At 38.3% G+C, this 72,089-nt stretch overlaps 1 protein-coding gene across 1 annotated transcript; it reads right to left on the reverse strand.

Annotated features, from left to right (window-relative positions):
• Positions 1-12,614: 12,614 nt before the first annotated feature.
• On the reverse strand, positions 12,615-51,637 carry LOC113529513 (complexin-1). Its single transcript, XM_026918743.3, has 4 exons — positions 51,273-51,637; positions 50,266-50,380; positions 19,776-19,951; positions 12,615-16,122 (listed from the first exon to the last, which is right to left on the reverse strand). Exons 2-4 carry the CDS (start codon positions 50,294-50,296, stop codon positions 15,925-15,927), a joined length of 405 nt encoding a protein of 134 aa, XP_026774544.1. The 5' UTR covers positions 50,297-50,380; positions 51,273-51,637; the 3' UTR covers positions 12,615-15,924.
• Positions 51,638-72,089: the final 20,452 nt, after the last annotated feature.

Below are 72,089 nucleotides of genomic sequence, written 5' to 3' on the forward strand. Positions count from 1 at the left end.
CTTTCAGAAGTTTCAAAGCATCTTTCCCCCACACAGTTCACCTCAGTAGACATCTGTGTAGTTCTGCCAGAAAAATCCACAGTGGTAGACATTGCAGACTGAGTGTTTTGAGTGTGTGTGTGTGTGTGTGTGTGTGCATGTGTGTGTGCACGCACAGTGGGATAACTAAAAAGTGTGCTATTAGATCGAGGTCACAGTTCAAACTGACTGCTTTAGCTTCTGTAGTCCTGGATCAAGTGAGTTCTCTCTTGCCTTGGAGAATGGTATGTGGTGTATTAAAAGCTGATGCAGGTGGACGACTTTAATGTTCTGCCTGGCTTATGACTTCATTCTGAGGTCTATCAGAAAAGAATTGACAGTGCAGAACCTTTTAGTGTCATATTCCAGGGTTTGATATAAAACGTATATGTTTTAGGGATTTTTTTAGTGTGCATTTGTGAGGAGTTTAACACTGCAGGTGATAATATAACACCAGTGTCTGCACTTTGTTAGACTGTGAATATGCCAGATTGAGGAAAAGCAAACTGGATGTGTATAAAGGTGATATATCTGAATGGTTTCACGGGAATATTCACAGCTGATAATTAACACCATCTTTAAGAAGCATCCCAGAATAAAATCAGTGTGTAATGTTATTTGACATACTATGTAGTAGTCTGTAGCCCAGCATTGTATCTCTCGGTCTTAGCTTTCTGACAATTCATGATTTTATATTATTGTTTGCACTAGCATGCTTTACATGTACACGTACACTATGTCGTACAACCAGTGGGAATCATTAGCCCCTTTCACACGTGCACTTTTACATAGGAATGCAATTGCAGTTAATCTGGAAAGGGTTATATGTGAATGCAAGACAGCATTGAAATCCAGGTAAGATTGATGCACCAATCAAGTTCTAGACAAGAACTAATACAATCGAAGGGAAATTTCTGGACAGCAGGAAAGATGAAGTGACACCGTTTGAGGTGCTGATTAACAGATGAATGCGACAGCAGTAAGACAAGCCTTAAGTCAACAATGATAAATAGAAATGTCTGGAAATTGGAGTGACTCATAAATACTGAAGATAATATCCTTAATCAGACGAAATGCCATTTAATTTTGAATCACCAGCAAACTCTGAGAATGTGGCATTAAGACAAGAGAAGACACAGGTTATAAACAAGCTCTAAATTCACAGAGACTTACAGATATACAGAGTCTAAACGAACTAACATAACAAACCAACATAATCATAACTATTAGGATTATTTTTTATTACTTGGATACCAATCCTTTGCAATCAAAGACTGCCTAAATATTAATCCTAATAGTTATGATAATGTTAGTTTGTCCAATTACTTTTGAGCCTGTAATAAATGGCTGTAATTCCTAAACGATTAATGAACTATTTTTGTTAAACCCCTTGAATTAAAGCTGAAGGTCTACACTGCCATCACACGTTGATTGCATCATTTCAAATCCATTGTGGTGGTGTACACAGGCAAAATTATGAAAATTGTGTCACTGTCCAAACACTTATGGACCTGACTATATAAAAGTGCAGTAATGCAAATTATATGAGTTGAAGTTGATCAAGTTGAGGCTTACATTATTTCGTCTTCTTATGTGTAAATTTACACACTAGGAGCATGAGTAGGGTACAAATGTTTTTTTCTGAAATTACAGGATATTTATGATTACCAAATTTCTTGTGTAAATGCTTCTATGAAAGATTTCCAAATAAATCCGTTCATATCCAGTTTGTTAAATGAGGCCCATTGTTAGGGAGGGGATACTACAGAAAGAAAAACAGGCACCAAGCTTTTTTTTTTATACATCCATCATGTATAATAGGACCTTTATGGTGAATGTGAATGTAAAATACTGTTTAAAGGCTGTAAGTGTGAATGGCAAAAAGCCCTTCAGAAAATGAGAAAAGATGATAATATCCCCTGGTTTAAATGGCTGCAACTTTCAATCAATCAAGTCTAAGAGCTTACAGTGTATCAGCTAACAATGTTGCTAGCTAATAGTTGCTAGCTAATAACCTTAATAGTCCTGCACAAGTGACATTACAAAAATTACAATATCCTGCAATATCATATTTCTACCAGAGATGTCTATAAAAAGCTCTTACTTAATTAATTACTTTTAATTATATTCAGCATATCATCTCAACAGCTGTCAAACCCTAATTTTTTTTAGCTTTTCCAGCTTGTTGCAAGCCCTGTTTTCAAGAAAAAGAGTGTGCCATCAAAAAGCAGTGCATATGTTTTTCTTAATTTTTAAGATATCATTCCACAGTCTGGATGCAGTCCTCTTTCAGTTGTCTGTATTTCACTGGCAGACAGCATGTCACTTCCTCTCTCACTCTTCCTCTTATACATTCTCGGAGTGAGTGAGAGTGGTGTGGTAGCACCGGGATTTCCTCAGCGTGATGTAAGGCACTCTGGCAGCTGTCAGGCGCTCACACAGAGAACAAATGAAATGTGGGAGCTTGCTGCTCTAAAATTAATAACAGACAGGCACACATTAAAGGCTGAGTGGTGGGCTGTGTGGAGGTTGCACTTCTGGAGTCTTGCCATAAAATGTCAGTTTTAAATTTCAATTTACATCAAGAGGGAGAACATAATGAACTTAGAGTTCTGAGAAACTTAAAAATATTCATTCTTGCATGGCACATAATACATTCATCAGCATAGTTTACATAGCAGTAACCTTTAGGCCCGTCCATTTTCCTTAAAAAAAATCGCAAAGATTTGAAAAGACGTGGCATAATTAATATGATATCCTTCTCAGTCTTCAGGCAGGGTTTGAAATGATTCCTAGAGAGAGGGTTATTGTGGACTTACAGCATGGCTCCTCTCACATGAATGTTTAAACATGTCCTCTGTCTGTTTCTTTGCTCCACAGAGCCAGGTTTGTGCCTCTGGCTAATTTTCCAGCACTGGTGGGTATACGATAAACCTTTCTAAAGGCAGAGCAGCAAGAGAGCAATCGGAAAAGACGGATGAGCTCTGCGAACACAGTGTGGGTGAAAGCAGTGAACTGGACATTGTTATCTCAAACATCATTTGATGGAAATATATGCTTGACTTTTTTTTATCATCTGCTTCACTCAATTGTTCAAGACTATTAGTAGATGTGCCAAAATTATTTAACAAAGCATGATATACTGCAGCAACATGAAAGGAATTCCACACTAGAAACTCACAACTGACTCAAATGAAATAAAATCAAATAAAATATTGATCATTTTTAAGTTTGACAGCTGATGTTAACTCCATGTATGGCAATTCCACAAACAATTAATAAATCCTACTAATGAAAAAAATTGATAAACCCTACTAATGAACTCAAAACTTTCTGAAACTCTCTAGTTTATTTTCCAATTCATCTATTAAACAAAGAAACAAATAAGATGTGCAAGATGTAGTACATGGAAAAATGTAGCTGTGGAAGATAGCTAGCTAACTAATTGGCCTAAATACCTGTGACTCATACTCCATTTTCACAGCTGTAGCTTACTAACTCCCATACTAACCTTTTTCTAACAGGCTTTTAGCTTTTAGCTTTTAGCAGGCCACTTGTGCTAGGATAAGGATATGTTTTTCAATAATAAAGCACTTCTGTAAGTTGCTCTGGATAAGGACATCTGTATATGTAAATGTACATACTGTAAAAGTTCACAGTAGTACTACGCTTTTGTACTATGTATAGTTTTTCATAATATCAGTGATTACAATAGCCTTAACAAGAAAAGAATGTAAGACAGGAGAAAACATCTTTTGCTCAGAGTTTAACCAGCAGATATTCACTTCTAATCAACTGAAGATAATAGCTTTCAATCTGCAGTTGTGTACAAGTTATTATCTATGCACAAAAATGATTATAAATATAAAATTAGATACAAGTGTGATAATAATGATCAAGATAATTACAGATGTTTAATATTTATAAGTCATGATAACTTTATCTACAAATGCACTGAATCTTATAGAACCCTTAGACATACTGTATTTGGACTTATGAAGAGGGAAGAGATGCCTGTGGTTACATAATTCTCCAGGCTAAAAAAAAAATATTAAATTATACTTAATGATGATTTTCCACTGCTATTGTAGTCTAGAGCAGCAGTTTATATGTGAGTAGGAAATTTACAACAACATGTCAGGAAATGTTTTCCACTTATATGGTACCACAGCAATTTGCCAATAATTACAACTTTTAATTTATTAATGAGTGACATGTTATGCTTTTAACAGTTTAGAGTTAAATGTAATATTGTGTAATATAGTTCCTGTACCTATAGCAGCTATCATTCACTCACCAGCCTCTCATTTCAATTTCTTGAAGTGAATGAGACAAAAAACGCAGTATGTTACCAAGAAACCAGAAAATGCAAAAAGTCCTCAAGAGTTTCCTGTGGCAGAAAGCTTACTGTTGCAAAGCACTGACATTGGAGACTCCTTCCATAAATATTAAATAAACATTTCCTAACAGAAAGCTTCACCATATTAATGATTATACATTTTCTTTGTCAAATAACACATTTTTCACACTGTTGATTATTAGGTTTAGGTTATGGAACATTTTCCATACAAGTCCCTGTGTAGGTTGTTGCTATAGAAACAATAATGTATCAGAAGCATTAGGGAGCATTAATATATAAACCTATCATTTGACTTACAGCCAGACCTAATGTCAGAGCTGTGGTTGTAAACTATTAATCAACACCTTCTGACCAATCAGATATAGGAATTCAACAATGCTGTGGTGTAAAGAATGTAAAGATTCCATATAAAATGTAAGGCTTTGCAATAGGCTAAGTTTTAACTTAGCATTAGTGTATAGAAAAACACTTAACAGAAATCAAAGCATGCCCTGACATTATCGTTCAGTGCCCTAAAGCAAGGCTGCACAATTTAATCAGCTTTACAAAAGGAAGGTGGAAAACAAGTGTGAAGGTGCAACAAGACAAGAGCCCCCTGAGATTCATCTGAACTTTCTAAGAGATCCAATTAAATGAAAGCGATAAATAGACAAACACTAGCGGATGAGCCTTTGTCTTGTGTTCCGCCTGTACAAAACGCTATTTGCTCGCTGCAGTACCAAGAGAAATACACCTGGACCCTCCCTTAACTGTTATTGAGGTTTGATCTTGCTTTTTGTGCTCAGGCTCAAAGTAAACACAGACTGTAGTACTCACAAAAGTGGTGAATGCTGAAGTGCTTATCACATCATTCCATTTTCAAGGAGTTACAATGCACATTTTCTTTGCAGGTAACACTGTGGTGGGCAAATCCAAAAATAACACAGTGAGTGTAATTGATTCTCCGCAGGGTTCGCCACAGCATGCTTTCATGCATCCTGAAATACACAAGGATAGGCCAGAGTGAGCCCTAATCACGGATCCCAGCAGTTAGCATGCTAGCAACAACAGTGGCTTTCAAACAACAACAACAGCCTTACAAGACCTTAGAAAACCTTACAAGACCAGAAATGAATTGCGTAAACACCTCCAACAGCACTAAAGTTCTGAGAGGGTGAAGGTCAGTACTTGTAATTCAGCATGAGAAGAATGCTAAGCATTCAGATACCTAGCATACTGCATAGTGATTGGAAAGACTGGAGGCTGCTTTATTTTCCAAAGGAAAAAAAAAACATATATATATATATATATATATATATATATATATATATATATATATATATATATATATATATATTACTTTTTTCTCTTACCCTAGGCTAAGCTGATACTTGAAAAGCTGTATTGAAGCTAACTTGCATAGCCATAATCTGGCTAAGTGGTTCTCTACTTTCTTAAATTTCCATACAATCCATAGCAGTACCAAGAAATCCATTATTGTGAGTCCCTGTGACTTCATTTTTTTGAAAAACCACTTTGATTAGTTTAGCCGTTATATCTTCTGTGTCCGTTAGTAAGCATGCATCTATAGACACAACACAGATCTAGATGTGGTTCACATAACCTTTTGATTTGATGTGTAGATGTAATTAAAATGTGGTTATACTACCACCAGAAAAAATAGTCACCTGTCCAAGAAGTTAGCATGCTAGCAGCAACAGTGTCTTTCAAACCAGACAAGACTGCAACTAGAAATTAATGGCATGAACACAAAATAATACTAGAGTTCTGGGAGGGTAAGATCAACCCTTGGGATTGGTGTTTCAGAGATAAGCATAGTCTTAGACTAAATTATGCTAGCATTAATGTTGTTAGTGTAATAAGGAAATGAAGAAAACCTTCAACCAGATTTTTCCATAGCAGTGATGTATGGCTTCTTTTTATATTTATATTTGATTTGGTATCTCCCATGGCAGGTCTGCCTGTTAATGTCCTGTTTACCCTGGAAAGCTTAGCCAGTCCTGCATGCTTCCCGACTGTTTGCTTTTTACATATATACACCATTTTTTTCTGCAGTATCCACATGTGGTGATATTTTCTTATTAATTAAACCATTTCACAGCAATTATTTGAAAACGTTGACTGTCAAGTATGGACATGGATATTGGATGCAAGGACAGATTTGTTGATGCAAAAGGCAAAGCAGGCAAATCCCATGGGCAATTGCAGGCGATCAACAAACTGATTAGGACAGTAAACTCAATAAACTAAACAAACTGGGTCAAAAGCAGAATTCCCCTATTGGCAGGAGATTGCGAGTTCAAATTACAATGATGCCACAGCCATCCGTGGCTGGAAGTCGAGGGAGCAAAACTGGCCGTGCTGTCTGTCATACTCTCACTTCCCTGTCAATCACAGTGACACTATCCTACAGTAATCATCTGTGAACACGTATGCAGAACAGGGCAGATAGCATTTTCCTCAGAGTGTGTTATGCTGCTCTTTGGTGCAGCATGGGTAGCAGTTCGAAAAGATGCGGTTGGCTGGCTTCATGTGTCTTGGATGAAGCACGTGTTAGCCTTCGCCCTCCCCAGTTGGTACCTGTGGCTTGATGGAGGAGAGCTGGCTAGTGGGTGGATATTGGCAAAATGACCAAAATATTTTTTAAAATAGTTTGTCCTTTGTTTTTTCCCTGGTATTTGGTGTAGGACATTTATGTTTGGATGTGTCCGACTGCACATGAAATGTACAAATGTGCAAATTAGTATATCAGGGGAACATCTGCCACTTTGTTCTTGTTGTCACATCTGAGTTTAATTTTGCAGTTTTGTTACAACTGTTAATACAAAAAGAGCCAATTTATGACTTACAAAGGCATGAGATTATGGAGAACAGATCTGTTTTTGAATGTAGAAAGTAGAGAAGTCATTACCACTATGCTGAACTAATGTCATATGTTGTTATATTTACTTAGTGTAATTAAAGCATACCTCCACAATTATTTGAAAATATTATGGTATTTCATCATTTATGGTTTTTCCCAAAATTCTGTGGGCTGGTTTTCTACACACAGACAAAGTCTAGTCTGGAACTAAATTAACCCTCTGAGCAGTTTATAAGGTTAGAAAAACTTTAGTCTGTGTCTGGGAAACAAGCTTTAAGTGTATCACTCTGGGAAGTTTCTTATGATATTCAGTGAGGACTCTAAGTTCCTAATGAACCCACTTGAGGCATTGGCACTAAAGAAGATCTGCTAACTCAACACACTTTCAAAACAATTTATTTACCTTGAGTTTACTCTCTGTCTGTGCAGCTAAATCTTTCTGGATTGTAAGACAAATGAGCATCTTATATTCAGTCCAAAAAAATTAGGCAGTTCGTAATACGTAATTAGTATACTGATATGGCTGGGGACTGGACCAATAGTTTAGGCAGGTGTGGGTGGTTGAGTCGTCTGTTGAGTATCCAGATGTTTCATCAGCCAGTTGGATAATAATAAGATATCAAAGAGCTCCTGTGGGATAGCGGTGAAGCCCTCCAGCTCTGGCTAAGCTCTTCAGAGTCTTTTTTCCCCTTTGCCCGTCTTGCATGCACTAAGCTTAATAACCATGAAAGACTGAATTACTCAACACTGTGCCCCACAGTGAACTCTCAAGGAGTGAGACTTAGAAAGATAAAAAAGGAGAGAGGGAGAGAGAGAAAGAGAGAGAGTCACATGTCAGATTCACAGAGTTAACTTCAGTTATCACGTTTCTATACATGGTTGGCAGTTCAATTTTGCAGCTCAGAGCTTAATCCTAAGATGTACACAGTATGGAGGAGGAAGTGGGGGATTTACTCTGAGAAATTTGCTTATGGTAAATGGCTAGAGGGGTTATGTGGATGTGTGTTCAGCACAATTAGCTTAAGCTACAGGACTAATAATATGGGCTTATACAACCATTTACAGTACAGCCATGCTAGTCTGCTTACATTTTATCGTTATGGTGCAGCAATGGAAATGGGAAAAATATTTGCATCACTGGGAAATTCTATGCAGATGCAGTATTTTTGTAAATATCTAGATGTGGCAACTGGATGATGCCGTCTATATAGAACATATGCCAACCAAGAGCGTGAAATATTGTGCTCATTATTGCTCTAAACCAATTAGCAAAGTGCTGACAATGTGGAACGTGGAGACAATGTGAAACTTTGTGGAATGTAATTCATGTTATGTGTATGCTTATCTTTTTTTTTATATATATATCTTCCCAAAGCTCATAGCCCATAAGTCTCCTTAGTTATATCACATAGGCTCACTGAGGCTGAGATTTTATATGACCAGTCAGTACAGACGAAATCACTGAGATTTCAGATTGCTAATTGAGGATCTCTCAAATGGGACATTTTCAATCTTCCGAGACCTCAATCTCTTTCTCTCTTTAACGTGCTGAAATGGAAAAATAGTCCAGCACTGACCCCTGAAATTAAATGGCCCATAATTTCACTGATATGTGCCAGTGCACATCAGAAGGAAATGGTATTTTGTGAGAAAGTGGAACATACCATGCCCACACCTGCCCCTAATTTCAGTAGAGTGATCAGTTTCAATAATTACTTCCATTACTATTTCATATTTGCTGCTAATCTCTTTTCTACATGTGCCAATCATGATGTCAGTCATGGTGTCTCCAGTAGTGGTGTGACCTTCCTTACTTTGTGCTTTCTTCAATCATATTTTCACATCTACAATACCATGCCAAAGGCTTTCTGTCTCTCTTCAAAGCAGAGATCCCTCAAAAATAATGAAATGTTTCTAAATATCAAAATAACTACTATATTGAGTAAACAGTAAAACAACCAGTAAAACAATTAAATCAAATTATAATACCTCTTTATGTTTAAAACTGCTGTGTGAAGTCAAATTATGACTTGGAAGGAAATTAGCTGGTCATTTCTTTCAGGTTTCTTGGAGAAGTTGCTACAATTCGTCTAACTCTGCAGGTTAAATCTAAGATAGATAGATGTTTTATATCAGAAACACAATCTTTTACTTAATATGATTCATTACTTCTCAGACAGTTTAAAAAAAACATAGTGAACAAATCTATTGCTCCAACAGAAGAGTCACTATATAAATGTAAATGAATTGCTTGTTCTGTAGATAGCTAACTGTTTTACTTAACAGCTACAAAAGTCAGAGTTGTGTTTGTAGATTGTTAGCAGTCATATTGTGGTTAAAATAAACTTGCCAACATTAAGCAACCTCACAGTTCATGTAGATATGGTACTGTTTGCCCTTACAAAGACATCCATATATTCATATGATCTATAGTCTATGTCATTAAAGACACTATACTGGTCTCCCTAGGCATGGTTTGGGGTGCTATATTCTTTCTTGCCTGTTTAAGGAAAGAAAGGGCTGACAGGATTCATAATTTGGGAGGTAAATCTATGGCAAAACGATTAGCACTTGTATAGTATCTGTATCAAACTGCTCCCCGGGCGCTGCAGCAAAAAAAAAGGCTGCCCACTGCTCCGGGTGTGTGTTCACGGTGTGTGTGTGTGTGTGTGTGTGTTCACTACTGTGCGTGTGCACTTGGATGGGTTAAATGCAGAGCACAAATTCCGAGTATGGGTCACCATACTTGGCCACAAGTCACTTCACTTCACTTCACTTCAAGTCTAAATTCAATTATTAAAGAGGTTTATGGCACCTAAATATCCTGGCACAGGAGCTCTATGGAAAACACTTGCCGATATTGACTTTATAAGTCTGCAGGACACCAATAGAAAGCTCGCTCTCCTGCTGGCAGTTCATTGGAGAGTCAGAGGAAACTGTCAAGTTTGAAAAGGCCAGCCCTAAGTCCGAATGCTAATGAACCTAATATTTTGTCCCCCCTCTCTTTGTTCGCCTGCTGTGAGACAGCTATCTGAAGTTGCTGTGGAGAGGACTATCTAAGATCCACTTCAGGACTGAGATGTCACACATGGAAGATTTTTATGCAATGTGAATTGTGTTGTGGTGGAAACTGCTGCTTTGTGATCGCGGTGCTCATATGCGAGCTGTGCAGTTAGGAAAGATGTACCCCTGTGATTTCATCATAGCGGTGCTTTGTGTGCAGCCAAGCAGATAGCGGTTTTCCGCAGCTATTTACTTTCATTAGAGTTTTGAGACCATGGGTAGTTGCTTGCACCAGAGGCACCAGAGCAATGTTTTCCTTTATGTGTCCTTTCTGATGACACTATTTGTATTGTGCAGTACCTAATAATCTGCATTCATGGAATAATTAGTGTTTAGAAAAGGAAATATATGGATACAGTTTAGATGCAATATAAAAAGCACATTGCAGGATATGCAGCTGAAGCCAGTCAAAGTTTACTGATTCAAAGATCATTTTTTTATTTTGTCTGAAACTGATCTTTAAATCTTTTTTTTTTTAATTCCAGGACAATCAAAATTCCAGTGACATGCAGCCATAATGTAAATGTGCTTGCACATCTGAATCCACAATCCAGTCCATTCTGAACATTAGTTCACTCTCACAAAGCTGCCTGTCTAACTCACATGTCTCCTGTTAACCTTCATTTACTTCTGTGAATTTATACCAGTTCATTCATCACCTTTAACGCCAAGTCCACCATTTATACCAGTTCATTCATCACCTTTGCCAGTCCACTTTGCATTTATGAGCACTGTTTTCATGTTTGTTTTTCCTGGTGTTTGATTTTGATTGCCCTGCACTGCTCATTTTGCTTGATGTTCGAGCTCTGATTGGTTTTGACCATGAGTTTGTCTGTGATTTGGATGGTCTCTGCCTCATGACAGTGCTGCTAAAACTGCCCTTTTGATTGGGATGATGAGCCAAAATGACACTTATTAACAAATTTTTACATATCTGTCATCGCAATGAAATGATTAACATGATTTAGGATGAATATTTACTGAATAATCACTTTACTTCAATGCACAATATTACTTGAATGTCAAAGTCCTTTTCAGCAATCATACTATAATAATTCATAGCTCTGAGAAAACACTTTGTTTCATGAAACACGCTGTATACAAACACATGGTATATAAAAACATTGATTAATTTTTTTCCACCAACCTAAGTATATAAAGGAGTTTGAAGTTGTTCCTTCCTCAAAAAGTGTCTTCAACATTGTTAGATGTTACAAGATGATGCTCAGTAGTGTTATTCTGTAAATGTAAGCTTATAATAACTGTTTCATACATTTAGAGTCCCTTTAGAATTACTCCTTAAATATAATGACTTAGGTGTATGATGCAACATTTGTATTATTTAGTTTTTCTTTCTTATTTAATAGCCAATTAGTGGGTCGATGTAATTTAAAAAATGGCTATGTTATCTTTGGGCTCAAAACATCACTCATAAAATGTGTAATTAATTTTATATATTAACATTTGCTTATTTTATGAAGGATGCCAATAATTCAGTAGAGTCAGAAAAACAGTTTGTCATGCTATCTGGTGCATTGCTTTTTGGTGCTATCATTTTATATAGTTATGGGTCAGTTTCCATCCAGTATTTTCTGTTAGTGAAGTACAGAAATGGCTTAATGTAAGTTTGAAATGGTTAAACAGCTCTCAGTAGTACTTGGCAGGACAGGTATCTATAGATATTACTTTGCAGGCTTCACTACCATGTGATCTCTAATGCTTGAGCCACAGCACAGTATTAGATGCATTTAGATTAGATAACTTGTTAAAAAAGGAACCCTTGAATTTCAAGATGAGAGTCAATGCTGCATTGTGGCTATTATAGACTTTGTAAGTGGAGGCCCATGATTTACATTTCATTGAAGCTTGCGCTTGAGAATCTCTTTGAAGCATGATTACCAGTTTAATCTTTTAGACAACACAATCCTATCATCATTTGAATGACACAGTACATTCAGTTCACAGCCCTTTTCACGTTTATTGAACTGATGCCAACTTGGTCGCAAAAAATATAGAACAAAAAAAGACTGTACTCTATCTGACTTTTAGGAGAAAAAAGCGGCATATAAAACAAGCGGCATACTGCATTTCTAAATCACAATCTGTTTGTACATGCAGCAGTGTTTCTTGCTGAGATCCGGGAACACTGCGTCGCATCTGATTTCCATGCTGGTACAAAGCAGACTCGGTCTACAGAGCTTGTACCGCAGTGAGGCATGCTTCTCAGGGAATCCCACTTTCGAGAGCAACTTTATGAGCACGACACTCGGCCGCTCTGGCAGCAGAGCAGAAACACAGGACCATGAGCAATTCTATGAAATCACTTTATTCTCAGTGTGTGGTGATTCCATTTTAGGGGGAGTGGTACAGTGTTAAATCAGTCTAAAATGGGCATGCAGTGGGGGCTAACAGGTAGAGCGATTAGGAGCACAGGAGACACACAGAAGTATCTTTAACAACCTTGCCTACAGTGCACACCATATGCATGCATACAATTTGCCAACGCAGAGAAAAAGAAGAAAAGGAGAGAGGGAGAAGAGATGAGGAAGAGTTTTCTTTTCCACAGTTACAAAAGAATGCACAAAACAGGAAGAGATTATTCAAAAATACAACACCATAAAGACAAGAACAGGAAGAAGTTACAGACAAAACCACAACAAGAATTGTTCATCTTGTATCAGCACAGAGGACACGGATAAGGACAATGCAGAGAAACAACACACATTTACATTCAAGTCACAAGAACAGAACAGCTCATAGTTTTCTGTCAGGCAGTTTTTCAATGCTGTGAACATCAGAATGAAAAGGACAAGCTGAAAGGTGAGGGTTAACTCGTACTCTGTGTGTGTGAGTGTGTGTGTGTGTGCGTGTGTGTTTGTGGGTGCCTTGAGCTGCATTTTAACAAATATCTGTTGGTTTGGAAACTGTCACAACGCCATTTGGGTCACAGATTATTGGAAGGGGATCTGAGTGTTCAGCTCTTATGGTGTAATCAGAAACATACTGTTTGTTCTTGGATGTCAAAAAATAGAAGAATTTTAAAATGGGAATTTTGTTACATTCTGGACAGTAGCTTACCCTCATGGTTTGTATGGAGACAAACGTTAAGACATGAAATAACACAAGAACTCAAAGTAAAATGATAATGCATGATAATGTGGTGCGTTAAATAATGGGAAGAAAGACTAAAAAATAAAGAATTCCACATTAAAACATTCTGTCACAAACAGGCCCACTCTTTGGTTTAAGAAAACATAGTTGTGGAGGAGATGGGCAGTGTGAATGGGCGGTGCTGGATGGAGCTTTTCGGGCAGTGTTCCCACTTTATGTTAGTAATCATCTCACAGGACACAACATGTGATCAATTATAAGGACTGAAGCTGAAGGCAGTTTATACACACATCACAATAAAACACAATAAGTGTTGTGCTCTAGACCTCAGTCTATTAAGTTACACTAATTCCTTGTTAATGGGAGGATTTTCTATATTGCAATCATTTCAAACAATTAAGCAGCTTAACAGCTCACTAGTTGGGTTAAAATGGACTCTAAATGGTTAGCACAGTAAGATCCTATATATTTGTTGCTCTCAGTAGTACATGGCAGGACAGATAGCTAATATTGGAGCCACAGCACAGTATTAGATGCATTTAGATTAGATATAAATTGTCTAATCAAAATGCATCTGAATGCATCTATGCTTCAACAGCTGTATATAAATAAAAAAATCTGGGAAATCAACCAAGGCCAGATGGAATGTTTGGAATATTTGGAATGTTTTAAGCACTCCAGTGGCAGCTGATAGCTAACTACATTTCTCTGAGCCTCGAAATGTCACGCACTACACATTTTCATCCGACAAAATTTGAACCGTATGCGACTGATGATTTCACCTGAATATATAATAGTACATAGTTGTGATTTACTCTAATACGAACATCATCAGTATTATTTGAAACGTAAGCATGTTTCCATACAGTATACCTAGCCACCAACCTGGTTTTTTTTTTAATTAAAAGAAAGCATCACAATATTTCCACATCGGTCATCCCTGATATCTGATCTCTCATCATTGAAGAATGCAGACCCATTCTTTTCCTTATAATCAATTACTACAAATACATCAGCACAAGAACACTGACTGACAACAACTTAAATAAAGGCGCAAAGAACCTTAAAAACACAGGCTGAGGCAACAACGAAAGAGCACGGCTCAGAAAAACAAACCCAGCGTTAAGCCCACGCTGAAACTCACACTGACAAAAAAAATGAAATTCTCCACTCCCTACTTTCTTCTGCAAGATGCATTTTAGCTAGACGCATCTCAGGTCTTTAGTTTGACTGACACTAGTAAGACAACACAGCATCTGTACACTAACATTCTTGAATTAATTATTAAGCTTGAAATACACAATGATGAAGATTGTCTGTTATTGCTGATCTGGGACAAGATTCCCGTAATTAACCAACGGACACAGGACATCTTCATTCAAAAACAAATATTGCACTGTTGTCACTGTCTGCTCACTTAAAGTGTACGCACAACTGAGTTGTGAGTAGAAACAAATATGTAAACACTGAATTACTATATTCATTATTGTACAGAGATGACAATGAAGATTAAATATATGGATTTATAAGTTATATATATATATATATATATATATATATATATATATATATATATATATATATATTTAGAGCCCTATTGGTCCAATTGTAGTAGTATGCACTCAATGTTGCCCTTGCGTTTTACAGTAGGAGCTAAGCTAAGCTATTTTGATTCAATATAGCACCTAGCTCTATGCTTTCACTCATCGTGACTACATTAGTATGCCTGAATCCACATCAACACACTTAGAGAGTGGTACAATGAGTTTACACACAAGGGATGTACTGTACTTTACGTATATACGGTAGCATGTATGAGTCAACAAAATCAAAAAACCAGAGTTATTGCCTTAAATATCAATGTATTTCATCTAAAAAGTCAAATGAAATGGTATACAGTTCATTCACAAAATTTTCATGCTTAAAAAAAGATGAATTTTTTCCCCTTGCTTATTTCCATTTTCCAGGACTTCCAGTCATTTACAACAATTTAAAATAATTAAATGCTATGATAAATGGTATTATGGTGCTTTACATACAATTATACACTTCTACCACATGAATTTAACAATAATATCTTTAACAGAACAGCAAACTTTAATCAAAAATACGATATGGTTTGGAGGACTTTCTCCAAGTTAAAATTATGGCTTTTACTCTTAGTAATTGTGTATATATTGATATATTCTGGTATTCATATATAGTCTTTTATAAGCTATTTACAAACAAAATATGTGGTGCTTGGGTAATTAATGTTGTCGTTCCATCGCCTGGACTCTGCCATTAAATGTGACTTTAATTTGAAAAGCAACATATATTTGCAATTTTAGTGCACAATTTTAGGCATGATTTCTGGATCTAACACTCCAAATTAAAGACTACAGTCATGGCACGTTCACTGAGTCCAGTGAGTTTGGAACTAATGAGTGAAGAGTAGGGAGTAAGGGGCTGTAGGGGTGGATGTTATGACATTTATTACAGGTTTAATAACAACACATTCATTACTGTGTTACTTCTTATTGAACATGTCTACAAGAGGACCTGGGAGGAACTTCATGACCGTGTCCACAATACTTTCTTCTTCATCCTCGTCGTCACCGCAGCCGGTGGGCACAGCTTTCTTCGGGCGAGTGAGACTGCCTTCAGATGCCTGCTCCATGGCAGCCTGAGCCTCAGCCTCCTTCTCCTCCTTCTTCTTTATACCATACTAAACATACAACAGACAACAATTAGAACAAACTCCTTCATGCTGTTGAAATGTAATATGGCTTACACCAGTGGTTCTCAATTTTTTTTGCACTCAGGGATCCCTTTTATGCTGAAAAAAATTATTAAACAGATTTATTTTATAACATAATCCAACTATTCAAATATTAGGCTAATTATTTAAATGTATAAAGAGCCATACTGTTTTTTTATTCCTGAACTTTCCACCAACTGAACACATTAGATCCAAGTTGACATTATTTATAGGCTACTTGTTTTTAAGTTGTTGAGTTTTGGATTAAACCCATTTGTTTCGAGTTACCAGTCAAACAGGCTAATATCTATAGGAACTCAATATTACATTTAATAGCTTTGATGATGGTATGTTGTAATTTCTACGACTGTAAAAATCTCACAGACCCCCTGGCTTTGTTTCCCAGACCCCTGTTAGTCCCTGTACCTCCCTTTGAGAACCACTGGCTTAAACAACTGACAAATAACTTGGCAACTGCATATCCATAACTGTAAATGTATGACTTCATGCCTATAACTGTAAGCCCGTGACTCTAAGACTGTGACTCTAAGGCCATGACCGAATCCTGTGACTGTATGTCCATGACTGTAAGCTCATGATGTTGGCAGACTGCCACTTGGCAAAGTTGCCCCCCAATTCCTCCACTGTTCTGACAATTAGCTTAGTGGTTCACAGAAATTCATTTAGACTACATGCATTTGTTCATTTAAAATCAATGTTCTGATTAAAACACTGTGCCAAATACTGGCAGGGAAGGCCACTTCATTATACATGTGTTTTAGATGACAAATGGTCCACTTGGTCTACAAGAGTCAATGGCTCAAAATTAAACCTAATTTATTTTGGATTGCCTTATGTTTTAGTGTTGTTTCCTTTTTGGGATATTGTGGATATAGATTTTTCAAAAAGAATAATATGAAACATTTAGATAATTTATTTTCTTTGCTCGTTTTGAGACATTTTAATATATAGATATATTAGATTTTGCTTACAAATATAAAACTGGACTGTATGGAAGGATATGGGGATAAATGTGTTTTTTTATCTAGTATGTCTACAATGTGATGTTTTTAATGTTTTTTAAATTAAATTATACCTTCTGAAACTGTTGTATACCAGCAACTGATGTCTTTCCTTACTTCATTCCACCCAAGTGAAAAATAAATATTAATAAATATCTCCCTTGATGCATTTTCCTGTCAGTGACTCTTCTGCTAGGATTTAATAACATTTAGTCTGTTCAATGGTCTAATAATTGCTTTAGCATTAATATTGTAGGGAGATTGAGCCTTGGATTTTAAGCTCTCGAGGGTTACATTAAAGCAGATACCTGCCAAACCCTAAAGTTCAGCACACTTGGAGTTTCCTCGGTATTTCAGTCACATCTTCAGAAAATGTCGGGATGCAGTCAGAATTCTTGTGACAAATTAGACCCATGGGGTGAGCCAAAGAAATGCCTTCCTTTATCCTCTAGATGCACACTATGAGGCTTTGCATATAAATTTATCTGTTCTAATCAAACTCCATTAGCTCTCAGTAGGAAATGATTCACCATTTCACGCTTCCACGCACATAGTCCATTAGCTCCAAAAACCAACATAACCTAACAAAATCCTCACCACTTAACAACTGCTGCTAAGTTATTCTAACAGACGATACACACAGCAGTGGGCCAACAACCCAACAATAGCATTGGGCCAACAACCCAACAATAACAGCCTGTTATTGATTTTACACCTACACTACCTTCAACCTGCAATGAGACAGTCACCACATTGGAAAGTGTGTTAATGGGAAGTGAGAAGCCTTTTGTAAAGAGTGCACATCTATTCAAAGTAGGAAGTCTCACTGTTGGCACACAGTGGGAAGCCTATTTAGCATTGTAAAAATTCTTTTTTTATCTCTTAATGTTTTACTGTTCTTTTTTCTCTGTTATTTTATATCTCTTTAATTTTGCAATTGTTTTTGAGTGGCATAAAGAACTGTACTGCAGAGAACCCTGACCTCAACCCCACTGAACACCTTTGGGATAAACGGAAATGCTGACCGCGCACCAGGCCGCCTTGCACAACATCAGTGTCTGACTTCATTAATGCTCTTGTGGCTGAAGGAAAAAAATCCCCAAAGTGACACTCCAAAATATAGTGGAAAGCCTTCCCAGAATAGTACAGGTTATTATAACAGCAAAGGGAGAACTAAATCTGAAATGGGATATTAATAAAGCACATGTAAGTGTGATGGTTAGGAATCCACAAACTTTTGGCCATAATGGTCTATTTCATAGGAATATAACTAGTGATGAGAACATGACAGAAAACTGTCTTTAAGTCTTCCTCGTTTTATTTTATACTTGAATGAAATTTATAAAGGACATTTTTAAGCATTGTCTCACATTTGCAATTTGCACGTTTCTCACAACTCGATTTGTTTGACATTTATAAAGTTATGTTAAAGTATGAATAGATATAAAATCAAACTAATCACAAGTCTTTGTTTAAATTCATACTAATTTCTCACAAGATCCATTTTTAAATATTTTGTTTTAAAAGTAGGCAAAAAGTTATTCTAAAAGATGATCAGTTGTAGTATTTATACAAACTTGTATAGATTTGATTGGATGTTTAAAATCGAATTAATAAATAAAGTTAAAATGAATTGAATCTCAGTTTGGACACTGAACTACACATTGCACTTATATATGTGAATATGTTGGTTTATTGTGAATCTAGACCTATGAGGCCAACAAAAGACAATAATATTATTAATCTTATTTTGTTAATACTAAGATTTTCTTATTACAGCTACATTGCCACACACACTGAATGTGTCAGTCAATGTCGTGATGTGTTTCTATACTTCGCTTTGTTTGTGCATTGTGTATATGTGTAAATACATGTATGTGAAATTACAGTATGTGTATTTATTCTGTATATTTCATGTTTTGTGTCCTTTGTCTACGCTAGCACCCAGTTGTCCTTCTAGGGGATTAATAATGTATCTATAGAATATCTATATATCTATGTATTACAATATCACAAAGGATTTGATGATAATTGACACTCAAGTGCAAGAATTGCATTAAATGGACAAATATGTGTCAAACTGGTTTAACTAATTAATAGCATCTTTAATGGAAAGAGTGTATAGAGAGCCCTTTTCTGTTTCCATCTCTGAAGCCATACTGTGAAAAAGGCTGTGCGGCAGTTTTATAGGGGAAGTGAAGGACAGTCAGTCTCTTTGTCCACAGCAAAATGCTCAGCAAGGCTAAGCTGTCACTTTTCCCCTCTGGATCAACACAAGCATCCCCAGGTCCTTTCTAACTGATACACAGACTACCACTCAGCAAATATTTGTATGCTTACCTCAGCGCATGTCTCTCTTTAGCAGCACAAACATATCTATATGTATGAGTAACAATGTGCTGGTAACCTTGAGGCTATCATATACATATATAAATGCACTGTACTATATTATGTGACCCCAGAATAATTAAACTATCTCAGCTATGGCCTTAAATGATCCTCAAAGTATTGTATTATATTTAAAAAAATTAGATAATTATAATCAAATATTATCTGAGACAGACAATACACTTGTAATGAGTTCCTTTTGGCTCTTACTTTATCCCTGATGCCCTGTCGGATTGATTCCCTCTCTGCCTCCATTCTTGCATATTTAGCCTTCCTCTCTTCCTCTTGCTGTCGGAGAGCCTCTTGTCTTTCCTCTTCCTTCTTCTCAGCATCAGGGTCCTTCTCTTCCTTTTCTCCAAGCATTTTGCCCATGTCTTTGGTGGCCCCTAACAAAAGAGAAAAACCCAGATGAATCAAAGGACTTCAGATGACTAGATAGCACAATGCAATACATCACCCTGTGAATTCTCTTTAACACGATCGGGATGGGAAAAAAAGAAAATAAATGAGCTACTTCACTTATTCTGTGTCTTTTATATCCCCCCACTGTGGCTGCTGCTGTCTATTTCAATGCAGCGGTGGGACAGAAGGGACAATGGGTCAGAACAGTACAATGTTAACACAGTGTGAGAGATTGTAGGATGTGGACCATGCAGATAATAAGTTCTGATTATCTCAACCAACCATTCATCACAGACGCAGCCAGCGCTTGTTAATGTCCCTGAATGTGCACATTAGCAGCGGCTGTATGTGTTTCAGCGTAGTTCTCTACTGATGCTTCGACTGCATTAGTGGAATGTCCAGTCTTTATAGGCTGCTGACTGTCTGTACCAAATCGCCTGCCATATTCAGTTCTAAACTCAGAGCTGTATATTGTACATGACAGAACATTTCTGGATAAATGGAAGCTGTACTTTTCATCTATCACAGATCACAATCAATGTATTTGATGTTAATGCGTGTACTACAGCACACAGCATCAAACCTTTCGAATGTAATTTAATCAGCTGATACTAATGAGCAACTTATTCAAAACAAGGACATAATGACTTTCCACAATTTCACCCTTCTATACCTATAAACGATAATGGAAGCTGATCAGTGTGGCAAGAATGGACTATGAGGAACAACATGCCTTTCATATTAAAAAGCATCTTCATTTGCATCAGTATAGAGCGTTTCCTCTGAGATCGTCCTCAGGTAATTCACAGCGCTGTGTGGAAGTCTGCCAGATGTCTCTCAGAATAACAGAACAATTTTTTAAAATACTTTTTGGAGATTTTAGCCCATTTTCTTTCAATTTGGTCATTTGCTAATTCTCACACACTAGATAATGCTCTACAATGCAACAGCTACTAACCAGGGTTAAGGTTAGCACATACTTCCTCTGAGGCGCATCAAGCCAGCCACCATATCTTTTCAAACTGCTGCTCAATCTTCGCAACTGAACACACTTGGAAGAATGCGCTAACTGCCCTCTTCTACATCTCACTGATGCCCCTGATTATTAAGTGTCACGCTGATTAACAGGGGAGAGAGTAATGCCATCCCTCACGCACCAAGAGCACGGCCAATTTCTTGGACTCAGAGCCATGGATGGCTGTGATATCACTGAGATATAACTTCGCCGATAGAGTGAGTCCTTTTTTGTTGTGCCACCCGGCAGCCATTAGTGAAATACAAGTGTAATAGGATCAAAACATAAACAATGTCGCATTGTCACAAACTCTAAATCATTGTGTTTCGGGGCTGCTGTGGGTCAATGTGGTAATGCTGTAATAATTCAGAGACAGGGCTGTTGGTTTCAATTTTGTGGGAGTGTTAGGTTTCATTTGTCACACACTTGTCAGATTCATCATCATCTGCCAAATTTAGAAAAAAGCCAGCGTTAGCATGCTGAGAGATTTAAGTGGAGAAATCCTACAACAAGACAGTGTGTTTTAGCTGGCTAGCATTAGCCATATAGCTTGCTCTTTTGACTCAGCAGCACAATTACACTATGGAATCAGCGATCAGGTCATGATGGATGGACACACACATTGCAGATCAATAGCTTACAGAGTCCTCATAGCTCACAGAGCTTTCAGAGCCTTCAGTGTTATTATACTAGCTAAAAGGTAATCTCATGTTGAACTTTTTGCTCTGCCACATAGCTTTGCACAACAATAACACTTTTTACTCCTTATTAATGTTTTGTAATATTAAAGAGACAACAATAGCACCAGTAAATAAATAACTTCCTTGTGAGTCTCTTTTGAGTACTTGGGTCGTGTCTTACTGCATTTCACTGTAATGAATTGTGCGTTAGTAGTTAGACTTAACATTTAGTATGCCGTATGGGGTTTGGGACATTCCTATGTTCTGAAATGTTCTTCCGTGAGCAGCTTGCAATACAGTTTTTCCTCAGCTTGTGCAGGCAGCAACCTTAAATAGTACTTCACTTTACACCATAGGATAGTTTATAGATATCTTTGGATTTTCCTATTTCAGGTGTAAGCTGGAAAATATGCATTCAGAAAACTTCAAAGTTGTCCTTGAGGTTTTGCCTGTTGTGTGGCTACAGCTGGAAAACATCCTGTTACGCAGCATTTTAAGTCAGTTTGGCCTCCCTGACAGCACACACTACTTCACCATCCACTCCTCCACACCCCATCACTGAGAAAGTCAGACCAAGCAAAGTGCCCTTCTCCCTGAAGGGAGTGATGAAGACATGTCCATCTATACTTTATACTGAAACAGCAAATAGGAAATGTATAGCCCTTTTAACAATAGATATTGTCACAAAGCAGCAATTAGATCCCTTATGAGCAAGCCAGAGACAAAAGTGGCAAGGGAAAACCCCCTGAGACCACATGAGGGAAAAAAATTGAAACTCTAAAAATGGAACCCATCTTCTTCTGGGCGACGCCGGATACTGGGATTATAAATCATTACAGTATACAGTTGTAGCAAACATGTCAGAGCTGATCAATGTAGATGGATTCAGGCAACTCGTATCAAATTGCAAGTGCTTCAAGAATCAGGACATATAGCTGAACTTGGTAATATAACTGCATTTCAATGAGGTATGTGTTTATCATATCATTACCACTGCCGTTTTCTATCACTGTAATGAAAAACTGTGCATTTTATAGAATTAAAAGCTATTACTGTGTTTTATATAGCACAGTGTTGCCTGAATTAGTGTGATCAATAACTAGACAAGAGACACCACTACACTATTAGAAATGATTTTTTTTGTCTCGAGGGACAGTACAGTTACAAAGATGGATGCCTCTTTCACACTGAAATTCCTCAACATTGTTCCCTCAGTTTCAAATGGTTTCAAACTCTTTATATGATAGAGCTGTTGAATTCTCGAATCTGATTGGTCAGAATGTGTCGATTAATTTTCTATAACAGCACGGCTCTGACTGTAGCGCCCAGTAATGTGCTCATGCTACTTTATTGTTTCTATAGTAACAACATACGCAGTTGTTGTATGGTGGACACTCCACATAAACAGACCTGTAAAATGTGTGTAATTGTTGATATGGTGACGTTTTCTGTAAGGAGATGTTTATTTCGCATTTTTGGAAGGAGTCTCCAGTGTCAGCAGTTTATAACAGTCAGAGGTTGAGCTGTAACTTTACATTTTCAGACATGAGAAAGTCTTTAGGAAAGAGAACTTGGTGGTTTCTTGGTTGCATGACAAGCTGAGTTTTTGTTTCTTTTGTTTGTTTTATTTTGTCTTATTAACTTCAGGAGAGAAAAGAGAGAGGCTTATGAGAGAATGACTGTTTGTAACTGTTTTAAAAATTGATAATGGGAACTATCTTGTTTCATGGATGTTCCACAACATTAAACATAACTACAAATGGATCAAATGTATGACATGTCATTCTTTAATTAATAGGAAATTGATAGTGTTGGGAAATTGATGTGGTGTAAGTGGAATAAATCACTTTGAGACATGCTGTTATTAGAAAATACAGTTACAAGGACTGAAATATTGTCTTGTACAAGATAAAGACTGTATGTGCTGGATCAATGTTGAAAACCCATGGGTCATAGTGAATATGAGTACATTTATAAAAGAGAGTAATATATGTACATATTTAGTATTCAGTCAGCTTTTTGGAGCAGTTAGGCACAAACAGAAACATCCTCAAATCCTGAGTGACACCATATTGGGTTGTTTTCTTATGTTATTGAATTTTTGTCATGAGCAGCATCCTGAATGCCGTTAGCAACCTCTGGGTCTGAAATGCCGATATTCATTGGAGCGTATTCCCTGTGGTCCACCTTTTGCCTGAGGAGAGTCAACAAATGAAGTGTTCCTTGGGTAATCTTGCATCACAGAAATTTTGCTCCTGTATACAGTGAGCACAAAAATGTTTCATGAAGTCAAACCATTTGAGTGTCCAATAGTTGCAGTCATGAAGCTGGGGAAGCTTGGATGACTGCTCCTGGGAGTAAAGGGTCCAGGGTTTAAAAAAAAAAAGTAAAAGGTGTCTGTTTTGCTGCAAAGAATAACTTATAGCTTCATTTTTTGCTCTTGCCTAAGCTTTGTCAAACAACCAAACAAAATTGCCTTGGTTAATGAGAAAAAACCCTTCGCACACATAAACCAAGTGTATGTGTTCATACACCAATCTAATTTTGTGTGTGTGTGTGTGTGTGTGTGTTTGCAATACATCTCTACACTTACTTGCATTACTGATGATTACATTCGCACTGCAGTTTTCTCCTGTCTGAGCTCCTATGTGTTTCATTATCTGTTTTTAATTAAGGCTGTTTTCTCCTGCTTCGCTATCTCTCCTCCGTGCAGCGCTGCTAATCTGAGCTCTTAAGGCTAATTAGCTCAAGTGATCGTGACAGAGTTGCCATGCCGCCAAGTGAGACAGCTGTGTCCCAGAAGCCTTTGCGGCATTGCAATGGAGATCTGTGCTGCCAACTGTGCAGGAACTCAGCAAGTGGTTCAGCCAGGCACAGTAAGATCACCCTGTGATCTGTTTATAGCAAGCCGCTAGTTGGCTTAAACTAAAAAGCCTGGGACTTCGTTGCTAACTGTACTGCAGTTAACACAGATGGGAGAATGCTTTACTTTTTTAAATGCGTTTAGAGAAATTAATTTGTGTGCAGAGATTGGAAAGAGTTCTAACTGATATTAATGTTGATTTATTTTTTTTAAAAAATGGAGGTGCTGAAAATCTCTTGGAGAATTCCAAGGTATGCTGAACATATGACAGGCAAGAATTATTGCATCACAAAAACAATAAGAGCCAGATTTTAATATGTAAATGCAGGCTATGCAGCACAGATTTACCAATTTTGCATATTCATAGAATCGAGATTTCCTGATGAAACTCTAAAAACTGCAGATGCTGTACATATTATACTTCATCAGTGTCAGTGCATATAGCTGGACTTGGTAATATAGCTGCATTTTAATGCGATTAAAATGTGTTTATCATATCATAACTGCCACTAGCACTGTAATATAAAACTTGTGAAACTGTAAAAACTGCAGACGCTGTATATTTTAAAGATTTACAGAGCTATTACTGTGGCTTATGTTGCATGGTTGTGCCTGCGTTAGTGAGATCGATAGCTGGACAAGAGACACCACTGCACTACTATAGATGATTTGTTTGTCTAGAGAGACAGTACAATTACAAGGACTGAAATATTGTATTGTACTAGATAAAGGCTGGAGAACTTAACGCTGGATCAATATTCTAAACACCCAGGCCATATCTCATGCAAAAAGGTGCATCTTGGGTATGGTACTGTTGTATTTTTATGTTGAAACACCATGTTGAGCAATTTATTATTCATTGTTTCATTCATTCATCTTAAGTAACCACTTTATCCTGGTCAGGGTGGCAGTGGATCTCTGTATCACAGGAGCAGGAAAATTCACGCCAGTCCATCTCAGGGCACACAATTTATTATTCAATATTAAAAATGAATTTGTTTTTTAAACACCTAATGGATGGATGCCATGGAAGGATCCAGCTAAGCCTCTTTCACACTCAAATTCTACAACATTTTTCTTTATCAGTTGGTTCCAAATTCTTTATCCAAATTAATTCATGTTGAATTCTTGAATCTGATTGGTCAGAATGTGTCGATTAATTTTCTATAACAACACGGCTCTGTCAGTAGCGACCAGTAATGTGCTTGTGCTAATACATTATTGTTTCTATAGTAACAACATACACAGAAACTTGTATGGTGGACACTCCACATAAACAGACCTGTAAAATGTGTGTAATTGTTGATATGGTGACGTTTTCTGTAAGGAGATGTTTATTTCGCATTTTTGGAAGGAGTCTCCAGTGTCAGCAGTTTATAACAGTCAGAGGTAGAGCTGTAACTTTCCATTTTCAGACATGGGAAAATATTTGGGACAGAGGACTTGGTGGTTTCTTGGTTACATGACAAGCTGTGTTTTTTGTCTTATTAACTTGAGGAGAGAAAAGAGGTTTGTAAGAGAATGACAACATTAAACAACAATAAATGGATAAAATTAATAACATGTCGTTCTTTAATTAAAAGGAAGTTGATGGTGTTGGGAAATTGATAAGTGGCATAAGTGGAATAAAAGACTTTGGGACATGCTGGTATTAGAAAATAATCAACTTTGGGGTAGTAACAGTAACTCTGCTTCATGTCTGGCTGCATCACACCACCCAATCATTAATTATTTTTCTATAACAGTGTGCTCCATTTTGTTTAATTCTGTACATAACAGTCTTCTATAGCAACTGAGTTGGTGATTCAGTCATTGGAAGGCTTTCTCTGTGCTCACTTGAAGTAACAACTATGGAGAGGTGTGTATATTGTCAAACTTCAAGGGTGTTCTCTACAAGCTGACACAGGTCCTTCTGTCAAGACTCTAAAACAGCTAGATGAGAGGGAGAGATGCTCCATTTTGAAAGAGCTCTGACCGTGACTTAAAATGGCCTGCATTATGTAAAAAGCAGCAGTGTATGTTTGACAGTGTCAGAGAGGATGTAAATGAGAAAGTGATGGAACTGGTATGCTCAATGGCTCGCATGTCCTTGAGCCTGTGTGTGTTGAGTGTGTGTGTGTGTTTGCGTGTGTGTGTGTGCGCGTGTGCGCGTGTGCCCTCCCAGTGCGAGAGTGTGGGTGGAGGAGAACAAACTGTGCCACTCTGTGTGAGCATGTGTGAGAGAGCAAGAAAAAAAAAGTGAGTGAGAAATGTATGCATTAGTGAACACTTCTTTGCTTGCAAATGTATCCATGCATTCCAAGAGTGTGTGTGTCTGCAGGGCTGTCTGCAGGGCTATGTATGTGTGTGCGTGTGTGTGTGTGCGTGTGTGTGAGTGAAGGTCATGGCTATGCACTGAAGGACACTAAAAGGTGCAGTGGAATCCCTGTGGAGCTGAGACATGCATTTGGAGCTGCGGGAGAAGCTCGAGGACACTGTGTTCTGTCTCCTCCATCTGTCATTTAGTGACACCTGCTCTAGGAGCAGAGCCCAGCGCCCCACCTTGCCCTCCCACAGATACATCAACTTCCCTCTCTGTAGAAAATAAACCACACTGAAACCTACAGCGTGCAGCCCGCCCATGTTTTAGACACCACACAAGTACATGTGAGTTGGGCTTTCTGCCCTCGATATAACATCATGCGTATAAATCTGTTGGAAGCTGGATGCATTATGAAAGGTCAAACAGGTCACAACTTTTTTATGACCTAATTTGTAGGAAATTACTTATAATAATGTCTATCTGTCATCTTTCCACTTGTGGCCCTAAAACCATCTTTTTGGCTTTTTGCCACATTTACACCTTGCTAATTCCTTTCCAGGTTTTCCTTTGGAGTGTGAGTGTGAGCACTCTATACTGACCCATATGAAGCTAGCAAACACATCATAGATGACCGTGTATGACCATGCTTGGAGGAGAGCCATATCCATCGTATTTAAGCATAAATGAGATAACATACTGTACACTTAACATTGCCTAGTGTTGATCAACAGTTGATAGCCTTAGCAAATCTGACCATGTAGCAGATGCTTATAGTGTCTTAAAAATGACACATGCATATTTACAGACTGTGACTATTGAATAGTCTGCTTCATTCAGGTTCCAGGATGTCCTCAAGATGTTATTTCGTTGAGTTCCAGTAAACGGTACAAAGGATGTCCTTTCCAATACCCACATAACTTTCCTAGAATGTCTTCTTGATACTCCAGAAATGTGACCAATATGTTCATTGCTGAATGTCCTTTCATTGCCATAATTGTAGTCAATTCATATATAGAACCTGTTACAATAGCACCTTTCTAGGACTTTTAGCATAACATGCTATATTAGCATTAATGGGATGCCTCTTCTTAGCTAGGTTTGCTTTATGTGCTTGATTCTTGTTGAGGCAGGAGAAACTTTGGTACTATGGGGACTAGAACTCCTGTTGGCTGTGGTGTATTTCAGGACAGGTGATTAAGTGTTAAAAGACACCCTTACCCTGTTAGGGATCTGTCCAGTGAGGCACAGTGAGAGAGCTAACCAGCAGAAAGTGCCTTAATGAGTGTTTTATGAGAACACAGAGACTGGAATACATAGACACTGTAGCTTGTCTTACTAAATCTCTCTAGGGGAAATGGAATGAAATGGCAAGAACTACGTCATGGAAGATTTCTTTGCTATTATCATCCACAGCCAGAACACAAAGTGCAGGTAATATGGAAGTGATGGCAGGGCCTGGAATTATTACATCTCTGATAGTGTACATCATTTTACAGCTCTAACTCCCCAGTATCTACTAGACAGAGATGAAGGGTGGCCATTGTAGCCACTACAGGATTTCCTAGAAGTAATAAAGCACATAGTATTATTTACTAGTTATTAATATTAATTTGAATATTAAAGTATTTGTTTGATTATACAAAAGGCATTGACAAACTTAATAAAAACTTGACTTAAGTAAAAGAATGGAGTTAATCTTGTGCAACTAAAGATAGAAATAGTGAGTCTAAACTGTACTAGGTGAATGCAAATATACTCAAAATTAATTTAATTAACATAGAAGTTCCAGTTACTAAGGTATAAACTGGAATGTGAAAGTTTACTAAGGTCAAGATGAGGATCGAGGCAAGGATAGAACTTGTACCTTTTTTAACAACTTCACTTAACAAAATCCAGCCACGCTGCCACATATGAATTTTTCATGAGATCAAATTCTTTCCAGTTCATTAAAGTAACACTAATGCATGAAGAGCATTGACCTCTACTCTAAACTAAAGCAATGTACAATTACTAAATACTTTCTGCCTCTGTTTATTAATTTCATGGTTTTATGACTTAAAATATTGGTAAAAAGTGCAATGGAAAACTGCAGTTACCAGTGTAACCCAAACAAACGATAAGTCTTTATAGTGAAAACACTATCATTTTCGAAGAAAAAGAGTCTGTGTTTTGTTTTAAGTCTAAATATTATGCTTTGTACATAGATCATTTTTTCTGCTTTTGAAACACTCTGAATATTGAATATTGAAGAGTGCTGTTTTTCTTTCTCTTGAATTTGCAAGCACTAAAGCTCTGGAGCCAGTAGACATTATAGTAAGTAATCAGTCACACCACACTAGGCAAGTCAATTTCATTACTTGTACCCATTGCATGATCCTTTTTTTAAGCCATGTTTTATGCCTGCTGTTGGTTCCTGGCTCTAGAGATAAGGATGCTCGAAAGCCATGTGTGCAGAAAGTGCTACACTCATGCCTAGGACAGGATGGTACACTTGGTTGGGTACCAAAGATCGTGCAGGGCCTCGGTCGACACTTACAGCCCATTTCCAGCTCACATGTCACTGGCTGTGTGGGAAGATGACAAGAAGGTAGAACTACCTGTGGTTAAGAAATATTTCAAGTAAATACAGAATTAAAGCAAATTCAGAATGCTGTCATTCATGCCCCTGATTGCCCTTCACTTCACTGGTGGTATAGTGAAATATTTTGAGCAACTGATGGAGATGAAAGAGAATGAGAGAAGAGTTATTGATGGGCCTGGCAGGTGAAACCCATTTTAGATTCAGCTGAAATATCCACATATGCTGTGTCTGTCTATGTGAGGACACACTGATCATTAGCGCTCGGTACAAATTCACATTTTCTGCATAAAAGAGTTCAGCTTGCTGAGTAAAACCTTTATAACCATGTACATCATTTATCTAGAGAGACCTAAAGTGTCTTATTCTCTCTTTCAAAGGATCTCAGTGTATCATTTGGACCTACTGTAGCTTATTTCAGAGCTTAAGCACAAAAACTGTATTGTGGTCAACTAAAGCTAATGATGATAGGTGTAAGAAGCATCTTTAAAAGGAAAGAAACCAGACTGATTAATGTAAAATAGAGTACACAGGGCTTAGACAGCTATATTAAAGAAAAATGTAATACAAGAGAGTGTATACAATGATGTGGATGGATAGAGGAAAAATTTCACCGCAGGCTTGCAATCTTTTACACCATAGCTTGTCAACCAGTGGGCCATGGTCTGGTGGGCTCTGCAAAGTATTTCAGCAAATTGAAACAAAAAAAAAAAAAAAATGACCGTAGTTCAGCAACTCTAGTTTTTTTTTTTAAACACAGCGGCTTATCCAATCTCATGCGTTTGTGTAAATGATTTACCTGTGGGCTGCTCATCCTTAAAGGAAGGCGTGTTTACAAACTTTTCATAGATTTTCATATTTTTAAATTAGTGACGTGACAATATGACTTGTTAAAAAATGTTAATATAAACAAATAAACTAAACCTAGTACCATTCATAATAGTGTGTTTGGAGCACGATCAGGGTTCCTCTGCTTTGAACAGCATTGACAAATAAAATAACAGCAGCATTTCCAAGGACCAAATTTCATCATAGACTTCAGTCCTTTCAGAAAACTGTCGAATACTGTACATGTAATACTCCAGACGATATATTTTACTAAAAACTTGGACTCTATATTGTCCTGTCAGTTTGAGTAATAAAATCTCAATCATTTGATAATTTCTAATTATAATAAACCTCATAGAGGGAATGTAATGAGATAAACCTTTTCATTTGCATACTGTGCACATGCTCCCATGCCCTCTATTATGTATTCACCTGTCACATGGCAAGCTTATTTTTCAGGGGTCATCCTGATGGAACCGGTCTTTAATGGCTGTCTTAAATGGCTGCCTGCAAAGTTGATGCTTAAAAATGCTGATTAGCCATTAGGCTCAATTACAAATTACATAGTGCATGTTTGGATTGTCTGGTGCTGTAATTGTCTTTCTCTCTCACAATTAAACCACAAAATTGTCTACTATGTTATTTGCGTTCCACCGAATTGCCTGGATTATTTAGTTCCATTTATCCTCATTTTCAATCAATTTTTCACATATCAGGTATTTACTTAACCCTTTAACCTTTCATCTTTTAATTTAGTTATTCATTTCAAAGCACATTGTTCAATAACTACAGTGAGATTATCAGGAATGTAAGGTTTACATGTAATGGGTTAAAAATCTCCCCACTACAGAGTGGTGCAACAGAAAAAATGTTTGCCCTATCATCCAGAGATCTGGAGAGTTTGAATCTCAATGATGCCATCCGTGGCCAGAAGCCCAAGAGAGCAAAATTGGCCGTGTTCTCAGCGAGGGGGGGTGACATACCCCTATCACTCACAGCGACACTAGCCAAATTATGGCCATCTGTGAGCTCATGCATGCAGAAGAGGGCGGATAGCACTTTCCTCCGAGTGTTTATTGTCATATGCCCAGTAAAACAGGCAGTTACACTATACAATGAAATAAGGTTCCACAGCTGCAACTACCATGCTAATACCTCAGTCATTACCATCACACTTGTCATCTCGTAGATCACTAACCAGCCAAGCTGAGTTTATGAATTAATTCAGTACAACTGCGCTTGTAGCTGTATTGCATTCTGGCACTTTGAGTCTGATGTTTGCTGTCTCCACTACTTCAATGCTGAATTTCTCATTAATATGAAATTGAACATCACTGGAAAATGGTTAGTGAAAGAATAAGCTCTTACTCCTTTGTTTTTAGAAGCTTGCAGAAAGATCTCACTCATGCTGAGATCAGTGAATTTTTTTTTTTTTTTCACTTGTATCCATGCTAGCAATGACATCAGAGCGGAACACAAGCGCTAACTTCTCACGGGAATAATAAAAATACAGCACCAACCAACAAATTAGCACCAGAATCACTAAGCACATAAGAAATATTCCAGTATAAACATATTTAATGTGTTGAAGGGTGAATCTCACCAAGACAGATTCACTTTTGCCTACCTTGCTTAAACTGTTCAGATGTAAATACAGGTCACCTTATGAAATGTCAAATGCACATCAGTTTATACTGCTGATGCCTCTGATAGTTCTGAAACATGGTTATAGTGCAGTCCACACTTTTTTATGCTGAAATGCTACATATGCTGAAGGCGGTACAGCTGTATAGTTTTGATTGGCATTTGATAAAACGTTTTCTTTGCTTGATGCAATGCTTGTTTTTTTACCCCTCTTGTAACCTGAGACATTGCTCAGACTCAGTCCTACAATATCTGTGGCAACAGTGGCTCACCGCAGCTCTGTCTGTCTTCTCTTGCAAAATCACTCCCGTCATCCTCTGTGTGACGCCCAGGAGTTGGCCATCAATCACACAGTCAATCTGATTCCACAGATAACTAACATCATTATTCAAATGGGGCTCACCCACATTCTCCTCATCTTCTACTCCAGTTTGGAGAAATCTGTTTGGCTTCACTTAATCACACAATCTGTGAAAACCCATTTCAGGGCAATCCCATTCCCAGCATGAGGCTCCTGAGGGGTCAGAGCTGCACTGCTGGGGATTTCCCGCATATCTTATTGGAATGCTATATTTAAATTCCTTCTCTCTAGTGGTTAAAATCCTGGATATTGTTTTCTTAACCCATCCTTTTAAATGCATCTGTCACAGCCAGGCAGAGCCATCGCTGTTGGTGAGTGAAAAATAACCCAGGGCTTCAGAGAGTTTTCTTCAGGCCAAGGACAGCATGATGCTCTTCAAGGTTTATCAGTTCCCACATGCGGCTTAGGAGTCTTTTTTCCTCAAATGCATGACCACTTTGATCTAATTTAGTAATGAAGTGGAAAATCGATGCAATAAGGAACGTTATAAATTCTAAAGAGTCTGCTGATAGTGTGTCTTGGGTTTAAGACCACAGGTTTATTCCAACTCAGATTACTGTTCTTCTTGCATCTCTTACATATTTCATTTAAAGAAACTTTCATCTAGCCATGTGGCAATGAGGAATGATCACACACATTTCAGTATTGGCTCAGTTTCATTTTAGGTGAGGCACCCAGCCTGACATTCAGGGGCATTTTCCTTGCTGGATCCCTTATTGCACAAGTGACAGCAACTTCATAATCGTTTTATTTGTAAAAGACTCATTTTTCAAACCTCACAGCTCCACTGCTGATTCTGCCTGTTGGTCCAGTAACAATATAGCCTCTATTTAGGCTCCAAGTAGCCTACATCTGCAGCGCAATAATACTCCCAACCCTTCCTTTTTAGTTAGAGTGTTCACTCACTCACTGAGGTGACCGAATGCAAATAACACACTTCAAAACTGACAGACTGAGCCACTTCACAAAGGACAGACAGGAACACTTCAGAAATAATAGACTGGGACTTTTCAAGACTTACAGACTGGAACACATTTTCCCCAGCCATATGAAAGGAGAAATTACTACACTGAAACAAATAAATTTACAAACAGCTGTACTGAGGAATTTCTCAGAAGCAAATACAGCGTATACTGTACTAAATATAATGTATAATATCCGAATTCTGGTGCATGAATTTAGCCCTTCAGCCTCTCAACTCTGCAGTGAAATTAGTGCCAGACCTCATGGTGGAAATTAAAACAGCTGGAACTGAGCCTAATTTGGCGGTCATGGTGAGTGGAGGCTTACACGCATCTATGACTTACAATTATGACACCAGTAAAGGGACGCCATGTAGAAAGTGTTGATCCAAAATACGAAACACAGAAGGATTTCAACTTTCACTCAAATTGCCGAGAATAATAAATAATAAAAATAATAAAATATACCATTTAAACCTGTGTGAATATGTTTGTTACAGAGCAGTTAGAGGCTTATCAAATTCCAGAGTGACTCCAAAATTGGAGGGCCAGAGTTCAACACAGTTTAGTGTTTTATTTACTCAGACACTGCTCTTTCAACAAAGTCAATGAAGGTCTGAAGGTCTGAACATGGTCTGAAGGTTGCTTCCCAATACACTTTGCTTTCTAGATGCTACGTCCTTAAACCCATGACCTGGAAATTGACCAAAGTCTGCCATCTATAAGAATATATAAATTCTCAGAATGTGCATAAAGGAATCAAAGAGTAAACAGAGAGAAGCGCCGACTGACCCAGAATTAACTGAGGCTTTCTATGCTGAAATCTTTTTATTATTATTATTATTATTATTATTACTAGAATGCATGACATGCGGCTACCTAAAAAAGTTGAACAATGAGAAAGATTTTAAAAATTTAAAAAAGAAATATCTTGTGTATATGTAGAGTTTATGCCCAGTGACAGGCAATTCTGCTGTGCAACAAGTCATCACTAATTTATGTAACTTCAATAGCTTTGAATCATCCATAGGGGAAGGTGGGCAAAGCCCCACCATATACATATATCAGTCATATTACAAATCAATTTCAACAACTAATTTTCATTAAGTCCTCATTCACAACTCTCTATAGTTTAAAATTCTGTTGAAATAATCATTACCTCTTTCAAATGATGAACCATTAAATAAATTGATTTGACAGAGATAAGCTGATGTTCCACTGATTTGATTGCATTTCCAGATGTTGTGCATGCCCATTTAGCTTCCATAGAGTTATCATTGCACCTAGTGGTCAAAAATGGGAACTACAACAAGCACTAGTAGGGGCCCATTGGGGCAGGAGTCATGCTGCCCCATGCTGGGGAAGGAGCAGCAGACAGCACAGTTCATATCAGGGTTGCCAGATCTAAAAAATACTCTGCAGCTGCAAAGATCTCATTTTATAGCAAATAATCTGAATTATATCTAATAAATTTCTGCAAAATGGCAAAGTGCATATCTTGCAAAGATTGGGAGAGGGAACGGAGGATTATGGAGTGGATAATGTCCGTATGTTAGAAATGTGTGTGCATCACGGTGACCTTGTTTCCCACACAAAGGCTAAGAAAAGTCTCTTTTCCAATGACCAATTTGTTTGGACTAGTTTCAGGTCTTTTATGTGCTTTTGAGATACAGTTGGGCTGGAAATTTTGGTGAAATCTGGCAACCCTGGGTAATGATATTTATGAGAGTAAACATGAAGTTATGAAAATGAAAAGCAACCATTGATCCAACCATTTGCATGTGCATCAGTCAGCCGTGCTGTATTAATATCAAACACAGCACACCCTGTAGCCTGGGTTTCTCTGCTACACTGCTCACTGAACCGTACACTCAGCCATACTGCAGTTGTTGTTCGTGATATCTGTAGCTGCACCACTCATAACATGTGAGATGCGGTGTGTATACATACTGTCTTTGCCCCATTCCATTACGTGAGTCATTACTAAAACACATCTGACAGGAGCTACTCACTCGGAAAATTAACCTTCTATAGCTGAGAGGAGGGTGACGACTCAGGCTCAGGCCCTCCAGGGCTTTCTAAGCTTTGTTTAAAAAGGTTCAGTGTGATTGCCAGATGTTGATTTATCATACTGTCAGCCAGTGAATGTACATTATAAATACAGCAATAACTGGCACATCGGGATATGTAACAAGTACTTTTTAGAGAAATGCTGTCAAAAGAACAACAATGAAATGAGACATTTTGAAATCACAATTTAGATAAGAGAAGTTGAAGTCACACTTGAATCAAACACCTCAGCCTTATCATGAAGTGCTCAGTTACAGAAAACGTACAGCTTTGATTTCGATATGAACTTTTTAACTCGTGACAAGACACGCTATCTCCTTTAAGATCCTGCCCTGAAAGAGCAGGCGCTAATTAATCAGCCTGATTGCATCCTCCCGGCATTTCTCCTCAATCGCAGTCATTAGTCATCAACGGTTCTAAGCACATACCATCCCAAATGAGTTCCTTCATGCCCCCTTCAAAACCCGGTGTTTCTCTTGTACTCTCATTAGCACAGCCCAGCATGACACCAATATGACTTGGAACAGGACCCCAGAATGACATAAGCATGTTATGTTCCTTGGTCACATGATCATGATTTTGTTATTTATTTATTTATTTAAATAGCTTTTCCTAGGCTTTGCTTATTCTGACATGTTGACATGGTGATTCTTTTTTTATGCTGCAGTGAAGTGAAGCATCCTTTGAATAATTAATCATGTTGTAGGGATTTATTAGTAACATAAATCACTATGAGTGCTCAACAAATATGTTCAGAATTCATGCGTGTGTAACAAAAGTAATTACCTCCAAAAATTTGATATACTATGTGGAAAGCAGGCAACAAATGTCACAACCTCTAATGAATGCTAAATTTGGCACCCTACACTGACTCCTGCCATGCTAGACCGAGTGTCTTAACCTTTGTTATTTTGCATCTGTCCTTTCTCAGATAACAGCTGATTTGCATAAAACTTATCAGATTGTTTAGTCTTCCGTTTATGAAAGGATAAAGCCTCTGACCTGTGGTGTCAGTGCAATGAAGGGAAAAAATTTCTAACCTTTCCTTTCAACCATCCGTCGTTAGAGAGACAATGGTTTCTATGTCAGCCCTCATTTAGAGCCATTACAGTGCTCTCGCCGTGCATTAGCCTCAAATGGGGCGCTAATTACATGCTGAGAGTCTTGCTGGTCTTGTTTCCTCTCCCACTGTCTGCCGTGACTTAAATAACAGCGTCTGACATTAATGTTGGCCCTTCTTGCTTTCCTATAAGAAGCCCCCAGTTTAATGGTTTCTGTTCTTCTGCCTCAATGTTCTCTAAGTGATGCATTTGTGAATGAAATGCTGAATATTGGTGCGCAAACTTTCCTTACGTGCCCTTTTTCTGTGCCGCCATGCATGACGTTCAAATTATCCACCTGCAGTAAAGGTTGATTACAATTGATTTTGCTCTCGCTGTTAATCTCCTCACACCTGTCTTTCTTTCTCTCCCTCTCTCTGATTGCTCATTTATCATACCGGACAATATTATCAAGTAGAGAAGAAACCGTAACTGAAGCAAGGGCCTATCTCCCAAATCCAGGAGAGAGGTTTTGGTCCAGTGCCTCTTTGCATGAGCTCTTCTAAGAGAGAAAGAGGGTATGGATGAGTCAGATATGCAGGCCTGCTGCTTTCAGGACAAAGGCAACCTATTGATTTCTGACCTTTGCCATGTGCATCTATTAGCTGGCCAAGCAGATAATCGTTGCTTCTATCACAAAAAGGGGGTGCTGTAATTTCTTGTTGGCATCTATTGCTTTGGTCACTTTCAACTAAGGGCCCTGGTGAAAAAAATCTATTATAATGCAAAATTCTCTAAGATTCCTACTGTACCAATGTATATTTGGAAAGAAGCAAATTAAATGCCAAGTTTACCTTTGATATACTAACATATTAAAGGGGGGAAGTACAGTAAATATAAACTATATGTTTACTTTCAAATGTACTAATGACAATGTAACTGGTAATTTAATTTAATAAGCTAAAAAGTGGTATGGCTGTAAAGAGTTTAGCCTTAGGCTGGGAGATCATATGAGCACATGTTTGAATCCTAGCAATCACTGTGTTTTATTGTCAGCTAAGGTTAAAAAAAAAAACTCAAAAATGTTGTTTTTGGCCCAATTTAATTTGAAGAAAATGTAGAACTTGAACATGTACAGTATATAAAGTAGTGAAAATATATGCATACTTTCATATACTAATCATTTACACCCACTAGCCACCTGTACGCCTGCTCATTCACACACTTTGACTGCGGCATTGTTGATGGGGTCAGATGGGCTGGTCTGAGTCTTTCAGAACCTGCAGATCTTCTGGGATTTTTATGCACAACAGGCTCATGGTGTAAAAAAATAAAATTAAATTAAAAAATCCGGTGAGCACCAGTTCTGTTGGTGGAAATGCCTTAGGGTTGAGAAGAGTCAGAGGAGAATGACCTGACTGGTTCTAAGTGACAGAAGTCTATTTTAACTCATATAACCTTTCTTTTCAGTCGTGGTGAGCAGAAAAGCATCTCAGAACACACAACATTTGAGGTGAATGGGCTATAACTGCAGGAGATCAGAAGAGGACTCTGAGGCTACAGTGGGTATAACGGACACTAGGCAGTTGAAGATTGGAAAAAGACTAGGAAATGTCTTAATAAATGATCTGCAATGTGTACTGTAGGGTGCCTGTGCTAGCAAGAGTTGAGTACTATGAGTTTCATCAAACTGATAACTGATTCCATGCCTGTAAATATTGGAACATTTTTACTTAGATCTAATCTATAGGATAGTATGCTGTCATTGATTTGGCTTAGCACTAAAGAGTAATTTACACTTTGTGTTGGTTAGTTCATTTCTTCTTAATATTGTCTCTTCAATTACAAGAATGTTGTTTACGACTTCTGCTAATGAATGAAACCAAGAATATTTATTTGAGCAAACACTTACTGTATTTGTAATCATGCCAAGGGACCAGCTGGAGCTACGATTGACTATTTTGGTTTAGCAATTTTGTCCTCAAATAGCACAGAAACCTCAATTATAAAATGGTCATCATGGTTGTATCAGGTCAATGACTCAGAGAGGAGTATTTTTATTTTTTACTTTATGGTTTAGCCATTTATTTCAAGGGCACTTGATGTCTAATGTTCAGTTTCTACTGATATGAAAATATAACCACAATAATGTTGCATAAATATTTGCAGACATAGAGAGGAAAAGAGACTTATTCCTACATCAAACTGACAGATAAACCCCTGTCAATGATAACTGTTTACATTATGCTATAACTCATATACAAAAAGCCTGGCATCTTCATATGAGGAAAAAGAGCTCTCTATAACCGCTTTTCATTCCACTATGTTCAAAAGAAGCATTTTATTCAGCAGTGAAAATCTAAATATGCAAAGACAGAGTTTAAAAGGCTAGTTATTTAACTAAAAGTCAAAATCGTGAGAAAGGAAAGAAAGACTTTGATGTCCTTAGCCTACAGTAATGGGTTGACCTATTTGTTTAGAAGGAGGTTCCACTTTTAGGCCCTCTTTAGGGACTGCCGTAAAGTGATGGTAGATCAACAGAGGGCTTTCTGATCGCCCACATCCTTTGCGTAGGTACTGCCACTGAAAGCATACAGCACCACAAAGACATTCACCTCACAAAAACCCCTCTATTATAGCAGCCAGGAGGAGGTGGAGGTTTACTTTTCCTCATCAAAGTAAGTTCCAAAGGTCATGCAAGTGGAGGGATGTAGGAGTGAAACTTGATTTTTTTTTTCTACCTCTAAAGAACATGTTGTTAGTCATATATAATACTAATAAATCCAATGCTAGGGCAATGAATAGCCTCTTGTAGTTATACTGTTTATATATACAGTATATATATACAGTCCTGTAGTTTTTATATCCATTTATTTATATATACAGACACCTAGAACTACAAGAGAATGCACTGCCCTAGCAAGGTTTTGCCAATTTCATCTGCCATTAAACATGTGGCTAAAAACACTCTGTTCTGATTAGCCAGTGATCAAAATCAGATGCTCCTTTGTCCCATTAATGCATTTTCCTTCTTCAGGATATTACCATTTTCACAAGGAGGAAAAGGAATCTCCCCTCAACAGATGGCAAGTGACGCAGCCTTCTGACAATCATGGTGGAGGCCAGAGGCCAGAGGCAATGCTGAGAGCCAATACTCCCCTTACTGCACCAAGCTGCGTACACATGGACATGCCACCATACCCTGGGAATGGAGGTGCTGGAGGCAACATATAACCACTACAACACACTCAGCTCCAGCCAGTTGTCTTTCATTCGCTTGAGTTGAGCTGAGATAGAATCCCACGGTGCACCATATGGAGAACATGTATTATGTTGTGAAAGTCTGAGCTAGAGAAAAAGAAAAAAAAATGCACACTGGTTTAAATGCTCCCAAAAAGTTTGCTCGAGCTGAACATTAAAAAAAAAAAAAAAACTTTCAAAATTCCTTTTAAATCATTTTTTGCCTGTTATGAGCAGTTGGATTTTTTCTGGTACAGCTACAGTGACAAGGTACTCAAGTAGTAGGGCTTGTGAAGATTCACCTATTTAAATCAGTGCACAATTGAAGCATAGCTGCACTGCTGGAAGGTAACTACAACTGAATATGGGCCTATACAATATGGCCAAAAGTATGTGGGCACCTGAACATCACACCCATAAGTGTGCCTTCCCAAAACTGTTGCCACAAAGTTTGAAGCACACAATAGCCTTAAGATTTTCCTTCACTGGAACTAAGGGGCCCAGACCTATTCCGGCAAGACAATGCCCCTGTGCATAAAACAAGTTTAATCAAGACATGGTTTGCCAAGGTTGAAGTGGAAGAACTTGAGTGGTCTGCACAGAGCCCTGACCTCAACCCCACTGATCACTTTTGGGATGAATTGGAAACCTGACTGTTCACCAGGCCTCCTATTCAGTGCCTGACCTCACTAATACTCTTGTGGCTGAATGAACACAAATCCCCACAACCACACTCCAAAATCTAGTAGAAAGCCTTCCCAGAAGAGTGGAGGTTATTATAACGGCAAAGGGGGACTAAATCTGGAATTGGATGTTCAAAATGCACATATACTGTGCCATTGGTCAGGTGTCCACATACAGTACATCTGTGTCAGTAAAGCCCAATACCACTTGAGTAAATCTTTGTTATTACTACTATGCTATTCACAGTGTGCAGTGGGTAGCATTGGCACCTCACTGTTACTGTCTGTGTGTCCGTGTTTTGTATGTTCTCCTCAGTTCAGTGTTGCCCTATGATGGACCAGCATCCCATTCATGGAGTATTCCCACTTCATTCCTTGGATGGGCTTCAAATCCACTGTGACCCGCACCAGGGTAAAGAGGTTACTGAAGATGAATGAATAAACAAGTAAACTCTCACTATCTTTCTCTTCCCCCTCTATGTTTTGTTGTGCGAAGAGGATGGAGCGGAAATTGAATCACAATACTGAATCATATTGAATTGAATCACCATTGAATCACAATACTGAATCATATTGAACTGATTAATGATACTGCATCACACTGAATTGAATCACAAGATTGAATAGAGTTTGTAACACCTGCTATTGCCCTGCATTGTATCACATCTGCACAGCTGTACATTGTATCATATTAAATCACCGGATGCTTTTATTATTTTTACTTCGGATCACTGGCTACGTATTGAAATGTGTATTGTATAGTCTCGAAAGGAGAGATACCTATCCCTATTAGAAAGCTAAAACTAATTAGCAGACTGACTACTTACAATGTTCATTAATGCTAGATTCAACCTTAAAGGCAGGAAGAGAGCAATATCTGTGGAATGCAATTACTGGTCAGGTGCAAGAGTACAAATACTGGAAAGTTATTGATAGCTACTAAAAAGCTAATTCAAATTAACAAATGGCCACTTTCATTTGGGAAGGTGCCTCCATTACTTGTAAGAAGGCTGTAAACCCATCTGTATGGAAATAAGAGAATGGAAATAGGTGCAATAAACTGCATAATAAACTGCATGACCTTGAGCTGCAGACAGTGCAGGCCTGCCACGATGCACACACACATGCACCACCCCATTACTTACACATAATCAACCCATCCTTCACATCCAAGGCATTCATCAAGTCATTCATGACTACTTCACTAGAAAGGTACCAAATAGCCAGGCTTTTTGAGAGACGTCCTCTGATCTGAAAAACAAGGCAGTACCTGGAGCCATACTAACCTAAAGAGAGCAGCTCTCACCTTCCCTGGCCTGCAGGAGGCTGTGCCCTGCCAGAGAGAAACTGATAGGGAGAGAGGGAAAAGTGCCCAGACCTGCCAGATCTGCATGCTGCCTAAGCAGCCATTTTGGACACAAGTCAAGGGCATGTGATAGAACAGCCAAAAGAGCTCATTTCCGACACCAGTTAGTGAAGCAGTTATCTCTGAAGGACACAGGGCCCCAAACTGAGGACCCAAATGCTGAAAGGGGCACATTGCGGTTACCTAACTGCTGATGTCATCAACCTATTTTTGCACTTTGAGATTCCTTTATGTAATTGGTACTTCAAAATGCTTCTTTAATTTGGTGAGCTTTCATTTACTGTTATATATTTTGATATATAATATAATATAATCTCTCTGCCATTTTGGTCTAACCAGTGGAATATACTTTATTTTCATTTGGTTAAGCCAGTCATCCCAGATAGGACACATATCTAGACAATGATGGCACAAATAAGATCTCCACAATGTCGCATACAGCTCATTTGCTAACTGGGAAAATGTCAGCGCAATAATGTTTTTTAAAAGATGTTCTCATATTCTACTTTTTCCAGCCATGGATAAGTTGGAATATTTGTTCAGTTGCACAGTGTAGCCAGTGGTGAGTTACCTACATAAATGATGACCCCAGAAAGTAGGTTATCTTTAGATTAATCATGTGAGTAAATTTGTGTGAAAGGAATTTGAGTTGAATCTGCTTATCACATGGTGAGAGTGAAGATTAAATACATAATGTGCCAGAGGGCATACTTTCATACAACAGTGATGGGATTAAAACACTAGTTATGCTCAAGGATGGCTGAAAAAAAATCACAAATATGCCAATGTCCTCCCAATTAGCAAACAGGTCATTGCTGAGATGGAAACTGTGCATGTCATATGCTAATATGAGTGCTAGGCAAGGGTGGTGGCACATTATAAAATGAAGTTAGCTAATTTTTAGTATATTTTAGTAATAATTTTAGCAATACCAGCAGTTAAATATTAGCTAAAAGCTCCAAAGAATTTTTTTTCTAGATCTGATGCAAGCGTACTTACTAAATAATGGCTAGCACAATACCGTATATAATATTTTGGCTAATGTTTATCTAGCTGCACCCACTGCGCTAGTACTGCTTTAGTTACCTAGCTAGCTAAAAATTACAAGTTAGCATGTAGTGTTAGCAGCTAGGAAATTTTACTTTAGCTGACTAATGTTATTATAGTAGAGATTAGCATCAAAAATGAACTAACACTATAACTAAAAAAAAAAACAAATACAAAAAAAAAACCTAAAAAAAACAAATATGAAAGATACGGTGATCTGCTACTTATTAGGTTACACTAGTTACTACTACTAGTTACTACTTATTAGGTCTTCACTTAGATGCATCCTATAATACTAAAATTATGAAATAATGTTTTCTGTCTGCATCTATTTTACTATTTTTATAAAAGAATTTCCCTAAATTAGGTCACACTTGCAGAAGTGTGACTGTGCAGCTGAAGCTGTTATGCAAAAACTGAGTTCATTGCACAGCAACTCCATCACTGTATGCTTGTGTTTGTGTGTGTGTGTGTGTGTGTGTGTGTGTGCAAGTCCTATTCTTAGGCAAGGTGAACAGCACCCTCATCTCACTAACCACTGCGTGAGCTAATCATTACCCAAGCCGAGTGTGTTACTGTATTGATTGTCCTCTTAAAGGTTTTTGTTGGAAGGACAATGAATTCAAGCTTTACCCTTAACTACAGAAAGGTCAAGCAGATCTAAATGGGATTGCTGAGATGACTATGGGGAAGCAGTATAGACTCATTAGACATAAATACACAAAAATGACTTACAAATAAACAAATGGGTTAACTAGCTAGCATACATTAGCTACCTTTTTATTTTGAAAAAAAAAATGCCTCTCTTAAATTGTATGCAAATACAATTGTATGCAAATGCAAATACAATAAATTCTTATCATCTTATGCACTGAGATCTTACTATCTGTAGTTTACTATGTCAAGCCCATAAATATACGTTGATCAAAGGGCAGGCTCTGCAGATATGATGCTCTATGACAACCTTTATTCAGTGGCGTGTATGTGGATGTAACATGAATCAAGTGGGAAACCACACCTAAGAAGATTGAGTCAAAACATTGTGAAGACAGCAAGTATACAAGCTGTATCTAAAAAGCTAGTACATTAGATGCTGCCTTTGTTTACTTTAAGAAGTACAGTTCTAGCTTATTTTTGTCATGCTATTTTCAAACTGATGATTTTTTATGCTTTTGATAACTCTTTGCCATCACTTGAGTTTAAAAAAAACCCACTTATGCAGTGTTTAATAACAACCTACACACTGGGAATTCTACATCAACGAGCTGTGTCATGTTAAATTGCCAGTAGAGAGGAGACAGAGTAGGGGTGAGGAAGTTCACTGGTGTCAAGGACAAATTCAACACTCAATAGTGCACATTAATGGCTACAGTATGATGAGTTATCTAACCTTGCAGTCACATGGGTGACTGACTGTGTGTGTGAGTGTGTGTATGTGTGTGTGCCAGTTGCTTGTGTCAGTGTCTCAAGAGGATTAAAGGATGTATTAATCTCTGACTGAATGTATGTAAATACCTGGTGAAATAGGTGTTGTGTTTACACGTAGAGTATTATTTTAGAGCAATTTATTCATTGATTTATCTTAGTGAGCACATTATCCTGGTCAGACTCATGGTGGACACACACTTCACACACTTATTCACACTTGGGGGTAATTTAGAGTAGCCAGTCCACAAACTGAAATGTTTTTGGCACAAGGGAGGAAACTGGAAAACCCAGAGAAAATCCACAAGTTCATGAGTAGAACATGTGAAACTCTACACAGTCAGAAAGGCAGCAATGCTACCTGCACTGGTCTGATGAGTGCTATTTTCTTTTATATCACATGGCTGGCCAGGTACATGTGTAGCATTTACCTGGGGAAGTGATGGCACCAGAATGCACTGTTGGAAGAAGACAACCCGGTGGACAGTGTGCGATGATCTTGGCAGTGTTCTTCTGGGAAACCCTGGGTTCAGGCATTCATGTGGACATCAATTTGACATGTGCCACCTACCCAAACATCATTGCAGATCAGGTTCACCTTATCATGGCAGTGGTATTCCTGGTGGCAGTGGCCTTCTTGAGCAGGATATTGCACCCTCTACACTGTGCACATTGTTTGGGAATGGTTTGAGGAACATAATGAATAGTTGAAGGTGTTTCCCTGGCCTCCAAATTCTCCAGATCTCAATCCAATCAAGCATCTTTTGGATGTTCTGGAACAAGAAGTCTGTCCTGCAGCAGCTCCACCTCGCAAGGTACAGAATGTAAAGGATCTGCTGCTAATGTCTTGGTACCAGATACCTCAGAACACCTTCAGAGGTCTTGTAGAGTCTATGCCTCATTGGGTCAAAGCTGTTTTAACGGCACATGGAGGACCAACAGCATGTTAGGCAGGTGGTCATAATGTTTTTTTTAAATATATCTCAGAGTTTACGCTAGGAATTTTTGGTGCTGGTCATGGTCTCCAGGAACAATGCAGTTTAGTGGACAAATGAGTATAATTCCGGTCGTACTGTATTACTACCGCTGCAAGGACAACAAATTTTGGGCTATACAAGAATGACACCAAATAAAATTAATGTTTAATTAACATTTTTTGCATACAGTCAACATTTAAATAAACATAAACAGTCAACAGGCCTATGAATGCAACAAACAGCCAAGAAGACGAAAACTTTCAACTAATGAAAAATATTACTTTATGACATGGCTGCTAATAACATTTAATTTATCTTTGTTTTAAGAACATAGAAATGGATTTAAAGAACCATCCAAGCATTAGCTTCCTATGCATATTCTCGAATGTATAATATGTCTGCTTCTTTGCAGCTGGACCAGGATCATATGACTCCATGTCCTGAACATGTTCCTCACTGTCTCGATTAGGCTTAGGATCACCTGATTTTACGAAGAAACTTTTAAGGGTCGACTGTTTCACCGTTGTCTGTTCAACCACGTGATTGTAAATAGAACATTTGCCGCTAAGTCTCGGTATCAGCCTCCTTGAGTTCCACAAGGAAGAGAAAATTTGAACTTAGGAATTGCGTAAAGTAGTATCTGACTGAGTGAATAGAGTGTATATGACTGGATGACATGAATTTAATTTAATTCTGTATTTGAATAACATATCTGGATTTTCTGTGCATGTCAGCAGAATGTTCTGCCTATATGATCACCAAGAAAGACCGTCCCTTAAACAAACTCCAGTGACCAGCAGCATTAGCATTGTTTAGCTAAGATGTGTACTTTGCTAGCTGTCTAATTCTCAGATAAAAATGGATATTAAAGAGAATTGAAAACCTGTTGCAGCCTGGCCAGTGTCCATCCACATGTGGGATATACAGCTGCCAACCCTGCTAATGGATATTTGTGTGTGCATGTGTAAATGTATGAGAAACAGAGTGCAAAACCACGTTTTAGACTGCTTTTAGCAAATCCTGTCGACAGGAGGAGATAGTGAGTACATCATATCCTGTCCTGGCACACATTCCCAAGGAAGTGTAATTCTTGGTGTGCGTGTGTGTGTATGGGTCGGGATGTATGTGTGCGTGTAGCATATTTGCACATTTTTAATTTCACCACTCATTGACTTCCACAGTCATTTTTATGCTCATTTTCACTCTCTCTTTCTTGATCACCCTCTCTCTCTCTCTCTCTCTCTCACTCTCTCTCTCTTTCTTTTCATCCCTGTCTCCCTCTCTCTTTCTATCCTTTCCTTTATGTCATCAGGATGTACAATCCTCCCTTTCTTTTTCCATTACTGTCCATATTTCACTCTCTGTATAAGTGTCTTTCTCCTTGTCTGACTTACTGTCCATTATGCTGCGTCATTCTCCTACAAAAAACAAAGCACTCGAGCTGCGCAGACTCACGTTTCAACTAAGAGCAGGACTGTTATAGGATTTGCTGCTCTAATTCCTCATAATGGTGCTGTGATCGATTTTTATTGCTTCACTGGTCATAGTCATAACTTAATATCCACTACCAAGCCCCTCCCTTAGTGAAGAGATCGCCACCTGGTATCACCATATCCGCACATTGATTTCTGTCCCCTAGGGCGCACGCTGCAGGCACAAGCTTGCTTATGGATCGTCTCAGTGAACAGTTAAAAATCCTGCCTGCTCAGCATCAGTGATCAGTCCTTTTGATCAATAACGTATCAGCTTTCATATGGCCCAGCAGTGTGATTTCCGATCCACAGGCTTTTCTGGCAGAATTACATGCACCCTGTTGCTGTGGCTCTGCTAGACAACATGAATAGCATGAATACTTGGTTTAGCTGGAATGATTGATGTTTATTAAAGTTATGGTAATGCTATTAATGAGGGCTCCTTTCATCTGTTGCTTATACCTTCAGTTTCATAGAGGTGTACTTGCACCTACTTTTTTTTCCCCACTCCACTGCAGTTCAGTTTGTTTTAATTCAGTTCCACTCATGTGGACCTTCTAATTATATTTGATTAGTTTGTCCATGATCAGTGACTCTCTACTAATCTAGCCGTGACCCAACGAGGGTTTGAGAGCTCTGGTTGGCGTGATCATGAAGCAATGAAGCAATGGTGATTCAGTATGCGGGCCATCGGTAATGAAACTGTCACTTCACTGGCCATCACTTCACTGCAGCTCCACTTGACCCAGCATATGATCTTTAATGCTGACAGGAAGTGGTGGCTGCAGCATAATGACTCCGAGTGCAAAGAAGAGAGACAGCACAAATCACACAGATTTCCTGCTGCCGAAAAAAGCATTGAGTAAATTCCCTTCAAGGGTAGTGTTCTCCTCGAAGCATCTTTGGGAGATCCATTGTGGTCTAAAGAGTTTATAATCCTGAACATTTCCTGCAAGAACTGTGACCATTTGCAAAATAATAGAATAGTTCTCATTTGGAACAGGTTGAGATTAAACTTGTGTTGTTCCTGACAGTGGTATCAAAGTGGTTAAAGATCCAAGTTAGTGATCAGAAGTTTGTGAGTTTGAATCCCAGGAAACCACTGTTGAGTCTTTAACAAAGGCCATGATTGTATCCTCTCTCAACTGTGACACTTAATTTTAGGTTTTATGCCTGTGCCACATACTAAATACACCCTTGAGACATTTTTGATTGACTACCTGTGTAAAAACCAAATGTTCCTGTAATGGTCCACAAGATCTGTTATGCTGTGCTTCCTCTAATATAAAAAAAGCTTCATCCATCCTTTCTTTAATAAGTACAGGACAGTTAAAAAAAAAAAAAGGCGAGTAAGCTGGTCCTTGGGTGGAAGCTCGTGTGAAGCTTGCTTTTCATCAGTTGGTGAGATTCAGTCCAGTATTTCCTGCTATCCAGAAAGTACATACTCTGGAGGAAGAACTAAAAAGTTCCAATTCTTGGAACTAAAATCAGCTCTGGTTCATCCAGTGGAAAGGTTCCTGAATTCCCAAATAGTTTATGTTTTTCTGAAAGGGTTGCTACAGTCTAAATATTTCTATTATCTGTGCAAGACTGACCAGGTCTTCTTTATCTTCTTCATACAACAAGTCCATGCTACAGATGAGGTTAGGGGTGTACATATTTATCAAAAGTCTGTATAAATCATTGAATTTAGAGAGGCATTAAATGGACACAAGCCCTCTGCTTTGGGTGGAGAAAGGATTTTTGAAACAGCAGCCTGCCATTTCATTGTATAAAAACATGCCACTGTGCAAAACATATGAAAAGACACCTTGTAGACATCTTCACTGTTCTATTTCAGGGTTGAGCTGGTTTCTTATCAAGCCTTGAGTGTTTCAATTGTGTCTGAAAAGTTTGCATGCAGAAAGTTTTCTCATGAGTGAAAATGTGTGTGCACAGCCATGTTTGTCAGCTCTTGGATTTGGACTGCAGTTGCTTGTGCATGCCTGCAGTGCATGCTACATGTCAGCCTCATTAGCACTGTGGGTCTGCTACGCTTTTTCCACATCACAGGGTTAGTATCAGCGAGAGAAAGAGACAGTATGGAGAAGACAAAGCCAGAGATGAGTGAGTGTTTGGAGTGGTGCATGTGTGTGCGTGTGTGTGTGTTGGTGGAAGTGGAGGTGGGGGGTGGCTACTCTGGGGAGTATATGCACTGCTGTCTCAGCTATCGACGTGCACACTTTACAGGATAAAGGGTACTGTAGGTCAGACAGAGAGAAAGACATATACGATAGAGAATGTTTTTTTCTAGAGAAAAATAGAGAATAAACGTGCGTTTGTTTATATTAATGGCAAGGTAAATGCAACTGTGTGTGAATATGAGTGTTAGGATGGCTGACTTCTGCTTTGCTCCTGATTCCGTAATCATGCTCTGGAGATTTTTTTCCCTCGTGAGTGTGACTGTGCCTCTACGGTGGTGCCTCGGTGGAGTGAAGTGCAGATAGTGTCTCCACTGGCTGACCTTGGGCCTCTAAATCTCTTTCAGAGACAGGCCCATTATTTCCCCTCAGCCCGGGTTTTATTATCTAATGCAGGTCGGGACTGCCCAGTGGCTGCTATATGGAAATTGCCTGTGTCTTGATTTACTGGACTGGTCAAAAGGAGAGACTGTGGAGAGACGAACAAAGGCTCCTAGAAGCTTTTATATGACCTTTTTTGGTTTTTGTCAATGAATACATTTTCTCAATTTTTTTATTGTGTCAAATACATGTTTTTATTTATTTGAGGAGAGCAGATAGCATTGGTTTTTACATTAAAATAAAAATAAAGAATAGTGCAATCTATCCATTTACTGTTTGAGAAAAACTACTCAGAATAAAAGGGCTGGTGCTTTAGACCTTGGCACAGCTCTACTTTCTTAAGCGTTTTTTTTTTTCTCACACACTGTTCAGTTGCTTTCACGCATTCTCTTTATTACCAGAGCTGTGTACTGGACCGGACTGACACTCTTCCGTCCCCAGCAGTGGGTTAATGACATGAATCTCATTACCCCCCCCCCCCCCCCCCCCCACCTTTTTAAATCAACCACCACATGCTCAAAAATCCATTAAAACAAAACCAGCTTGTGTCAGACTTGATTAAAGCAGATAGTACAATCCATGGCAGAATAGTAGCCTTTTCCATAGAAAGTGATGATTAAATTTTTGTAGTAAACACAAGATGATTAATCAACCTTACAGTCTACCCTTTTGAGCTTTAGTGCTTGCCACACTCCATTTTGTTTCATTTTTCCATAATGGTTAAATTACTGACATCACAATTATGCATTCCAATTTTTTAAACAGTAATTTACCATGCACTTTATTTAATGCCTATTTGTATCTTTATTAAATTTGTTCAATTTTCAAAAAAGCAAAAAACTACACATTATCTTTTAGCAAGCAGCGTGCACTTAAAAATACAGACGCAGACCCACTTACATGTTCACATGACCTCAGAACAAAATTCTTAAAATTTCTAAGCATCTATAAAGTAAAGCAGCACTTATTTCAATCCCATCTGCCCACACAAATCAAGCAGTGCAGTGAACCTCCAGGTCATATTTGATTTCATTAAAATGGAGAATTGGTCATGAGTAAATCTGCATTTTACAAAAAAATTTTTTTATAAAGACTCTCGTCTCTTCTCTGAAGTATCCCCGTGTGACTGTGTGCAACTATTACGCGCCCTCATGTCTGGAAAAACACGACTGTGGGGAACTTACCTCCCAACGCTTGCTTCATAACAAAATTCATCTTGATGGCTTTTGATTCCTACTTCTGTCACAGTCAGATGTTACATTTACTTCAAGCTTCTTACGTTGTCTCTTTTCACCAGATCTATGAAACGCACGCGCACACACACACACACACACACAGGCTACATAAGGCGAGAGCTCTCTCATTGCTGTTGCACTGTTTGAAACTTGACAGCAACCAAAATAACAGAAACTATTCACTTTCTTTGCTTTGGGGTATTTATTATTTGTGATTTCCCATTATCTCCATCTCTCTGGTGAAGTAACTCTGCGCTACTAAAAATATCGACTTATTCACACTAGACCTATGAAGGTCATTAAAGGTCAATGCAGCACTTGCAGTTGAAAAAAATGTGATCCACTATAATTTATATTTAAATTGTTTATCCGACTTACAGGAAGTGGTGTCAGCCCACAGCATGACAGATGCTTTTTTGTCCAATTTGGAGAACATTGAGTACCGCATGACACTGCAGCCTAAATGTCGACCCGTAACATTTCCAAAAGATGTGCATCCTTATAAACTAGGTAGATTTTTTTAATTGTATAAATGAACAACACAAGTCCCTGGAAAGCCAATACATGGGTTAGGACTAATCCCATAAACTGGGTTAAGCATGTTAACTTTCCCTAATCTGATGGGGAAAAAAAGGGAGCTATTTCTCAGCCTTGGATATCTTTATAGGGCTAATATGCACTCTAATGCATCTCTGAGCTCACTATCGATGTGTGTCTCTGTGTTCTATTGTCCTCTAAAACGCTTGCATACTCAAATAAAGATGCCCCAGTTCTTTGGTGATGTCCCTGTACTTGATATGCGAGGGGAAAACACCACAGAATCACTTCCTTGTTGGTGAATATTTCAGCACCATTGCTGCTGGAGAGCTCCGGTCCGTCCCACTCCACTGGGCAAAGCCAAACGCGTCGCTACACGCGCGCGCACACACACACACACACACAGAGGTCGTAATTACCTGTCCGGTGAATTCAGATCTCTCCGACACACGATGATCCTCCTTCAAGTGAAGTTCAGGTGTACTAACAGTGCAGGATTCTCAACTGCAAGTCCCTAGCATCTCCGGCTTCCGGGTAAAGGAAAGAAAGGACGTCCTTGCACAGGCACAGGCACAGGCAGTGAGTGTGAGTGTGAGTGTGAATGTGAGAGAGAGTGTGAGAGAGAGTGTGTGTGTATGTGTGTGTGTGTTTGGGAGAGGGGAAGCGCAGCTGCCGCGGATGGAGGGACTCACTGAAACGTCCCACACGCTATGTGAGCGGAGTGAGAGAGGGAGAGAGAGAGAGAGAGAGAGAGAGAGAGAGAGAAAGAGAGAGCAATGATTAACACCGCCTAGTCTTGGGGCGCCCTTCCTCCCTGCTCTCCTCTCCTCTCCTCTGCTTTCCTCTCCTCTCCTCTCCTGTCCCTCCCTCCCTCTCTCCCTCCCTCCCTCCGCGCGCGCTCTCTCCGGAGCAGGACTGATAGTGCACCTTCTTAAGGTCACCTCGGTGTCTCTCTGTATTACTGTTTAGACGCGCTCGCGCCGCTGCTCACGCAAGGAATCCAATTCAGTGTGGCAGTGTGCATGATTGTTTATTTTGTGCACAGCGATATGGGCTGATGCAAAGATTTAGAGCCGGTTATGAGGATGTGATGAGGCTCAGAGATGCGTTTTCACCTCGGCTTGTCCTTGGAGCGCGCGCGGTTTTGCGCCGAGGAGACTGGTCACGCGCGCTACCTCACGATAGCTGCGTCCCAAACCGCATAGTGCCGCACTAAATAGCCTACTATGCTTAAACAGCACGCTGCTGACTGCAATATGCGGTTTTGGCATGGATCCAGTGCGTGTGGTGTGTGTGTGCATATGCTTATCCCGGTTGCTTAGCAGAGCGCGAGCACTGATATTTCCTGGTTTGATATTTTCGAGAGTGATTCTGCTGAAAACTGCAGCAGTCTCCTACATACATACATACATACATTTTATATATATATATACACACACCTACAGGTATGTACTCACTGTGCCCATTTTATCAGGTACACCGAGTACCATGTAGGTACACTTTATTGACTGTAGCCCATCTCTAGCTATGCAGAACTTCTCAGGCTCCCTCAATCATTGTTTTCAAACTTAAAACAGATTTTGCGGCCAGGGACCTCTTAAAAATACACACACTGGCCCACTGTCAGCAGGGCAATGTACAAGTCAAGAGCTTCAGCTAATGTTCCCATCAAACATCAGAATAAAGGAAAATGTAATCTCAGTGACTTTGACCATGACATGGTTGTTGGTGCCAGAGGGGCTGGTTTGACTATTTCAGAAACTGCTGATCCCTTGAGATTTTCACACACAACAGTCCATAGAGTTTACATAGAATGGTATGAAAAACAAAAAACATCTAGTGAGCAACGGTTCTGCTAGCGGAAATGCCTTGTCAATGAAAACAGATGAGTGGAGAATTCAAATAACCACATTTTTGCATCCGTGGTGAGCAGAAAAGCATCCCAGAATGCACAGCACTTCAAACTTTGAGGCAGATGGGCTACAACAGCAAAAGACCACATTGGATTCCACTCCTGTAAGCCAAGAACAGGAATCTGAGGCTACAGTGGGCACAGGCTCACCCAAACTAGGCAGTTGAATATTGGAAAAACATCACCTGGGATTTTTTCAATCGTCACCTGCCCTGTTTTGGTGAACTTTATACAAACAAAATACATTAGGTGTTGACATTATTGGCTACTTGTATTTGAGTCATCGGTCAAATAATGTGATAACCATAAGAACTCAATAATAAATATAATATGACTGATAATAGTGGGTGGTGATTTCTACTGCTGTAATTAAATTGTAAAAAAAAATGTCACAAATGCCCTGGTAGTGTCTGAACCCCTTGAGAACCACTGGATCACAATAAGACCAAAAGAAGATATTATTTGGAGAACAATTCTCAGCACAGTAGTGACACTGACTAATGTGTGGTGCTGGTATAAGTGTCTCTGGCTCAGCAGAATTGTTGGGGTTTGTAAACACTGTGTATACTTACAGACACTTTATTAGACACCTGCCTTGTTAGTTTTCCTGGTAGGTTTGTCTTAATCATTCTGTAGCTCTCTGTTGGTGTCAGTTTGAATCCACAGTACCACTGATGGCAAAGTCTGATCTGTCTATCAACATGATGTGAAAGAAACCTTGGATTTATCCAACCAGGCAACTTATTTCTGCTTGTATAATTTTTGCCATTCTCCATGGATCCTGTATTCCTAAAAGCTGTTTTCATCTATATTATCAGTGATCGGCCCTTGAGACTGTTGTATTAAAATCCCAGGAGAACAGCCATCACTAGAACTGGCACGCCTAGTACCAAACATCATGCCACAGTCATTAAGGCGACTCATTTTGCTCAATTTAATTCTAACTAAAGCAAAAAATTCTGATCTGCCTCATTTATATCACATATCACATTTAGGTAACAATGGACTTGTTAGAATATAAAGTTTTTTGAAGGTGGGCAGCTTAGCTAATTTACTGGTAATTCAGTATAAACCTAAAACATGAGTGCCATAGATTACCTTCTCAAATTACCAGATGTGGACCAGACATCTGTTGTTTTTTTTCATGTCTCCCATGAGTACTACATATAAATTTATTCCTGCTGATATGATGAAACATGGGCATTTCAGACCTAATGACTATTTCTTTGATATTTCAGCCTTAATGTATGTCAGGGTTTTGTTATAAATCCAACAAGGCAGACAAATCCAAAGGGCAAACAGACAAGACTAGGCAAGGACTAAACTGGGAAATTAAAGAAACAAGGTCAAACCAGGATATTGTATGCACAGGCTTTGTAATGTCATCAGTGGTAATCTAGGAGCAGGACGCTGCAATGAACTAAAGTTTGTGGTGTGTATTTAAAGATTGCTGGTGACTGTGAACAAGTGTGTTGAGTAATCTGAGAACTAAAAGCAAGGCTGTAGGCCATATGATGAATCACATGTGTTTTCTATCAGAGCAGTCAATGATGTGACAATGTTCATCTATGTGGGAACATGTTTTTCAAAAAAACTTTTGATCTAGTAATGACAGAGGTCTTTATTACTTAGTTTTTTAAATGTTATGCTGTTTTGATACACAGCTGAATCCTCCACTGATGGAGACCTGAGTGCAAAACCGCTTGTGGCAACTGCAGCCCCAAAGCCACCACAGCAATCGCAGTTCTAAGGCATCACAGTACAACTGCCCATATGAACTGCAGTCCAAAGCCAACTCCACGGTTCCCAAGTGGCACCATCCCCAGCAATCCCAGTGATCTTCAGGCCGTCATTGTGGCACCACCCCCAGCAGCAGCAAGCGATTTCCAACTGATGAGAACTCCAAACAGAAGCAGGGCATCAGGATGGATCAGGCAGGTCCAGAGAGCAGAAGGGGTCAGGATGCTATATCAGGAGTAGCATGTGTATCTTGACAGAGAGAGAGAGGGAGAGATTGTTCGGTATGCTTTTTGTCCCGTAATGGTTAAGGCAAGCAGGGACTCTGGCAAGACTAGCTATTACTATAACTAAAAGGGAGAGCCAGAAGGTAACACAGACAGCCACTCCACTTCCACAAACCTGAGTGAATGCATGAGAGAGAGGTGGCGACAGCATCCAGACATCCCAGTTCACCACAACACTCTATGCCTGTGAACCCTCCAGGTCTGCTCCTTTACATAAGAAAAAACTATTCACAAAAGGCTTAACTAAACAATTGCATTTTCAGCCTAGACTTAAACCCTGAGACTGTGTCTGAGTCCTGAACAATAATTGGAAGGCTGTTCCATAACTGTGGGGCTTTGTAAGAGAAAGTTCTACCCCCTGCCGTAGCCTTCATTATTCAAGGTACCAACAAATAGCCTGCACCTTTTGATACTGAGGCATGAGACCATTCAGTGCTTTATAGGTCAATAGTAGTATTTTATAATTAATGCGAAATTTGATTGGGAGCCAGTGCAGTGTGGATAAGATAGGGGTGATGTGGTCATATCTACTGGTTCTAGTAAGGACTCTCGCTGCTGCATTCTGGACTAACTGGAGATTATTTATGTACCTACTGGAACATCCAGACAGTAAGGCATTACAATAATCCAACCTAGAGGTAACAAAAGCATGAAATAATTTTTCTGCACAACGTAGTGAAGTTATATTTTTATCTTGGCAATATTTCTGAGATGAAAGAAGGCTATCCTAGTAATATTATCTACATGAGGTTCAAATGGAAAACTGGAGTCCTTTCCTGCTGCACATGATGAAACAGAAATTTGCACATTCCTCAAATTTATTAAGCTGTCTGTCATCTGGCTTTGCTGAAAATACAACTGTGTGTCATCAGCAAAAACATGGCTAATACCATGTTTACGAATAATTTCGCCCAGAGGTAGCATACATAAAGAAAAGAGCAGTGGGCCTAAAACAGAACCTTGCAGAACACCAAACTTTACCTTAGTATGTGTAGAGAAGTCACAATTTACAGCCGGGAGAGGGGTATTCCCTTAAAGCAACAACATTTTCTAGTCTATCAAGCAGAATAGCTTGATCAATGGTATCAAAAGCTGCACTAGGGTCAAGCAACATGACCAAGGAGACACAACCCTGATCAGAGGCCAGTAGTAGGTCTCTGTGCTATGATAAGGCCTAAATCCTGACTGATAAATTTCATTAATGTTATTCCTATGTAGTTATGCGCATAACTGCTGTGCTACAACCATTTCTAGGATGTTGGAGAAAAAGGGGAAGCTTGATATTGGAGCTTATAGCTGGACAATAGCTGGACAATTGACAGGATTTGAGGTCAGGTTATGACAATTGACAGGATTTGAGGTCAGGCTATGTACCTAAATCATTTAAACTAGCAGATATCAAATGATTTAGGTACATAGCCAGTGCTAAGGGAAGAATTTATTATGTTTAGAAGAGGTTTCATTGCTTCTGAAATTATCTGTTTGAGTTTGATGAGGAAATTAATGAAATTAGTTCGGTCTCTCAAAAGGGAATAAAACTTTCTAATCTTTGATCTGATATTGTCATATTATTATCTGCAGGGTTAGTTATAAAACTTTCTGGTTTTAAATTAATAGTCTGAACTTTTTGCCTGATATTTTTGAGTTTGCCATTGAAAAAATTCATGAAGTCATCACTGCTATATAATGGTTGTGTACATGTTTCTGTTGTGGTCTTATTCCTAGTTAATTTTGCTACAGTATTAAATAAGAATCTAGGATTGCTTTTGTTAGCTTCAATTAGGGCGGAGAGATACATTGGTCTAGCAGCACTAAGAGCTTTTCTATAGCTCAGGAGGCTCTCCTTCCATGCTGTTTGAATACTACCAATTTAGTTTGATGCCATTTATGTGTTAATTTTCGAGTGGTCTGTTTTAAGGAGCATGTGTGATCGTTATAAGAGTGTGCTATTCTTTTCTCTCTATTATTTTTCTTTTAAGTGGAGCTACCTAAGTGGAGCTAGTGTGTAGCGGAACGTTGACTCTAAGCATTCAGTCGCCTGATCAAGATCTTTGGGATCAGACAGTGATCCAATCATGGTTGGTAACTCTGGGAGATTATTGATAAAACTCTATGGAGTAGCTGATGTGAATGTACGTTTGATGCAGTGGCATGGCAAGGTGCATATGATTATATTATTATGATCAGGACACATTTTAAATGAGATGAGATAATGATCTGAGATAGCTTCAGACTGCGGAAATGTGACTATATTTTCTATATTTAATCCGAATGTTAGTATTCTATCAAGAATGTGACCACCACTATGAGTGGGTCCTATTACATTCTGATTAACCCCTACTGAATCAAGAATCTACACAACTGCTGTTCTCAGAGGGTCTTCTGGGTTACCAAAATGAATATTAAAGTCTCCAACAATTAATGCTTTATCTAAAGAAACAACCAGGTTAGAGATGAAATCCGCAAATTCACAGGAATTCAGAATATGGCCCTGGCAGTCTGTAAATAATAATTAGCAGAATCGACTGGGTAGACTTATTTTTGTGGCTATGTATTTTATGTTAGTACAAAGATGTTCAAACATGTTGAATTTATGACTAGGTTTTTGTGTGAGGCCTAGACTATCATTATAAATAACTGTGACACCTCCTCCTCTGCCAGTTAGACGGGGCTTATGTATATAACTGTATACAGGAGGACTAGCTTCATTTAATGCTACATACTCATTTGGTTTAATCCAAAGTTAAACTGAGTTAAACACAGTACATTAATGATCAGTAATGGTTTCATTAACAATAAGCGCTTTAGACGTAAGAAATCTAATATTTAGCAATCCTAGCTTCAGATCAAAGGTGCTGGCATAGATAGCCTCTGCTTGCTGTCTTTAGAAAAAAAAAAACAAAAGCATTCTTCGAAAAAATGAAAAATAAAGGAAAGTGAAAAATACAAAAGATGAAAACAATAGCGTAAAATTGTTGATGAAAAGAAAGAAACAGTATAGTTTAAACACCAAATGCAGGCAACAAACTCCCAGCTAATGATTCGAAAACAGGAACTACGTCACCAACTACGTCACTATCTGTGTGTGTAATTAGGGCTCTGCTGGTCCTTACTGTTTCTGTGTCCAAATGAGTTCTCAGTCACATCATGTTTACAGTAACTGCTTAAACTCTTAGCTTAATATTGAGTAATATTCAGATATATCGAGACAATTTAGTAACTATAGGGAAACTGATAGGACTGTAGTTATAAAGTTATGAAAGTGAGGAATGCACAATCAATCTAAATTACATTACTGCAGGTTTTGGTTGTCTTAGGGACCAAGGACATCTTAGGGAGATATGGCATGAAGGTATTTATCAGTATTTTTGCTGTCCTTGGTATCCACATGCTGCAGCAGAAGATATGTAAATGACAGAGGTCATAGAGACTGACTCTTTTTATTACGCAGCAATTTGTAAAGCTTTGTTTTCAAATGCACCTTTTGTCCTAATACTAGGCGTGAATATGATTTATGTATCAGAGAGCAAAGCTTGGTAATAAACTCGGATTATGAAGTGGAGTGGGTGGAATTTCTGAGCTGACATTTGGAAATATTTCAGCCACACTTGTTGTCTCCAACTAAGCCTGAGCCCACATAAAAACAACAATGGCCAGGACTGAGGGTGCCAACCCTGAGAGAACACAAGAAGAACATGATATTAGGGAGGACAATGATATGAAGTGCAAGCTGTTTCAACATAAGCAGTGGTAGAAACAGTGGGAATAATGATTCTTATATTTATCTGTTTTTGCCAATTCTAATACAAGAATCTTTTCTGGTAAAGGTTTACTTAAAGGCAGTGTTCATAACCGCTAAATAACTGTAACCTACATAAACATTTATAATATCCTTAGCTGTTATAAAGACTTTTCATTTTATGTTGATGTCATGTTGATGTAACACCCAAGTCACATGACTATCATGTGGTATTTGCTGTCTTTTGACAGTTTCTGGCCTGACGTACATTAGCATGTCATGACAACTGACTTGTGTACTCCATCTATGAGAAGGTCACATAAAGGTGATGAAGTGACATTTTCATAAATACTTGCATTAATGCCATGCCACTGTAATATCCCCTGGTCACTGCTATACGAATACAACCAGCTGTCTTGGTATTCTAATATAAATCAGCTAAAAAGTGTTATAACACAGTCCTATGCCAACAGAAATCTGTCAATTGACATCTGAAGCAAACGTTGCAGTTGCTTTTGATAGATTTACAACTGAGAAAAGTAGAAGTTAACAAATATATTCAATGGGGATGAAAGACTATGGTTAAGATTAATAATAATGAAACCATCACACTCCAGTGCACCCTTTGAGAAATGTTATTTAGGTATATCTAGAAGCATGAAGGGGTAAAGAAATCAGCTTTAAGCTTTTCTTAGATGATATAAATAAAATGTTTTGTCTTGTTGATATGGTCAGAACCTTTACAGGGAAGCACAAAAATATAGAAAGAGTTAGTCAAATTAGAAACTCATGCTTAACTAATGCTTGTGCTTAGCAATAATACTTTTAGCACTTGCCTCCGTCTTGCTCGCACAATTTTAGTTCAAGATTATTCACAAAAGATTGTTCACAGGGTAAGATAATGCATGTGTATTCACAGTGTGGCTCTGAGGTGAAAAATGGTCCATTGTAGATGTTGAAATGTGCCATACTGTTACATTGACTCAAGCAACATGCTTCCATTTGCATTACCATCATTAACAATGTTTCAGTAAAGTAGCTATCAGACTCTTCTGGTGTGTATTTTAAAGCCCAGCAGCTATAGCTGTAGTGTTACTTTCATGTCTGAGTCATAGGCAGCTAAAGGAACTACCTGACTACCACTTACACTGCTGGCCAAAAAATGGGCCAAGCCCAAAATGGCAAAATATTAAGCTTTTAATGGTCTTAAAAACAAATCACTGGTCAGGAAATTACCAAGAATTAAACAAATAGATAAAGTAACTTAGTATGGGATAGCTTTTCCCTTTGATTTCTTTAAATGTTTGAGCCTTGTGGGTAAACTTGCGGACAGCTTTTTACAGAAAGAAGAGTCACTATTGTTCATGGCTTTAAACAGTTGATGAATAGTTGAAAAATGTTTCCCAGTTAGTTTGTGTTTAAGAAGAGACCAAATATTCTCTACATGGTTCAAATCTGGACTCTGACCAGGCCAAAACATGAACCTGATATGGATTTGTTCTCAGGCCACTTTTTGGTGATCGTTGGGCAGGAGCATTGTCTTGCTGAAAAATAACATCTGATCATTCCTCTTCAGAAAACAACTTTTCAGTTGTGGGAAGCAAGTCTTTCTGCAATATTCTCCTGTATTCCAAAGCATTCATTGACTTTTCACAGTGAAGCAGCTCACCAGTACCAGCAGCTGAAAAGGCTCCCCACACCATGACACCTCTTCCTCCATGTTTAACTTTGGTAGAGATGCATTCACTATTGTATTTCTCACCAGATCTTCGAAGACACCTGGAGCATCATCATGCAACTCAAATCATGATTCATCACTCCACACAACTCTGCTGAGCTACTCTGAATTAAACTTTCCATATTCTGCCAAAAACTTCAGTCTGTCTTTGATGTTTTTCTGAGATAACAATGGCTTTCTAACACATCTTCTAGACACAAAACCTGCATTAGATAACGATTAGATAGCCATTTTGGGCTTGGCCCTTTTTTTTTTTTGCCCAGGAGTGTACAATAAGCATACGAATAAGCATAGAATAATCCCAAGCCATAAATCTGGTTAAATTATGAACTGTGGGAAACCAAACCTCCCACACAGTGTAGTTTATAGCAAGTAATTCAGTTTCAGCCCTGGATGAGGAAATGAACAAAAGAGAGAGGGAAGGAAGGAAGGAAGGAAAGGAAAGGAAAGAAAGATGGCATGAGGAGGGAGAGAGTGAGGGAAGCAGTTTGAATAATGGTTGTTCTCTCTTATCTAGTAATTAAAAGAAATTACTCAGAGCCTTCCAATCTAAATATGAAAGCATGTTAATCCAAAGATATTTTGCCTTTTTTCCAATTCCAAGCTTTGCTGCTTTGTCTCCTGTGTGTCCTCATTTAAACCAAAATTAGAACCCGAATGCAATTTCTGTGAATTATTATGGATCTCCATCGACACGCACAGAACAAATCCTCTGACAGAAGAGTGTAAACCGTTATAATGCTCTTACATGGGAAAGAAATTGAAGGAATAAAGAACATCAAACAGCAAGCAAGCAAACAAGCACGCACACACACACTCTCAGGAATGTGTTTAGGTTTAGGGTCCAATGAACTGTATCTTCTCTCCATAAACACGTCACTCCATTTGTACACATTTCTCTACTCAGTGTGTTGGCTAAAAGTAGGTACTCTGGAGGCACAGATCCAAAAAACTACAGAAAATAAGGAATAAAGAAAAGTAGTGCTTTGTTTCATCTGCTCTTTTCCTATGCCCTGAGGAAGCATTCCTCCACCTGCTGTGCTTCCTCACTAATGGATAAGTTTCTCATTTCACTGTGCAAACCTGTTCTCCCTCCAGGTGATGACTGTGCGATGGAGCTGAAGTTGCTGCTGCTTGATTACAATGTGTTTTAGGTTTCATTAAGTAGCATAATGCCATGCTGATATCAGGTCAAAAAAATGAGTCCACATCAATCAGTTTTGAGAAAATGAAGTATTGTCTTTCCTAGTACAGATAATTATAACCTGAGAATCCCTATTGATCCTCAATGTAATGAAGTGCATCATTTATAAAAAGGAAAGTTTTATAGGGTCTTGCTAATGAATGTTCATAAGCATCCATAAGCATGCATGGTTGTAAAGTGTGGTTATTTGAGGTACCGTAGTCTTCCTGTCAGCTCAAACCAGTCTAGCCATTCTTCTTTGATCTAGCCATTCTTCCCTGAACTGTTGCTTTGTTTTTCACACCATTCTATGTAAACTCTAGAGACTGTTGTGTGTGAAATTCCCAGGAGATCAGCCGTTTCTGAAATACTCAAACCAGCCCCTCTGGCACCAACAACCATGCCATAGTCACAGTCACACAGATCACACTTTTCCCCTTGACTCTTGACAGGGATATAGGTGTTCCTATTAAATGTGGCCAGTGTGTGTATTTTCTAAGAGGTCCCTGGCTGAAATATCTGCTCTAAGTTTGAAAACCCCTGATTTAAACAATGATTGCGGGGGCCTGAGAAGTTGTGCATAGCTAGAGATGGGCTACAGTCAATAAAGTATATGGTACTTGGTGTATCTAATAAAATGGGCACTGTAAGTACATACCTGTAGGTGTATATATATATATATATATATATATATATATATATATATATATATATATATATATATATATATATATCAACTAAAGTTAATGAACTGTGTCTGCATAATTTTATGCATTATGCTACTGCCATAATTGCATGAATGATAAAGAGCACAGGTGTTCCTATTTCCTATTTATAGGTTTCTGGTGATAGTATTATATAATAGAAGACAAATGTCTTCATAATGAATCTTCAGTTCTGATTTTCAGATCCTGGTCTCATGAACAGTCCATATGAATTGGTACAAGCGAGGGTGATGTGGTTTGATTTCATATGAACAAAGCTGTAAAAACAGACATGACTACTAACCCCTCTCCTTAAACCATAATCTTTATAACTTTTTATATGAACTGCAAGTGTGAGACCATGTGGTCAAATCTCCTGTCTTGTAGTAGAAACATGACACTGACAATCCACCATGTATCTGCCTGCCTGTTCTGTGATCCCACTCTCATAAGTCAGCTTTATTCCATGGGTTTACAGGCTAAAGAAAAGACTTGTTCTGCTTCTAACTTGAAGAAGCCTTTATTTGTCACATATGCATTACAGCACAGTGAAAGTCTTTTCTTCGCATATCCCAGCTGCTGATTATGTTGGCCATGACATGGCACCCCTAGAGTAGACAGGGTTAAGGACCTTGCTCAAGGGCCCAACAGTGGCAGCTTAAACCCCCAAGCTTCTAATCAGGAACCCTGATCCTTTACCATTGATCCTTAACCACCACAGCCCCACACGTGAGGATGCCCAATTATATATCACCTGTACAGAAGTGGCTTTGGAGATAAAAAGACATCAGTATAAGGTTTCATTTTTGGCATCCACACCAGCAAATGTCTTAAGGTGGATTAATCTTTAGATGGAACCAGGCACAACAGCACCACCAATGGTCATAAAAAAAATAAACAAAATGGTATGAAGAAGCGATGCTGTGGCTGATTTCTTTCTCTGCCAAGCTGAAGATTCATGCAGCCTATCAATGACAGTCATGTCAGGTTATTACGCAGAGTGAAACGCCCACTAGATTTGATCTCCCGTTGGCCAAGTATGAGTTCACTTACAGGGAATTCGATTTGATAACTGATCCGATAACACATACTAAATTGAAACAAAGCAGACGGACAGCTACAGGGGAAAATATAAATAAATGAATAAAAATATAAATAAAATGTAAGATACAGGTATGTGTATATATAAAGATAGATTTACAAAGAGGGATAAAGATGAGTACAACTTTACAATGCGTGCAATCTGTACATATGTACAGTAAGTAAGTACGTACAGTCCTGAACATGTCAGTATGTGCTAATGTGCACAGTTAACAATACTGGATGATATAGTCTGAGAGACTTTGCACTAGCTCTGAGGATACAGAGCTGTTTTTTTTAGCAGTCTGTTAGTTTGTGTTAATGAAATGTAATTAATTTTATGCAGTTGTTAAAACCTTGTGATATAATGCATCACTCAACCCTAACAGTTTCACTGCTGAGCTACTGACAGAGATTAGATTTTAGCTCTCCCATCTAATATCATGACTAGCCATTACCTCATCTGTAAAACAAACTTGCTTAAGGTGTCTGATGCACTGTCATTCACTCAAGCTCCCCTCTCTTTCTTTCACTCTCTGCCTGTCAGTAAGTGAGTCATGACCTGCCCTTTCACGCATCTCTTGCAATGGACTGTCTATTTCAGCCGCCCTGCCTCATCGCAGCCAAATCTATAGGGAATACGCCTATCAGGTTATGTAGTAATGAGTTAGTCACCATCGAATCTCACCTCACCTCAGACTACACTAATGTTTGCGTGAGAACTTTCTCTGTGGGAGCCTGATCTCTCACATTCTTTAAATACACTCACTGAGACATTCTCATTGCATGTAGCAGACTCTCATTACCACAGACTTCCTGCTAGATCATAGGGCATGATTCCACATTGGGAAACTGTATTCTCTAACATGGTCTTGTCGGGCATTAATTGAGTCTTTTTTCCCATAATGCATATCATAGCAGGGGCTGAGCTCCCCATGCCTCAGAATGAATGTACTCTGTCTTCTGCACCTCTAACAAGCCTTTCTGTCTGTCCCTTTTTTTCATTATTTTGCAATCAAGATTGATGCATTTGTGGAGACATGGAATTATTCATAGTGATTAACCTTGCAAAAATCCTTTTAACTTTCTCACTAGAAAACTCTCCTGTGCGTCGGATTGGAGAGGACATTTTTCTTTAAAAACTTAACATAAATCTGTGGTTCTCAGTCTATGTCCTAGCAATATTATATATTGTATATATTCTATAGTTTGCTTTTAAATTCATCAGGTAATTGCCAAGTAAATGAGCAGAAGTAGCTGTGTCACAGTGGATTCGGAGCCTATCCTGGGAAAACCCGGGGGAGAACATGCGAGACAGTAACCTGAGCTCAGAATCGAGAAGAGCTGTGAGCTATCCATCGTGCCACTTTGCCAGCTTAAATCTTATATATAAACATAAACATATCATATATCACTCATGATGTTGCTGCACTGGCAATCCTCACAAAGTAGTTTCCAAATTATTCCTATTATTTACCCTGGTATATCTACCCTGTTACTATACCTTGTCAAAAAAATTACATTCCTGACTTTTGCAACTACATTACATCTTCCTATTAGTTTCACTCTAGCTGACAGGGGTGTAGGTATGTTTTTAACATTTGTAGAAACCAGTATCACTGAATGAACACTGAATAACCTTCAACTCATCTACTTCTCCTTCAGTCTGCTCTACTACTGGCCTATTTCTATTTTCCTCTCCTTCTGTCTCTGTTTTTAGAAATTCACCTTTCATAATACATTTTCTATTGTTAAATAGCTAACAATGATATGCATGACACTACAGTTAGCTAGCAAGCTTGTACCAACATTTCTGCTGTCACTTTGCCACTGGAAAACTTAGCTAGCAATTGAAAAGGCAAAAAAAATAAATTGATGGTTTGTTTAATACAAAAAAAATAAATTGATGGTTTGTTTAAGTAGATGGTTTGTTTAATACAGCTAAAAATACTAGTAGGAACAATTCAGTACTACCTTGAGGTAGGGACAGGCCTCTAATCACCATACCCAAAGGCATATCCATAGTAGTTACTGAATAATATCCTTCTGAATAACGTAAAAGCAACAAGTTTAAGAGATTAAAGCCAGAAAGGAAAAGGTGGCTTATAAAATGAGACCAAATCACGGGCCTTTGTTCACTACAGTTTTACAGTTTTACAGCCATTTTATGTGCTTTATATGGGAAATGCAATTAAAAACATGCAGTATGTATTTTTTATAAGATAAGAATTTAACTCCCTTTCCTATAGTTGCCACTTGAATCTGTTGACAAAGCAGTTTACTTAAAGTAATTACCTAATTAGATCCAGGATAACTGCTCTGGGGAAGGTTTGTTTTCCGCTAAAGTCAGCGATTCTTTTTCAGCCCTAGAAAGCATAACCTCTGCCTTCAAATTGCCGAGGTAAAGACACAGACACAGTTGTTCCCCACTTATAAAAAAATGAAGAGCTTTTGCCAGCGTGCATCTTCCCCAGGAGTGTTTTTGTTGGGAAACTGAGTGGGCATTGCTCTGGCTGGCAGAGATAACTCAGGGCAAGGTTGATAACAGATACCTCTCCAGTCAACCACAATATGCAGCAAAATTGTCTACAGGTGACAAGACTGAGACACCGTTTTAATGCCAAGCCACCTGCTTTGTGTGAGCCACTAAACCAAAAATAACCAGATGGCACTCAGGTAATGAAAAAAAGAAATCAAGGCCGTCACATCCATGGGTGAGAGGAGACCTTTATTCCCACCCCACATGTTAAAATTCAGTATGGTGGTGTAAATTAGCCTGGTACTTGGCTGGCCCACTCTCAATGGTGTTACATTAATTATCTTCCCCTAACAGGAGTAAATAGTAACAGTGTCACTGTTCATGATATAAAGGCCAGTAGGAGCAGAAACCTGCCTGATACCTGAGTCTAGTTTAAAAAATAGCAATTGTTATTCTATGGTTCCATGTAGTTAATCAGAGAAATCGTCTTATTTAATTATCTCACAGGTGGATGTTTTATGGATAAGGTCATGATTAAACTTAAAGTGATATGTTTGGTCAGCTTATCCTTCAAACTTTGGGTATGTTTTCTGTACAGGAGAGTGAATCAAATTACCCAAAGTACTGGTATTATTTTTATTCATTTGACAACTCAAAATAGTTAACTGAATGCATGATAAAATAACATACATCCCTCACACGTTAGGATTTCAGGACCTCAATTTAGTAGCTCATGGTTAAATTAAGTGTGCACAATTAACTGCTGCCACACAAAATGGAAAATAATGTTGGATCAAGTGCTGTTTTATATCTATGATGAATAAAGAGGATGGAAGCCATGTTGTTAAATGAAACAAAATTTTCAGTAATTAATGTGATCATTACAACTCAGACTGTTCACACAGCAATATACTGCCAGTATACTAGATTGCTATTTTATGTTGACATCAAATATAATAAAATGCTTTTTTCTGCATTGCTTCTTCAGTCCGCATTTTTTAGGGGGCTTAAAGGACAGTCCTCAAGAAAAATCAGGCAACCTAAGAGATGTGAACTACACACAGGTAATTTGCATAATCTGAATGGGGCATCCAGAAAATCAACTTAGGTACCTGTGGAAACAAGCTCTGAATATGAATAACTTTCCCCATGTAAATATTGACATAACTTTTGGACTTAAGTCACCAACTCTGAATACAGACCATAGTAAAGCTTATATAGTACATGTAGTTCATGTAATGGAAAGGCTAGTCTTGTTCAAGTCACCTAGTCTTACCTCTCAGAGACATTCAAAATCACCTGAATGACAAAAACCGTCAGAGGCACAGGTAATGACAATTTTTAAAATGTATTCTCATTAAATCAGTCAAATAGAGAGCAGTGGCCTCTAGGTACATATCTGAAGTGACAAGGGACTTCATACCTCATGAGAGAGACAGGATGACAGAGACCTGAGACTGAATGTGGATAAGGCTTTGCTGTCTAGTCACCCGAGACATCATTGTGAGCCTCTGTTTGGATCTCATGAGAAAGACACATCTAATGAGGGTAGAAAAGGCCATCAAACCTCAGAAATGGCCAATATATAGTATTCCAGACTCACTAAGGCATGTCTTTCTCTTCACACACACTTAGCCATATAAGCAGGAAAACCCTCAAAGGATAAAAGGCTAGACTGTGTATTGTGTAGCAGTCACATTTTCATACTGAAGCTGTGTCATGGTCTAGCTCCTTGAGTAAGTGAGTGCCACGGTCTCTCACACACTCACACAGGAGCCTGACACCCAGTGACCAATGTTGAGCTGGACTTGTTCACTATGACCCATGACAGATCTGCACGGTGTACAGTAATCAAGTGTAAATAATTTTTTGGGAGGCAATATCTCTACATAGCTCCAGTATAAATGTTTCTTTAGCTTTTACTTCAGTAAAAAGCAGATGGCTACTTTTACTCCTTTATATGAGATACCTATGTAGCTAACCTATGTAGATGCAAATTATAAGCTACTTTTTGCCTAAAGTGCTAGACAGCATTACCATGGTCATGAGTTAAAGGAACTGGCACTACTCCTTACAGAACAGTAGACAATTATTACAACTGTTGAGTCACCAAGCTATCAGTTATCCTTGTTTTCAAGGGCCTTTAAATTATATCATTTATTCCCCAACCCCCAATATTTTACTTTATACATTATACACTAATGGTATAATACATTGCATTTGATGTATATTTAACCTGATATTTGTAAGACTTGATAGCATTTGGCTATATGTCTCTCTTAAATGTAAAAACATCTAAATTAATGCACTTACAATACAAATAACATGAACTAATTCATGCTACATGGATGGTGTAATACAGCCCATATCATTTTTAATACTTTAATAATCTCATGTGAGTGTAATAGGTCTAGGCATTCTTATAAAGTCACTACAGAATGGAAAAATTAACCACCATATGAATATGGGTTTGCTTTCACATGTGTATTAAAATCATGCTGTATTTCATTTTGACTGGCATGTATTATTCAGGGTGTATTCCTTGTCCCCATTTTTTTCAGATCCACACGTTATGGCAAATCACATACATTTTAAATATAATTATTTTAATAATTTTGGATTATATGTGTGAACTTGTGAAAGTGCATTTAAATGTGTTATGCCCTGATGTTACACATGGGAACTCAATTAAACACATCATGTGAATAATGTCCTACATATTAAAAATTAACATATGAAAATAAAATGGTAATGCGAAAAAAAATCACATGTGGAAAAAATTTAAATCCTGCACTACATGTGAATCATGTGATTATTCATATGTGAAGTTTGTTTGTCCTTCCACTAAGGGACTGCAACACTGACCAAGATAAAAAGGTTACTATGAACTGATTCGTTCAATCAATTGATTATGAAATGATTGAATGACTGACTGACTGACTGACTGAATGAATGAATGAATGAATGAAAACATCTTATGCAACCAAAAAAAATCAGAGCTCTGAAATAAACTCCAATCTTTATCTCAGTGACTTTTTCAATGCCAATATCCACTGCTCAGTAGTACCAAAAATCCTTTCTCGTGGATGATTGCACAGACTATAAACTGAAAGTCTAGAACTTTAGTGGTGGGAGCCGAAACAATTTATGTGGGTTATACTGAGGCCCATGTTTGAAAGTCTCTCACAGACAAACTGCATATTGATTGAATGTTCAGCACAAAGTGAAAGATAGGGTCATGTAGGACCAAAACACTTCACAAAATAAATTACTAGCCTATATCTTCACTCTGTGAAATGAAACAATTTATTTAGCTGGTGCTAGTCTGAAGCATGTTGTGGTCACATTTTTTGTTTATTTTTTAGAATTAAGTATGCTATAATTAGCTAGTGTGTAAATGCTTCAGTTTTAGAAAACAGAGGAAAACAGCAGATGTAGGTAATCTTTAAAAGGCCAAAACACATTGATTTCGTGGAACAGATGGAGGTTTCCTTATGGAAGGTTTTTCCCCACAGTGACTCACATCCCAATCTAATGCCAACCTTTCTGTGTGCTTGATTCCAGTTGTCAAATATCCCTTTCTTGATTTTGGAAGAAGTTGGCATATTAGTAATCTCAATTATTATTTCTCTCTAGGATCAATGCACTTCACATTAAAGTTAAACTTTGTGTTGATAATGTTCTGTAGTGGCTCAGGGAAATTTCCTGATGTGTACTTCTGTTTCAACAGGCTAATTTAAAAAAAAATGCATAAATATTTGGCGTAAACTAATACTAATAAAAATGTGACAGTAAACTCATAGCCTGGTGTGGACTCTGGATTGTAAAATTGCATGGTGTAGACAAAAAATAGGATATACATAAATACAAACCATAGTTTAGAGAAAGGTAAAAATAGGAAAAGGAAAAATAGAGTGTAACCATGCTGTAGTCTGAAGAAGTACTGTATGTATACTGTTGATTTCCAGATGAGCGGGAATTGGCTGAGAACAAGGCTTTTGCTGTAGAAAGAGCACCATTACCCCTATTGCACCAATACAGATTACAAGATGGTGGAAAAATGCTAACTTGCTATTGCAGGAGTTCAGCAGTTTCTGAAATACTCTGCCACCAACAACCATGCCACAGTCAAAATCACTGAGATCACATTTCCCCCCATTCTGATGTGTGATACGAATATTAACTGAAGCTCTTGACATGCTCTTAACACACAATAGAGGCTATGTTCATGTCTTCTTTAATATCCATAGAAACCTACAGAATAAGCCAATCAACTCTTCAATGAACATCATGCAGACTTGATCAATCAAACTGTGTTTCATGTCTATTATGATAGATAATTGAGACACACAATTGAGAATAGGGGAAAATGCATAAAAGAACTAGAACAGTATATCCAATCCACCTGGGAAAAATACACTATATAGCCAAAAGTTTGTGGATGCCTGACCATCATACCGATATGTGGTTCTTCCTCAAACTGTTGCCACAAACTTGGAAGCACACAATTGTATAGGATGTCTTTGTATGCTGTAGCATTATAATTTCCTTTACTCAAACTAAGGGGCCCAAACCTGTTCCAGCATGACAATGCCCCTGTGCACAAAGTGAGGTCCTTGAAGATATGGTATGCCAAGGTTGGAGTAGAAGAGTGGCCTGCATAGAGCCTTGACTTCAACCCCACTGAACACCTTTGGGATGAAGTGCAATGCAGACTGCGCCCCAGACCATTCATGTGGCTGAATGAGCACAAATCCCCAAAGCCACGCTCCAAAATCTAGTCCAGATGTGTGGAAGTTATTATAATAGTAAAGAGAAATGTTCAAAAACACATATGGGTGTAATGGTCAGGTTAAACTTTTGGCCATGAGGTGTATATAGCATATAGCATGGGTATATGTTATACCTCTGGTGTGTGTGTGTGTGTGTGTGAGAGAGTGTGAGAGAGGGAGAGAGAGATCCAACAATCTATTACACAGATCATGTCAACAGAAGTGATGGCTCTGGCAAGAGAGATGGAATACTAATTCAAAAGTATAGAGACTATTAGACCACTCCATTTGTCAACCCATTTTGTCTCTGTGCATTTTAATTGGTGTTTGAGCAATTTCTACTAGCATGTAATGCACAGGAAGGCTTTAGCAGACTGAAAGTGCGGTGAGATTTAATTGTGATAAACATGGGTTAAATTGGGAGAGAGTACATATGCTATAATTTGCTGGAAATATAAATCATGGCATGGTGTGATGGTGATAATTATAATGGTAATATAGTTTCACATGGCTTTATAGAGAATTTTTTTAATTCAAAACTTTTTCAATCAAGGCAATAGTTAGCTGCTGTGTATATAGACATTTGATTATTAAAGCCCTTGCTAACATGGTAATGCAGAAAAACCTTTGTAATAATAAAGATCTGTCATTGCATAGGCATTTACCAATACTAAGTTCAAGAAATATACACTCACCTTCCACTTTATTAGGAACCTGCACGGGACCTGCACAGGCAGTTATCCAATTAGCCATCATAATGTTCACATTAAACATCAGAATGGGAAAAAAATGTGATCTCAGTGTCTTTAGCCATGGCATGATTGTTGGCACCAGAGTGGGCTGGTTTGAGTATTTCAGATACTGCTGGTCTCCTGGGATTTTCACACACAGCAGTCTTTAGAGTTTACACAGAATGGTGCAAAAAACATCCTGTGAGCTGCAGGCTGAAACACCTTGTTGATGAGAGAGATCAGAGGAGAATGATCAGACTGGTTTGAGCTAACAGGAAATCTATAGTAACTCAAATAATCATTATTTACAAATGTGGTGAGCACAACACATCAAACCTTCAGGTACCACTCCTGTCAGCCAAAAACAAGAATCTGAGGCTATCATGGTCATAGACTCACAGAAACTGGACAGTTGAAGACTGGAAAAAGACAAGGTGATTTTTTTCCTAATCTTCAACTGTCCAGTTTGGGTGTCCATGAAAGCCTCAGATTCCTGTTCTTGACTGACAGGAGTGGAACCCAATGTGATCTTCTGCTGTTGGAGCCCATCCACCTCAAGGTCCGATGTTTTGTGCATGCTGAGATGTTTTTATGCTCACCATGGTTGTAAAGAGTGATTATTTGAGTTACTACATCCTTCCTGGCAGCTTGAACCAATCTGGCTATTTTCCTCTGACCTCTCTTATCAACCAGGCATTTCCACCTACAGAACCATCACTCACTCAGTGTATTTTGTTTTTTGCACCATTCTGTGTAAACACTAGAAACTGTTGTGTGTAAAATTCCAAGGAGATCAGCAGTTTATGAAATACTCAAACCAGCCCTTCTGGTTTGGGTAGGGTAATCTAATATCTGCGTTGAGACAACAATCAGA

Source organism: Pangasianodon hypophthalmus, chromosome 9 (genome assembly GCF_027358585.1).
Source record: "Pangasianodon hypophthalmus isolate fPanHyp1 chromosome 9, fPanHyp1.pri, whole genome shotgun sequence".
In the NCBI taxonomy this organism is placed as follows: Eukaryota; Metazoa; Chordata; class Actinopteri; order Siluriformes; family Pangasiidae; genus Pangasianodon; species Pangasianodon hypophthalmus.

Excerpts from the sequence above, each read along its gene's own strand:
- LOC113529513 (XM_026918743.3), bottom strand. The coding sequence starts at position 50,296 with ATGAATTTTGTTATGAAGCAAGCGTTGGGAG. Across the intron at positions 19,952-50,265 it reads TATGAAGCAAGCGTTGGGAG|GGGCCACCAAAGACATGGGC; the intron begins GTAAGTTCCCCA and ends CTCTTTTGTTAG. Across the intron at positions 16,123-19,775 it reads GACAGGGCATCAGGGATAAA|TATGGTATAAAGAAGAAGGA; the intron begins GTAAGAGCCAAA and ends TTGTATGTTTAG.